This window comes from Phoca vitulina, unplaced genomic scaffold (assembly GCF_004348235.1).
Source record: "Phoca vitulina isolate PV1807 unplaced genomic scaffold, GSC_HSeal_1.0 scaffold25, whole genome shotgun sequence".
Classification (NCBI taxonomy): Eukaryota; Metazoa; Chordata; class Mammalia; order Carnivora; family Phocidae; genus Phoca; species Phoca vitulina.
Window position 1 is genome coordinate 21,057,136 of NW_022589728.1, and position 72,089 is coordinate 21,129,224.

Below are 72,089 nucleotides of genomic sequence, written 5' to 3' on the forward strand. Positions count from 1 at the left end.
ATTAATAATAAAGAAACAACCAATATCAAAATGGACCAAAGACTTGAAAAGTCACTTTACAAAATTATGTGAACGGTCAATAAACATATGAAAAGATGCTCAAGGTCCTTAGTCATCAGGGAAATAACTCAAGTTAAAACAACAAGAGATACCACTTACACACTCCCTAGAATGGCTAAAATTATAAAGGCCAACAATTTCTAGTATTGGTAAGAACGTGGAACAACTGGAACTCTCTTTCAGACTTTCTATAGTCTTGCAAGATTATACAACCACTTTGGAAAACAGTGTGGCACTTCCTTTTAAAGTTAAGCATACACTTACCATATGACCCAACAGTTCTCTCATAAGTATTTACCTAAGAGAATATTGATCTGGGTGATGGTTACATTTTAACAATGTTTTGTTAAAACAAAGGTTTTTCAAAATTATTGAGTTGTATGGTTAGAATTTGTTCATTTAGCGGTCTGTAAATTATACCTGAACAAAATACCACTGGCATCTAAAGAAATGGAATAAGAGAATTTCCCCAATATAATAAAGTATATGTACAAAAAGCCAATAACAAGTGTCAAACTCAATGTTGAAACATTTACAGCTTCTCTCTCAGATTGGGAAAGAGACTTGGGGATGGAATGTCCACTATTACTATATTCAGTATTTTACAGGACGTTCTAGCCAATGTGATAAAGAAAAAGAAATTATAACTATTGCTAAGGAAGAAGTAAAACTGTCATTATTTGCAAATGGCTTGAACGTTTATGTAGAAAATCAAAAAGAATCAACAAACTATTAGAATTAAATTTAATATCTCTGGAATGAAAGGTCAATATACAAAATTCAATTGTATTCCTAAATATTAAAAACAATTAGAAAATGAAAACTTGAAATGTAAATTGAAAAGTTGTTTGGCAATGTCCATTAAAGCTGACCATGTCTGCTTTATGACCCAGTAATTCCACTTTTAAGTGTATATCCAATAGAGTTCCTCAGCAAAAGAATGAATAAATTATAGTGTTTTTGCTCAGTGGAATACTATATTGAAATGAAAATGAACAAAATATAGTTCCATGCAATGACATGAGTGAATCATATATAAAAATAATCTTGAGTAAAAGGTGCCAGCTACAAAAGAATAGCACTGTATGATGTTACTTACATAAAGGTCAAAGACAGACAAAACTAACTTATAATGGCAGATAATAAGACAGTTGTCACCTTCTGGGGGGGTAGGTGGCCCCTGGGAAAGCACATGAGGGAGATTCGGGGATGTTGAGAATATCATATTTCTAATCTGAGTGGAGATGACATAGGTAAGTTCTTTCATGAAATATTTTGGGTACAGCTCATTCAAGGTACGCACATGTGTACCTATGTATATGATACTTCAATTTTAAAAGTGTTACTGTGTGCATTTACTGATGTCTCCCTAACTAGACTACAGGCTCCTTGAAGACAAGGATCAGATTTTTAGATTTCTTAATATCCTTCACAGGTTTTAGCACAGTGACTTCCTAAAATATTACTTTACATAACATAAGTAGATACAGGAGCCAATAAAGTTTATTTGGTTTTAGTGTAAGTACAAAGGGTAAAGTAAAGAAAAAAAAGAATAAAATAAAACAACATACATACAAATATAATCCATTTATGAAGTACTGACATTTTTCCTATAATTTTCCTCCCTCTTATGTTTATCTGGAATAACTTCAAAGTAAAGTGAGCTACTGAAAATAGAATCTAATAAATTAAGTGCAATATAAGAATCACAATTCGTGTCCTTGGGTCAGTAAGAACTGGTGTGTGGATCTACCAGGTGTTGACCTTATCTCACTTAATGTAGAAGTCCATGCAGGTAGGCTGATGGGGATCATAAAATAGAGAAGCAGGTTCTAGACTAGAATCTGAACCCATAACCGGTATGACCTGGACATTTCATCGGTTGATGACATCTTTTTATTGTGGCGAAATATATATAACATTAAAATTGCCAATTTAACCATTTTTAAGTGTACAATTCAGTGGCATTAGGTACACACACATTGTTGTGCAACCACACCACTACCCACCTGCAGAACTTTTTCATGAAAATATTCATGGTATTAAATGCACCCAAGACTCTGTTTCTTACCCGAGTCTTACATTTTTAAGATCTTACGCAGCTCAGGGACACTGTATCAGGGAGCTAAAAAAGCACACTCAGAGGAAAAAAGACTCCTTTGGTTAAAATGTGAGATTCTCACAAAATCCTAGGTCTGGGGGGGGCGGAACGTTAGTGTTCAGTTATAGCCAGGACAGAAAAATGTCTTCGAGAAAAAGAGCGCATCTGAATAACGGCTCTTTTTCCTTAGTAAAAGAGCCATCTTCTTGCTTCTTTTGAAATAGGCCTTTGTAAACATGGACCACTTGACAAATAGTCCTACTCACCACAGAGGACTCATTCTAGCAATATTTCTTAGGCTTTAAAATATAAAACTCTGTTTTTATTCAAAACATTTACAGGGTCAATCAATGTTATATTTTAATTAGTCTTATTTATGAATGTCAGTTTTTGACATCCTTGATTAAATGGGTAGGCTCTTGGCTTGTTTTGTTTTGTTTTTAGTTTTTCCCCAAGATGATTATGAAGTTCTAGACACACAACTACCTGAAAGATTACAGTTGTTCTCTTGCCCCATCCTAAGCCCTGTTAGATGATGAGTGTCTAAGTTTTAAACTGAGTGGTAGGTATGTGAATATTTATTGTTTTTAATATCTGTCACACATGTTAAAAATATTCTGTGTATATTCAGTATTTAATAAAAATAACTTTTAAAAATTCCTCCTGTGATAAATATTTTACTTAAGCACATTGTTTTGTCACAAAATAACAAAAGCTAATATTTAGATCTTGCTTTTCTTTTAGACTAAGTTTTAAAATAAACCATTACTTTCTAATATGCTCAGTACTTTCTAGTAAATTCAGTCCCCTGATTCATACATGGCCAACCAAACACCTAAGATTGGCAAGGTTCTGGTTTGACTGGAACTTCCTTCTCTTTCTGCCTCTGCCTAGAGTTTTCCCCACTCCTGTTCCCTCTTCCCTGTTCCTATTATAGGCTACTCGGTGGTTTCCTTCCCCCTCTTAATGGTGGTTTCATTTACAGTCTCCCAATTTCTTCATATCTGAGACCTACTCCTCTCCAGAGCGGATTGTTTCCCTTGCTCCGAATCCCTGCTGTCCTCCCGAAGATGAAATGCCAAGCACAGGTGAGACTGAGTACTCTCTGCAGCGTGCTCCCATTCCCCGAGACTGACCGCATTACTCTAGACATGCTTAACAGAGTCCCTATGCAAGTGCAGGAGTCATGGCTCTAATTTCCCCCAGGCACACGCGCACGAGGGTTATGCGCTCTTACCCCCGCAGGACTGTGTGGGATGTCACAGGTTTTCGGAAGGCAGCTCTGAGAACCTAAACCCCTTGCAAAACCTTGCTGCTAGAGAAAAACATATTCCATCTCACAACCAACCAATGAAAACGGAAACTTCTGAAATAAGTCCATGAGGATTGCCTGTCCTTTTCATCCAAGACTTCAAGCCTTTCACAAAAACATCGTTTTCCCTAAAAGCCTTTTTGCCACAGCTAATAGTTATTTAAGAACTTGCTATATTCACAACTAAGACACATATATTCACAACTTTGGACACGAAATGTAGGACATAATGCACAAATTATTACCAGTGGTGTTGGATAGGCTTCTTTCCATTTATGAATCCAACACAAATTTATCGAGTTCCTATTCTGTGCAAGGCCATTATTCTCAGCATTGGAGACCAGCACTGAACAAAACAGGCAAACACCCTTATCTTAATAGATTTTACAGAGGATGTAAATACTAGGCACTTAGATATTTGTTGAATGAATGATTAAATGTGGCCAAGAAAACCATTAGACTATGATAAATATTTATGTTTTATAAAATTCAGTGAAATCAGTGAACAAAGGGATTTGCAGAACATAAATTGGGGGAATTTGTTCCAGCAATCAAGGTTAAAATATTTCCTTATTATAATGAAGCACTATTGGGTAGAAGTGTTGGGTGATCAGAACCAGAAGACTAGCGCCTCTACAATGCACATGGCCCTGACTTTGTGGAGCACTGGTTAGCACACAGGGCCATCCCACCGCTACCTCCATAACTTTTTGCAAATTATAACTTTGAGACCAAAGTTTATTTTATCAACAAGTAATTTTGATTTATCATCCTAACTGCAAGGACTCAGTGTCAGTTTATGGTAGCATTATATCAAAGGACAAAATTTTACCAAATACAACAGAGGCTTCACTCTATAATAACTGGGTTGCATTTTAAATTCCTTCTTCATAGATATCTGCAATATATTTTTTTCTTTATGGTATTACCTATGATTGCAATCCCTAAAAAGAAAATATCTACATTTCTGGAGAGAGAGGAGAGAGACAGAGAGAGATTAAGAGAGAGGTGAGAGGGATTTATTTGAAGGAATTGGCTAATGCAATTACGGGAGGTGGCAAATCCAAAATTTGCAGGGTGGGCCAACACGCTGGAAAATCCAGTAGGAGTTGATGTTGCAATCTTATCTGAAGGCAATCTAGAGACAGAATTCCTTCCTTCCTGGAAAACCTCAGTTTTCTAATGCCTTCAGCAGATTGGATGTGGAGCATTCACATTATGGAGAGTAATCTGCTTTACTAAAAGTCACTGAATTAAATGTTAATCACATCTAAAAAAATACTTTCACAGCAACATCTAGACTGATGTTTGACCAAACAACTGGGCACCACAGCCTAGATAAGCTGACACATAAAATTAACCATCACAGTCTACTGCTTATCAACTTGATTTTCACACACATCTCTTTAAACCATACTTAATTTCCAAATAAAGACAATAACAAAGTCATACTTCCACCTAACATGATACAACTATCCCTGTGTTGGGCACCTGGGTGGCTCAGTAGGTGAAGGGTCTGCCTTCGGCTGAGGTCATGATCCCGGGATCCTGGGATCGAGCCCCGCATCGGGCTCCCTGCTCAGCGGGGAGCCTGCTTCTCCCTCTCCCACTCCCCCTGCTTGTGTTCCCTCTCTCGCTGTGCCTCTCTCTGTCAAATAAATAAATAAAATCTTTAAAACAAACAAACAACTATCCCTGTGTACAACTGAAAACATACTAACTCTTTCCCTAGAAGAGGTTCAAAGTCCTTGGATCATGTTCACTCTTTTCCTTGATATCTGATAACTTAAATACTATAATGTAAAGTTAACAATCCTTAAATACTATGATGTAAAGTCATATACATCTTATATAATAAGGGAATAGAGAGGGAGGAAAAAACATATAGACACATGCACATATACATACGTACACACACAGCATACTCATAACAAAATAAGGAAGAAATACTTGTAACAATTATGGTCTTCATTCTGTAACTGGTCACATGGTTATAACTGATAATAATAATTACCTTCTTCTACTACCCATTCCATATTCTTTTTGCCCTCCGCGAGCACCTTGGTTGGTTATAGTTCTTTACCCAGTAGGGTGTCCCAAACCTTCATTCATGAAGAATCTGGGCCATTATCAGTCCTGCCAGAATTAGATCATTGTAGTTTTCCATTGACTTTAATCCAGGGCATAGTGCTAAGTGAAGCCCTAAGGGACCTCCTGAATTTCAGATATACTCTTCCTGATCTCCATTGTGTGGTAAGCTACCCAACTTGCCCTTGGCAATCAGGATCAATGAGTTAGCCAGCACAGTAACTCCCTTCTTTGCCTGTTAATTCAGAGGAAAGAGAAGCCTGAAGTGGCCAGGTGGCAGTCTTAACTTCCAGTCCCTGTAATCATTGCGGTGTCTTCTGATGCAAGCAGTCCTCCCTTTGGAACTAAGACCTCTATTTTTTTTTTCAAATATTTTATTTATTTATTTTTGAGAGAGAGAGAGGGAGTGCACAGGCGAGGGTGGGGGGATGGGCGGAGAGGCAGAGGGAGAAGCAGACTCCCCGCTGAGCAGGGAGCCCGATGTGGGACTAGATGCTAGGACCCTGGGATAATGACCTGAGCCAAAGGCAGATGTTAACTAGCACCCAGGCACCCCTGGGACTAAGACCTGTAGACAAGCAGAGCATAAGGTCACATGAACAGAAAGCAAAATTTTTGCTACTGGATCACTGGGTTAGTATTAAGTGCTGTCACTCCAATTTTTGTCTCTTGATTCCTGGACCCATATTCTTTTACAAAATTTGGAAAGAGATAGTGCTCCTTGGCAAAGTAGTCCATGATGGTAGTTTTGGCAGAAGCACTGCATGTAGGGAAGTCACATCCATATCCAGAGTGTCTAGTCCATTAAGAACAAATGTTGCCCCTTTCATGATGGAAATGGTCAAATGTAATCAACCTACCGCCAGGTATCTGACTGATCACCCTGGAGAAGGGTGCCATAGAGGGGATTCAGTGTTGGTCTCTGGGGCTGGCAGATTGGGCACTCACTGAATCCCCTCTATGGCTATGGATTTTGCTTCCTGTTCATGTGACCTATGACTACTTTGCCAAGGAGAACTACCTCTTTACAATATTTTGTAAAAGAATATACCTAGCACTGAAACAGTTGTTACGACAGCCTAACTCGACTTTCTTTTGTGACCAAAAATCTAGCACTTTATTAGCAATACAGCAGCTTAATAAATTTGCTGTAAATGCAAAAAGAAAGTCTTATTCAGAGATTACTATTAGTTATAAACATACTGTCAGCAATGTGGTATAATATATCTGTAGCACTAAAGTGAGTATTATATTCGGTGTACTTTCCATCAGTGTCCATAATGGGATATCAGTGTCAGGTTGAAAAGTTTTAGAGCCCCCGGCATAATTTCAGGATTTCTTTATAGTTGAAATTTGTAGGATTTATGTAGAATTTTGTAGGAATTTTGGAGGATTTCATAAAGACCAAGACACCCAGATTCTTTACTGGACAAATTCTAGTGCATTTGATTTCACTGCTGACTTTTTCTTTTTATTATTTAAAGATTTTTATTTATTTGACAGAGACACAGCGAGAGCAGGGGGAGTGGGAGAGGGAGAAGCAGCCTTCCCACGGAGCAGGGAGCCCCATGCGGGGCTCAATCCCAGGACCCTAGGATCATGACCTGAGCCAAAGGCATAAGTTTAACGGCTGAGCCACCCAGGCGCCCCACTGCTGACTTTTTCTTGACTTTTACTCGGTTATTCATATGTTAAATTTTAAGTATGAACATTTTTGCAATTCTTTAAGTTTTTTTTTTAAGTTTTATTTATTTAAGTAATCTCTACACACCATGTGAAGCTTGAACTCACTGACCCCAAGATCAAGAGTCACATGCTCTTCTGACTGAGCCAGCCAGACACCTCTTTAAAAAGTTTTAATTTTCAGTCTGCTGACTCTTAGAATAATGGTTTTTTTTTTTAAAGATTTTATTTATTTATTCATTTTAGAGAGCCAAACAGGGGGAGGGGGAGGGGGAAGGGCAGAGGGAGAGGAAGAGAGAGAGAATCTCCAGCAGACTCCATACTGAGCGCAGAGCCCCACAAGGGGCTTGAGGCTCGATCCCAGGACCATGAGACTATGACCTTAGCTGAAACCAAAAGTCGGAAGCCCAACCAACTGAACCACCCAGGCACCCCTAAAATAATGTTTTTTAAATGAACTAAAATGGTATATTTTACATAGTATATTTTAAATAAATAGTAAATGATTTTTTTCAATAACATCTATTTTTAACCACTGTGCTATTATGTATAATCTGCTTTTTTTTTAAATTTGTCATTTTTTCTTCCCTTTAATACATTATTGTGATATTCTTAACTATATCTTAATTCTATCTTGGAATGGTTATGCTTTCTTCATGAGACACTCTTTTATTTTGCTCTTTTTCCCTTCCCTACAGATTGTTTCTATTCTATTCTTGGTCTGTCCTATTGGCTTTTTCTCCTGTATTTTTGTTGCTTATTTACCTTTAATCTAACTCTGTAACTATCTTTTCCTATAATTCTGAATAATTTAAGTATCATCTATCAAAATGAGGTTTTTTTTCTATCTTTTATACCATGTTTAACCAATTTTTGTTATTTCAAGGCACCCTCAAATTTGACCTCAATTTCAAACCCCATTTGCTATTGATATAACTGTGATGTTTGTCTACATCCCACTTTCCTATAATTTCTAATTATTACATTTTAAAAACTTGATTTAGGGGCTCCTGGATGGTTCTGTCGGTTTAGCATCTGCCTTCAGCTCAGGTCATGATCTCTGGGTCCTGGGATCAAGCCCTGCATTGGGCTCCCTGCTCAGCAAGGAGTCTGCTTCTCCCTCTGCTGCTCCCCACTGCTTGTGTGCTCTCTCTCTCTCCAATAAATAAATAAATAAAATCTTTAAAAATTTTTTAAAAATAAAAATTTGATTTAGATAAAATGTGATAAAAATATATTCTTAAAGATTTTGTTTAATTATTTGAAAGGTGGGGTGGGGAGGGACAGAGGGAGAGAATTTCATGCAGACTCCAGATGAGTGGGGAGCCTGACGCGGAGCTCGATCTCACAACCCTGAGATCATGACCTGAGCCAAAACCAAGAGTAGGACGCTTAACTGGGGCCACCCAGGTGCCCCCAAAATATATTTTGTTAATAAGCTTGAAATTAGATTTTAAGATATTCTCTCTTCAGAGGAAGCCTGTACACGCCTCTAGCACAGTACATACGGCACTTCACCATATTTCCTAAAGTACCTTGTCTCCTACCACTGGGTCATAAGCCCCTTGAAAGCAGGAAGTGTATGTAAATCTCTAGTGTCTGGCATAGAATAGGTTTTTAATGAATGAATTATTAATTAATTAATGAGAACAGGTAGTTGTACAATTTCACTGGTCCTGTCCGAAAAAACACTTCGCCTAGCTCCAAATGACACCAAATAAAATTTCTTTTATAAAGGTCAAAACTTTTAATTTCCCAATTGGACTTATTTTGCAGCAAAAATATCCTTAGAAAAACGCATTCATTTTAACCTATTCATCCAAGGCAGAAGTTGTCAATCTTGGTTGAAGATGAGACTCATGTCCCCATCTCAGTAAAAATAAATTAGGAGCTCCCCAGGTGATTCTAAAGTGCAGGCAAGTTTCAGAGCTGCTACTTTAAGATACACATAACTGGTGCAGCTTCTAAGGAGCAAGAGAAGGAGAAAAATAACATTCTTAATGACCTGTGGCAGAGAATTCTTCTTCTTCTTCTTCTCCTTCTTTTTAATGTTTCAAGCTTTTATTTAAATTCTAGGCAGAGAATTCTTTACTGGGGGAAAAGGAGTGGTAAGTTTGAGAGAAGTCCAGCTCTTTCTTCAGGAGGGCTGGGAGGGAAATACGGATTTTTAAAAGCAACTATTGTCTTCAAAAATTAAAAGGAAAGATTCTAAGTACTTTCTAAAGAGGCAAACTTTGAAGAGGAAAGAATTTAAAATTTAAATTTAAAAATGAGGTCAGAGATTCCAACAAATGCTAATAAAAGGGCCCTTTGAGTTTCTTGGGCTTTTTACAAAAATATTCCACAGGCTCGCAAACACAGCACATGTATTGGGTATACAGACTAAGAGAAACACATAAAGAAGAACAAAAGTTGACACAGAGAAACTTGACCAAAGGAAAACTGTTTTAAAGAATTAGTGGTCCCAGGGCCGCCTGGGTGGCTCAGATGGTTAAGCGTCTGCCTTCGGCTCAGGTCATGATCCCGGGGTCCTGGGATTGAGCCCCACATCAGGCTCCTGGCTCAGCGAGGAGCCTGCTTCTCCCTCTCCCTCTGCCTCTCTCCCTGCTCATGCTCTCTCTCTCTCTCTCTCTCTGTATCTCTGTGTCTCAAATGAATAAATAAAATCTTAAGAAAAAAAAAATTAGTGGTCCCAGGTAGGCGTCTATATTATAATTGCAATGGCATTAAAGCTATATGTGGATATCGGTGAGAGAATTTAAACAATTGGGATGTTTCAGTGTATTGGAAGTTTCTGCTTTGTTCCTCGTTTGGGGTACTTTTTTTTTTAAGCATTTAGTTTTTCAAGATTTTATCTATTTATTTGAGAGAGAGAGAGAGAGAGAGCCATGGGGGGGCAGAGGGAGACACAGACTGCCCCCCCCCGCCGAGCAGGGAGGCCAATGCAGGACTCAATCCTAGGACTCCAGGATCATGACCTGAGCCAAAGGCAGCCACCCAGCCAACTGAGCCACCCAGGCGCCAGTTTGGGGTACTTTTTTAGGCTGGTCTCTTCACTTCTCTGGGGCTCAGCATCCTCAGCTACAAAAAGAAGGATTTGAAAGCTGGAACTACATGGGTAGTTCCCACAAAGCTTCTCTAACAGACTAAACATGCACCCCCAGGCTCAGTGTGGGGGTAGCCTGAAGCACCCCAAGTCCGAATCTTTTTAAAGTCTCTTGTTTTGTCTTAAAAGTTTATGTCCTGGTATATGCATGACATCTCAATAAAACCATTTTTTTTTAAAAAAGTTCATGTACTTTTTATCCCTTACTATTCTTTTTGTGTGTTTCCCTTTAAATACATTTGAGCTTGTATTGTATATAAAATTTATATTCTGCTTAGTTCACTAAGTATTATATCTTCACATTTTACATGTGTCCTTAAAAACACTGTTACTTTACTTTTAATAGCTATACAATATTCAGTCACCTGGCTGTACTATAATGTATTGACCAGCTCCTAATTAGGGGTATTCATGGTACAGCACGGTACGTTTTCGCCATCATACTCCCTTAATTCCTCCTGCTTGATTCCATGTAAAGGCTGAGATTGCTTTATAGTTTCTAATTGAATCCTCTGAAGTGTGAAGATTATAGGATGAAAATAATTTTTTTTCCTCTTATTACCACAGTGTATTAAACGGTGTCTTGGTGACGTAAGTTGTACTTTATTCTTTAAGATCCCACCGCTGAAGAGGGAAAAAAGCAACTAACATTTACTGAAGGTCTCTCCATACAGGGTCTTTTGTAAAGGTTATCACAGGTCATCCACCTGGTAAGGTAATGATTCTATCCCACTTCATGTAATAATAAGCTGAGGCTCAAAGGAACTGCTTAACTGGCTAATGATGTGGCGTACAAAGGTTTAAATGGGGGCTGATCTCCCCGAGGTCTGTCGCAGGCCATCCTGTTCAGCACACTTTGGTCCCACAATAGCGGCAGAGGGAGAGCGCACAGCAGTCTGGTCCTGCCCTCAGCCTGAATCCCCCTTGGCCAATCTCTTTTCTTAGCAGCTCAACGGTCTCTCCCATGATTAACATCTTGCTCTCTGATGAAGGTCCGTTGACGCACAGCAAATCGTTTGTTTTCCAAAGGATAAATAAATTAAGGATTATTTTAATGCTTACGGCAGGAGTCAGTAAACTTTATCTGTAAAGGGCCAGATAGTAAATACTCTAGCCTTTGCAGAACGTGTGCTCTCTGTCTCAACTCCTCAGCTTTGCCCTTGGAGTGGGAGAGTGGCCGCTACAGTAACTGACAAATGGACGTGGCTGTGTTCCAATAAAACTTTATTTAGGGACACTGAAATCTGAATTTCATGTAATGTTCACTTCTCACAAAATATTATTCTTCTTTTGATTTTTTTCCAGCCATTTAAAAATGTACAAACCATTCCCAGCTCGTAGGCAGTTTATTCTTTTTTTTTTTAAGATTTTATGTATTTGTCGGAGAGAGAGAGAGGGAACGAGAGAGCACACAAGCAGGGGGAGTGGCAGGCAGAGGGAGAAGCAGGCTCCCTGCTGAGCAAGGATCCTGATGTGGGGCTGGATCCCAGGACCCTGGGATCGGGACCTGAGCCAAAGGCAGACGCTTAACCTACTGAGCCACCCAGGCATCCTGCTCATAGGCAGTTTACCCTCGTGGGCCATAGTTTACCTCCAGCCTCATCCCTAAATGGGCAGGGTGTTCATTTGCAAGGTTGCTGTGGTCTGCAGCTCTAGGTGAGTGAGTGATGAGGTAGATGTGGGTCCTGTTCCACTTGGTCCATTAGGAAAATTCTAAAAGATGTAGATAAAATAGAGATCTCAGCCAATAAATCCCTATTTGTACATTAACCTGTGTTGACAGTAGGTAAGTGCCGTCAGAAATGCATCTCCTAGGGGCCAGGCAATAATGAATACGCTCTGTAGAAGTGGTTCAGTTAGCACTCTTATTTCCTGGCAGGCATCCTTGCACTAAGGATGATAGGTCTTGTTTATTTCCACCTTGCTGTTCCCCTTTAAAGACTGCCCATCACTAGGTGGGCCACTCCCCCCTGTGGCCATACTGTAGCCTTAAACCTTAAACCGGCTCCCTCTGAACCCCATGCCACCAGCCCCATTCCTCGACTTTCTTACTCTTTTTCCCTCGTTTCTTTTACTACCTCAATTCCATCAATCCTTCCATGCCATTGGAACCTATAATCAATTGTCCCCATTACCTGTCTCTTTCCTTCACCTACATCAGACCCTCACTTTCCTCCTCCTGCTGCCTAAACTTCAAGGTCAATCCTGACACTGTCTTCCTTGCTTATGCCCCCAGGGGCTGATTTTTAGCAAGTAGGTGGTATCTTTAACTCGGGAAACAATGGAAAAGAAGTGGAAGGTTGCAAAAGATGATGAATGAAACCCCACACCCTCCCCCAGGTTGCATTGCCCTTGAGGGCAGCCCCTTTTGCCCAAGCCAGTTGGCCTGGTGGTGCCTTCAATGCTAGGAGCCCTGTGCATGATTTTGGTGGGGAACATTTCTCTAAGGACTGCCTGCTCTCCAGCCTGTCTTACCCTAAATCCACTACTCATCTGCTCTTCCAAGCATCAGGCCTAAGGCACAACCAGAGAAGGGAATGTAAATGAAGCTAGACTTTCTAGAATTATTTGGACCACTGTCTCCATTTCTCTCAGCTCTATCAGGTGTATTTTTCATGGACTAAATCTGGGTGGAGAAAAAAATTAGATACCAGATACACAGCAAAGAGTCTTCTCTCTGTAGTTGGATAATTTGTGCCTTCTGGGTCAAGAAGACAGATGACCTCATACTTCCTACTGGGAAATAACAGGTTTGGGAAACACACTAGTGATTCTCATCCATTACGACTGATAAGCTGAACTAACATGCTTTTAAAAATCCTGAACATATGTCCGAGCAAGCAAAATATATAAATGACATGACACTATCTTGATGATCAATAAAAACAGTCAGGCGAAGAAAAATCTAAGAAAAAAAATTAACCACTTTTAAACAGAACTATAAGATTAATAGATGAAGTTATTACACGTTATATGTTTGACTTCTGTAAAGCATTCATATGGTTACTTGAAGTTGTACTGAATAAATCAATTCAAATTGACTACGTTATGGGCACTAGCAAATAAACTAAGAACTGATTAAAAGAGCTCTGTGAATTGTGTAAGACTGATGAATCACAGCTCTGTACGCCTGAAACAAATAATACATTATATGTTAATAAAAAAGATTAAAATAATAAAAATTTTTTTAAAAAGGAGCAACAAAAGAAAAAATAAATTGGACTCCATCAAAATCAAACTTTTGTGCATCAAAGGACCTCGTCAACAAAGTAAAACAATTTAGAAAATTAAAAAAAAAGAGCAGCAGAAAATACGGTCTTGCTTCAGGTTAATGGTATGCACTGTGAACTCTCCAATATCAGCATGCCCTTGACTACAAAGCTTTGGTGTGCAGCTCTTTTATCTACCCATTCAATATTACTTGATGCAAGTTCCTAGAGATTGGAGTCCACAGCTGCGCATCCATTTGTCATTTCGTTTCCTGTGCCTAGCGTTGTGCATGGCAGGTAGTAACCTCCGTAACAACAGGGGCAACGAATGGTGATTGAATATGGTGGTGAGAAAGAGACACTGCAAAATTCTGAATTGGTTTTTAAACCATTGAAGAAAGTGTAAATTATATTCAGTGTGTCATATATTCTAATTATTTGATTATTGTTAATCTGCTACTGTGGCAAATGGTAAATTCTCAATTTAATGTGATACCTTTATTTTCTCAGCTGAGGATTAGGGTTTACAGACATATTATTGGATGGTAGATCCAGTGTTAATATTTTTAACGGTGACCTTGAAGGTAATAAATACCCTTAGTTTTCAGGGGGGAAAATGGAGAATATTTTATCAAAACAGAGAAACTTGTAAAACTAGAAATAAAATGAAAATTAACCTATGAGATACGAATCTTTAAAGATATAACTTTTACTTCAAAAAGGAAGATTAAAATATTGTCAGGTATGGAATTACATCTGAGTGTAAGTAGTGATGTGTTCATATGAATGCTTTACTAAAATCAAATATATAAAGTACAATATCTTCTTTTCATTTATTAATCTTACATTTCTGTTTAAAAGCAGTTGATTTTTTTCTCAGATTAATTTTCTTTTAGTATGGATACTTTTCTTGGCCAGCAAAATAGTGTCATGTCATGTAAATATTTTAGCACTAAAGAACAAGCAAATAGTTCAATAACCTCCTGCTTCAATGTTCTGAAGCCCTTGTAAATTGTCTTAATGTTATAAGAAGTTGAGTAGTGGAGCACCTGGGTGGCTCAGTCGGTTGGGTGTCCAACTCTTGATTTTGGTTCAGGTCATGATTTCATGGGTCATGTGATCGAGCCCCATGATGGGCTCCACACTCAGCAGGGAGTCTGCTTGGGGATTCTCTCTCTCTGCTCCTCCCCGCTTCATTCTCTCTCTCTCTCTCTCAAATAAATAAATAAATCTTAAAAAAAAAATAAATTGAGTAGTTATTTCCCACAATTTGCACAAACAGGTACACCTTCCCTGAGTTCTAGGTACCTGTTCTATTTCTCTCAACTTACTGGAGCAAACTATTTGTACCAAAAGTCGGTTATAGGAGGAAGATGCTATGAGAGCAGCCTGTGACCCCAAATTTCATGACACACATGTGAATCTCTTTCAACATAATGCCAAAACACTGGTTTACATTTACTTTATAGGAAGTCACACACCAGGCAGGTTACAACCAGGTGTAGCTTTTCCCGCTTGCTAAATGAGGTACTTTTAGTTAGGTATAGACAAAACCATAAATATGCCCCAAGTGCCAATTTACAGACACCCGCATATATTAAGGCTTTTTTAGTGTAAGTGGAAAGCCTAAGATCATTCATATTTTTATTTTTATTTTTTTATTTTTTAAGATTTCTATTTATTTATTTGAGAGAGAGAGAGAGTGCATGAGCACGGGGGAGGGGCAGAGGAAGAGGGAGAAGCAGACTCACCGCTGAGCAGGGAGCCCTATGTGGGGCTCCATCCCAGGACCCCAAGATCATGACCTGGGCCAAAGGCAGATGCTTAACTGACTGAGCCATCCAGGTACCCCAATATTTTAAATAAAATATATTTTAATAGCAGGTTACAATGACATAAAAATACAGGGAAAGTAGTGAGAAAATTAACATAGTTCTCATGTAGAGTTGATAAGAATATATTTTTCCCTCCAAAGTTTTCTCTTTTTTCAAGATTTTATTTATTTGCGAGAGAGAGAATGAGAGACAGAGAGCATGAGACGGAGGAGGGTCAGAGGGAGAAGCAGACTCCCTGCTGAGCAGTGAGGCTGATGTGGGACTTGATCCCGGGACTCGAGGATCATGACCTGAGCTGAAGGCAGTCGCTTAACCAACTGAGCCACCCAGGCGCCCCCCTCCAAAGTTTTCTTAAGAATACTTTTGCTGTTAGGGCGCCTGGGTGGGTGCAGTCAGTTACGTGAATAACTCCGTTTCGGCTCAGGTCTTGATTTCAGAGTCATGATGTTAGGGCCCTGATCTCAGGGTGGTAAGATCAAGCCCCACCTCGGGCTCCAAGATCAGTACAGAGTCGGCTTAAGTTTCTCCTTTTCCCTCTGAGCTACTCTCCTTCCGCACCGCCCCCCCCCCCCCCCGCTCACTTTTTCTCTAAAGGAAATAAATAAATGTTTTAAAAAAATAATACTTTTGCTGTTTCATGTATAAAAATTATTTTTTAAGGAAAGCATTATAACGTATCTCAAAATCTTTAATTCCCAGCTGTTCTACTGTCAATGATGGTGGAAGACAGAAATTTAGTTTTGTGCTTTGCCAGAAGCAAGGCAGCATAGCAACTATTCTGCAGGGCAAATTGCTCAGCAAGCAGTATGCCCTCGGTGTGGAATCCAGCCTGTGCCATGCTGAACTAATTTGCCAAAAAAAAGGGGTCTAGAATAAAGATTTCACTATATCTCAATTACTTACTGTGGGAAACTACTAAATATGTTTTGCAATTTTCAGTTTAATATAAGAAGAATAAAAAAAAGAAGAAGAAAAATTTATTGTGGTTGATTTCAATATTTAATCGTTTTGATTCTCTGCATTTCAAAACCTTAAAATTTCAAAATTCCAGTTTGCAATTTTACTGCCTTATGCTGAAACAGGTTTGGCTGGGTCAGGCTGAGTACAATACACATCAGTTTACCTTAAGGAATTATAAATGCACAATTGTAAGGTGTTTTGTTGCAATGCTGTAACAGGCTCAAGTCTTCCATTTATTTGAAGCCCGATAAAAATATGTGTTGGGGTCTGAGGCTGAGCACCACCCTCTCGGATTGTTCCTCCCAAGTGAAGACTATCTCTCTGCCAGGGCGGCATGCTGTCCCAGAAGGTGATAAGCCTTTCAATTAAGCAGAGCTACTTGAATATGTCCCTATTAGAGAGGAGTCCTGTACATGTGTTACAATTTCGCTTAAATGAGCCATCTTTCTTCGTACTCCCTTTCTTTCCTCTCTTTCCTCTTTTCTTTCTTAAGTTTATGCTTCTTTCTAGACTAAAGTCACTTGATACATAATAAGGGGCAATTTCTCTCAGAGTTATGACAGTTGTAAAGTCATCCTTAAGAATCTTGTTTGACATCTCACTCTCTTCTTAAAGAAAAGACTTAAATTTATTAAATATGTATAATGAAAATATGAAACAATCATAATTAATCTTAAGTGGGGAGAATAAAAAATAATAAATGTAAAGTTTTAAATTTTAATTGCCAAACTGAAGAACAAAAGGATCAAAGACCAAGATCATAAAGCTATCAGCAAAAGATGATTTGTGAACTCAAAACAATGTATGACGTTAGCACATTTCTAAATTTTTTGGTTGAAAATCCTTTGCTTTGGCATTTTTTAATGATAACAGTAGGTTGCAACTATGAATTGTAATAGAAAACAAGCAAAAGAATACATAGAAAGTGATGCTTGCCTCAGGTAAGCTTTCCTATATTTTCTAATTTACATCACAAATAAAATGAGGTAGAGGGAAAAACCTCTTACCCCTTGAGGAACATGGTATAAATCAGTTACTTGGTAATTACTTTTACTTTAATAATTACCTTTACTTTTATAACAGAACTACTTTTTTTTTTTTTTACAGCTTTATTAAGGGATAATTGGCATACAAGAAATCATGATTAAAGTGTACAATTGGATAAGCTCTGACATCTGTATGTATCCCTGAAACCACCAGGTTGATGAAGACAGTGAACATATCCATCACCTCCCCAAGCTTCCTGGTGCCCTCAGTGGGTAATTCCTCCCTCCCCCAACTTTGTCCTAGCCACCCTCTTTCCTCAGGGCAACCACGGATCTGTTTGCTGTCACCAAGGGTTTGTTCGTGTAGCATTACTTTTGATAATCTATAACTAAATTAAAATCATCCTTTTCACATAATTAAGAGAAAGAAAAGATTTGCTTTGTTTCCTAACTGGAAGAAAAAGTAACAATGCTAGAGCAAAAGGGTGACACACAGGTCATTAGAAAGCACCCTTAATTGAGTAATGATTGTGCAGATTCTCTTTCATACTCCACAGCCTAATGCTAATTGGATTAAAGAGTCAAGAATCCAGGAAATGAAGTAAAAGAGGAGGTGTGTTGATTTTAATAAATAGGGTTTTTTTTTTCCCTGTCTCATCTGTCAGCTTGTTTCTAATTAATAAATGGATTTTCAGAACCCGGCCAAAAATAATAACTGTTCAAATAAACTATATGGTTCTCAATAAAAAAAGCAGCTGTATGTTGGAGTTCTGTGTCAATAATAAAGTGAATTGTTGCAAATGACATTAAAACACTACCTAAACTCTACCTTACAAAAATAGAAGTTTATTCTAATCTATCATTGCCATATGGAAAAATTAGGTTGGCATATAAGTAAAGACTGGTTGAGAACGTTAAAAGCTACAGCAGTTCAATTTCAGTGGCTTTGTGGAATTACGTATTTGGTTTTTTTGTCTTTAATTAAATAAATAATTTTATAGTATATGTTTAATAAATAATTTGTTTCTATCCCTTTCCAATATACATTATTCTGTTAAACTTGAAGGTATGCTTCCACGTTTTGAGAGTGTTTTTGTAAGATGCGATATTTAAAGTAAACTCAATACTTCATTTTATAAGCAGCACATTTTTCATTCTCTTGACATCACCAAATGAGAATGCTGTACGTTGGAACATAAAACAAAAACAGACTCAACTTAGTTGGAATTGTAATATATGTAGCACTAATGCTACTTATTGATTACCACAAAGGTATTTGCGTTTGCTTATTGCAGCTTTTCCACTACAGGGCGAGAACTAGAAGTACAGTATTTGTGAGAGGTGGTTGCACTAAAATGTTCTCACGTGGTGAATGCCTATTCCATACCCTCATCAAGCAAATTAGTCTTTCATGATGAATGAAGTATTAGTTCTTTGGACTCTATGTATTCCAATCCCTGAAAATGCTTAGATAATTTTAATATCAATAAATCTATGTAGACTACATGGTCTAATATATATTTATATGTGGGTTTGCATGCGAATTTTAATTAAAGTATGTTCCAAACAGTCTATTCGTTCCAACCACTGTTTACAGAGTTTTGAAAGATATGGTAGTGACCAACCTAATTTTACAATGTACTGAAATGTTTTTATTCATATATTTCTGATTTAAAAGATATGGAGGTATTCCCAGATTTATTCACATACTGAAACACATTTTTTAAGCACTTTGAACTTAGCACCAGGCTAGAAATAAAGGTATATTTAGACAAAATAGTAAATGGCAAATGGGAGAGTGCCCTTGAGGTGAGTACACACAATTGGAGACGAATTAAACACGAACTAGTGGTTGATAGACATACATATAGATGGGTATATGGATAAGTCCTGTATTTACATTACTTCCTAATACTGAGAACTGAAAGAATTCTGCAAGTCCGATTTTATTACTAGTTTCAAATTTTCTAAGAATTTTCTTGACAGTTGAGACCAAAGTGGATAGTTTTGCTTTACAAATGAAATATCTCTGTGGATCTAGTACAATGGCAAGTACAGGACTTTGATTTAAAAAAAAAGAGAGAGAGAGGGCAGATAGGATGTATTTGCTCTACAGGATTTTGTTAGATAGAGTCTTCATTCCACACTGGTACTGGGCGAAAACCCTGGACCCTTGAACCAGAAAATCCTGGGATTCACTCATAAAACAAAAGAAATATTGGACTCTCCAGAATTCAAATTATAATGTAAATTCTTTTTAATGATAATTTTACATTTATATGTATTTATATCTCCTGTAATGAATTTAGATTTGGTAAATATACTTGAAGCTACTGGGTAACTGTGATTCAATGAACTTTTTTTCCTTCTAAAATTAAAATATATGTTTTGGTTAAAGTCCCAAGTTTTTAGCAAAAACAGTTTATTCTCATCAATTTCTTCTAGAGATTTGTATGTTGCTTGGGAATTCTGTTGTTTATATATTGATTACAAGCTATAATTACATTAAGTAAACTGAGAAAGCATGTCACAAATTGGTTTTAGCAATAGCTATATTTTTACATATTTGTCTTTTGAAAGAGCTGGACTGGATATCTATATTTTACTTAGTAATATCTCAATTTCCTCAATAAGTAAGTCTGTAAATTGAATTTATAGTTTATTTTGTCTTTCCTCCCATCAAATTATATGAATAAGAAATACTGCGGTCTCATAACTTAATTTTATTTCCAAGAGAAAGAACATGCAAGTCTGTAAAATAATAGTCAATAGTGACATTGTTAAAATATATTTATTGAGCATCTACTGTATGCAGGACACTGCAGGAGTGATAGAAATATATTTAGTCTAATGTCCTTGCTTTCAAGAAGAGAACACTTTAAAAAGAGAGAAGGATACACTTTAGATAGAAAGCCATGTTTAGACAAAACAAAGACCATGTTTTTTCTTTTTTTTTTTCCCCACGTTTTCTGATCTGTATATCAAAAGTAACTTTGGTAGAATTCAGGGCCTCTGGATTTAAACATTTTCACAGTAACAAGGTTAAAAAGAAGTTACACGTCTCAAAAGCTCAGGGTTTGAGTGGTAATGGGATGGTGTGCCCAATGCAGACAAGTAGGCAGAGGCCAGATCATAGAGGGTCTCTATCTCTTAAGCAATGGATAGTTATTGAAGGGTTTCAAAGCCGGGAGCAATTTTCCAGGCAGAGGCAATAAGACTCCAAATTTAGGAACAGTAGTCCAACAAGAGAGGAAGGTCTGAGAAATGCTAAGGAAGCATAATTGTCAAGGCTTGGTCACTGGCTGAAGGTGACTGGTGACAACAGGTTGGCAGGTTTCTGGCTTGGGTGATGAGGTGGATACAATTGTCATCCCTGAAAAAGAGAAACCAAGAGGAGAAGCACACATGGAAGAGATGACTACCTTTTGGATATGTTGGGTTTGAAGTGATGTGGGAGAGGTTAAGACAAAATGTCCACTGGGCAGTCTGGTCCTTTGGAACTTCAGGGGAGAAATCTTTGTTAGGATTTGAGGCTTCAGATTCATTAAATAAATGAGACATATTAGCATATATGTTGTCATTAAAATCATAGGAGTGGATGAAATTGCGCAGGGTACTCAATAAATGTTTATGGGTCTAATGAATAAATGAATCAGAGGGGGAGATGAAAAGAGAGAGAATTAAGAAGGGGAATGATGAGTTGCAAGGTAACAGGGGAAGGGGCCAGGATAAGCTGTACTGATTCCATAAATTTCCCTAGAATTATCTTCGGTCATAGGAACATAGAGTTATGTAACTAAGACAAATACTAACAGAAGTAATGTGTATACAGTAAATTCAGTTTTCATTGAGAAATGCAAAATTGATTAACTGGAGATAGCTAAACTAGCTATTTCAGAACGGCTACATTTTAGCAGATTGTGAATCCACATTGCTATGCAGCTCATGAATCCACATTATTAATGAAAGGTAAGTGTTGCCCCGTCAATTTGTTCTCCGAGAAAAGAAAAAAACGTAACATGAAGATTGAGAGGCATTGTTAAATGGGAGTAGACAGCACAAACTCTAGAGAAGTGTCTCTCAACCTTGTTTTTATTATTGCCCCCCCAACAAGGAGACTTTTTAGACCTCTTTTTCCTAACCCCCCCCCCCCCCCATGAAATGTTGCTACCGTTGACTTACCATATGTTTGTTTATGTACTGTGGCCCTTTGGAAGATCACAGACCGTGGTAATGTCTAAGATTGTCTCACCTCTCCACCCCCAAGAACTAATTTTTGCCTCTGTTGAGAACACAGGCGCTGGAGAGCCACACTACCTAGCCCCAAATCCTGGGTATACTGCTTATTTGTTGTGTGATGCTGTGCAAACTATTTAACCTCTGTACCTGAGTTTTCTCCCTGTAAGATGGAGATAACTATAGAACCTGGCCTCATAGGAATGCTGTGAGGACGCAATCATACACGTGAAGGACCTAACAAGCCTAGCATGGAAACATTGGTTATTAGGCCTTTCCTACTTTATTTGCATCTTTCTCTCTTTCTTCATTCTTCTTGGTCTATTTTCATTTTACCTTGCTATATTGGTTTTTGTGAATGGTCACTTTGTGTTTAAAAGTTGTGCTGCTTATAATTCAGAGAATACTTTATCATTAATAACATCCATGATAGTTTTTCCTTTCTTTGGGATATAAGAATGACTTGAATTGATACCGTTTCATTGAACAGTGTTTAATAAAGCCATACTTTAAAAGGAAAAAAAGTAGTAATTCTTTTCTCAAAAACTAAGTACCAGTGTTCAGAGACACTGATTTTATTTCCATGCCTCATATTGTTTTTCTGTTCTAGCCCAATGCTTAGACACTGATTACTTACAACTCTATTTTTTTTTTAAGATTTTATTTATTCATTTGACAGAGAGAGAGAGTGCGAGAGAGCACAAGCAGGGCGAGCAGCAGAGGGAGAGGGAGAAGCAGGCTCCCCGCTGAGCAGGGAGCCCGACGTGGGCTCCATCCCAGGACTCTGAGATCATGACCTGAGCCGAAAGCAGACGCTCAACTGACTGAGTCACCCAGGTGCCCCTGATTATTTACAACTCTTATAGAAGTGTTTAGTGTTACGTAGCCATTGTTTATTACATATGTAGAAGTTGGTCATGGATGAAGTGAATACATGCCTTTAGAGGTCACCTGTATTCAGGATCACGTAGCATGCCCTGGACATTTCACAACACGGTAGAGGCTCAGCCCCACACAGTTGTGAAGGTGGACACTGAGCTGTCACTTTTTTCATGATCCCCACATCTCTGAGTCATATCTCCAGATACGTGATGTCTCCAGTTTATCTTAGATTGTCAAACCCTTTGTGTACAGCCTAGGACTGCTGTCAGCGTTCACTTGCACTTTCGATAGTGAAGAAGCAGGGGCACACTTTGCTGAGCATAAATCAGAACCAGAAGCATTGATGGAATTCAATCCATTCAAAACATTTCTTGAGCACTTATTATGTATAGGTGGAATACAGAGGTGAAGAAGCTCACATCCCTGAAACCGTGCGGCACACAAAGGAGAAAGTTCTGTGTAAAAATAACCATAATACAAGGTTGAAAGGGATCGATGAGACCACACAGATATTATCAGAGTGCTTTGGAGCATAGAGGAAGGAAACAACATATTTGGCTGAAAAAACTGGGGAAGGCATTTGGAGGAGGTAGCATTTGAGAAAGGCCATATAGGATTTTGAAGACATTCATTGAAGGGTAGGGAGGAACATTTTAGCATACGGTGAAATATATTCACTTGGTTTGCAAAGCCCTTGCTAGGGACATAGTCTGGCTTCTACCTTGTCTCTGGAGCCTCATCTGAAGGCACTCCTATCTTCTTTCTGGTCTAGTCAGACATGCTGGCCGGTCTCCGTTCCAAATACCCTCTCTCCTGCCCTATGATCTCTACATAAGCCATTCCTTCTGCCTGGAACACCATTTTCACCATCTGTTCACCTAGCTGACTCCTAAGTATCCTTCTGACGCCAGCTCAAGTGGCACTTTCTCAGGGAAGCCTTCCCTGACCTCCCTGAGATCCCTTATATCCTCCAGCAGAGGCTCATTCATCGAATGGCCTGATGAACATCTCTCAGTCCCAGCAGATCATAAGCTCCATGAAGGCACCAACTGTGTGTCTGTTTTATATCTTTTATTACCTGCATTTAACATGGTGTCCAATACCTATCAGGTGCTTAAAGTTGTTAAATGAATAAATAAATTAATATGAACCAAGGAAAACAGAAGAAAAAGCACGTGGTGTTTGGAAACTCGTGAAAAATCTGGTTTGACTGAAGAAGTAATCCTCAGAGTTATTTTTTTTTAAAGATTTTATTTTTTTTAAGTGATCTCTCCACCCAACATGGGGCTCGAATTTACAACCCTGACATCAAGAGTCTCATGTTCTACTGACTGAGCCAGCCGGGCACCCCAGTAATCCTCAAAATTATGCTGTGAGACCACAAGGATGAGCAAGTTGTCCAGAAGTTTTTTGGTTTTGTTTGTTTGTTTGTTGGGGGGTAAAATTAAATAATGGCTGTATTTTCTCAATGCACAAAAAACAATATATTTGTGAATAGATTTCTTTACTAAAAATTTTCTCTGATACATATTTCTTAAACATTTGAGGCCAGTTAGGGCGTTTGTATTTTCCTGCTAGTAAGCAGTAGTGAAGGACAAAATAAATGAAATGTGCAGCGAATAATATTAGAAAAGTTAAGGGATGCCTGGGTGGCTCAGTCAGTTAAGTGTCTGCCTTCAGCTCAGGTCATGATCCCAGGGTCCTGGGATAGAACCCCGCATCGGGGCCCCCACTCCGCAGGAAACCTGCTTCTCCCCCTCCCTTTGCCCCTCCCCCCTGCTTATCCTCTCTCTCTCTCTCTCTCTGACAAATAAATAAATAAAATCTTTTTTAAAAAAATAAGAGAAAAGTTAATAATGATTAATTTGACAGCATAATCATTATGGATATATGTTCATGGATATTGTATTATGCGTACATGTTAAAGTTATATTTTTCATGAGTTAACTTGTTCCTAACTGATACGATACCCTTTCTACTGCAAAGACATGGAAAGGGTTGGCCAGAATGGAACATTCCTAGGAAAAATGTAAGTTCATTAAATCACCCAGATAACTTGAAATATTATAATTTTGCAACTGTGTAGACAAAATATCTGGGTGATTAGATGTGTTTTTTTTCATTTTCTACCCAAATGTTTTAGAGTTATATACTCCTTCAATAGCCTAATTTCACTATGGTAACTTTACCTTACGTGCATACAGTTTGCTTTTGCTATATATTAATTATCTGAAATTAATTTCGGATTTACAGATCACAATTACAATACCACTTTCTATTTGTTCAGAGAACTTCACTCTGTTTTTGTATTGTTAAAGGAGTTTCGGGGCACCTGGGTGGCTGAGTCAGTTAAGCATCTGACTCTTGGTCTCAGCTCAGGTCTCGATCTCAGTGTTGTGAGTTCTGGCCCCTCACTGGGCTCCACACTGGGGGTGGAGCCTACTTAAAAAAAAAAAAAAGAAAAAAAAGAGAGAGAGTTTCCCAGTTTTCCTATTTTCTTATTCAAGAGCTTCTGTTAAGGCTATACTGTAATTCAAAACTCCAGTTTGTTCTAAAAAATCTTTTTGCCCACTTTATTTTCCTAAAGTATTCATTTTATTCTTTTCTCTTCCTCTCTTCTATTTAATCATTAAATTATCTTATTTTATTTGGCTTTATACTAAAATAACCCAATATATTACACTGACCTCACCAAAGCTAGACATATGTACAGCATTTACTTAATTGAACCTTCCTGGCTTGTCTTGTTCTATATTTAAGCCTCCATTATGCAATGCTATTTACTTGATTTATTGGGTTTGGCTTGCATGTTTTATAAATTGTGACTGTTGGGAAAATTTTAAAGAGATTGACTTGGCCTGATTGGGGAGTTTTATATTGAGGACTCATTGCCATGAAGTTACATTTCTTAAAAAAAAAAAAAAAAATCCATTATAATAAGGATCTTGATCTAGGAGTAAATAATACTGGCTTTCAGAAGCTAAGACAAAGGGTTTCTTCCAGGTTTAGCTTTTTCCCCAGTGTTTGAATTTGGTTCAAGTCTCCGCTTTAAACTAAGTCTATGTGATACCAAACACCAGGGTGAGGGGTTGGAAATGCAGTCACTGAGATGTTTCAGATCTGAGTAGAGGGCATTATGTGGGCCCTAAATTTAAATGGCTTTCTATGTTGCCCTCTTTCCATCTAGAAATTTGGGCTCCCGCCTAAATCCTCTTCTAAGGGCTTATCCTCCTTTTCCAAGGCTACCTTTCTGTAAAATAGGTAAGCGTCATAGTTACCTTGTTAACAAAGTTTAAGAAGCATTACTTGTTAAATAATTTAATATCCTTTAATATCCTCTGATGAAAGGGACTAATTCAATATAAAATACTGCTTTTGCTTTTACCTGTGGTTTGAATTCCTAATTTTGCATGGCTTTTGCTATACTTAGTCCTATATGGCATGCTGCCAAGTGCCAAGCACTGTGCTAAGTGCTAGGGAGTCACAATGAAATTAAACACAGTGCCTGCCCTTAAGGAGCTCACGCATACATGATGAAGTAATGGTGACAGGCACCAGGTGTAGTGGGGACATTCAAGAAGGGCGGGGGGCCACACTACCCAGCCAGTAGAAAGGAGGATCACGGGAAACTGCAGAGAAGAGGTGGCCCTTGAGCTGAGTCTTACAAGAAATTTGGATCTCATCAGTCGGACAGCTGGGGAAGGCATTCCAGGAGAGGAAACAGATAGAGATGCGGTACCTCATCATTCATGCAACGATTCAACAAATATTTACTGAGCAGGTTCTATGAACTGTGAATGGAAGGCATGGCTCTGCCTCAAGAAGTGTACTAACGGGAAAGGGAAGACTCAATAAGCAGATAATGTCAATACAATCCTGTAAGCATAATAATAGGGGAGCTGGCGGAGAAATACGGAGCTCAGAGGAAGGGCTTTCCACCCAGATTCCTTGCCCAGCTTAATTGAAGACATGACTCCTTTTAGAGACTCCTGCTGCCATGCTCCAAGGTATAGCCTCCTGGGTCCAGTGTGAGTTGACTGTTGATTCTGACACTATAATTTCGTTGTCAGAGTTACCGCTCCGAGGGCCTATCCTATGCTGTGTTACTCCCCAGCCCTGGCTCCACCTACCCCACAGGCTTTGTGCTCAGACCTTGGAATTAAGACAGTGTGTCCAGACAGCAATCTCTTTTTTTTTCTTTCAAGACAGCAATCTTGCCAAAGACTCAAAGGCCTGGACGAGCTATGGAAGACTGGTTGTGTAGCTCCTCACTGTCTCCAAACCAGCAGCAGCCTCCCACTTGGAAGCCTGTCAGACATAAACATCTCAGACCCTTTCTCAGATGCACCGATTTTAACAGGATCCCCAGGTAATTAATATTCCCATTAATGTTGAAGGTCACTTGGGTAGTTCACAAATTCAGGTACAGTCCATTTAAGCCATTCCAAATGGATGGATGTCTATTTCTAGGGCTGAACATTTACCAACTTTCTTAGGTATCTTAGTCTTCACTTGGATGTGTATATACATGAATCCCTCAAACAACACACTTGAAACGTTTGTTCCAACCTCAGTGGAGATGGAAATAGTCATCAATCTTGTATATTAACCTCTCACATAGTTTTTAAGTGCTTGGTTTCCTTAGCTCATAATTAATTTGAAAAATTAATTTGAAATAACCTTAATTCACACAAAAAGGGAAATACCTTGGGTTCGAAAATTTTGCTAGCTTAAATAGCACATGCCTAATGGTGAAATATAGGGTCAAGTTTCCCCTCAAAGGAGTATTTATTTTCTTGTAATAATGCTTTGTCAACAGCTACTGACTTCTGTTTTGCACAAAGGGTCCTAGCATGTGGTGGTCCTGACATACTAAGGAATTTTCATTTCCCCTGAAGTCTTTGATAATTGCTCTATCTAGTCCTTAGGCTGCAGAATGATTCCAATTTGCCCAATGGGAGGAATGGCTCTCCTTGTACCTCTTCAGAGCAACTGCTATGCCTAGCCCAGTGTTACCAAGATGTTAAGGTGATCAGAGACAGGATTCCAATGGACCACACTTTATTATCTCAGAGTACCCCCAAATAAAAGCAGTGGTATTGACTAAGAAGGGGCATTTTTTTTTTTAAAGATTTTATTTTTTTGACAGAGAGAGACACAGCGAGAGAGGGAACACAAGCAGGGGGAGTGGGAGAAGGAGAAGCAGGCCTCCTGCGGAGCAGGGAGCCCGATGTGGGGCTCGATCCCAGGGCCCTGGGACCATGACCTGAGCCGAAGGCAGATGCCTAATGACTGAGCCTCCCAGGCACCCCAGAAGGGGCATTTCTGACTGAGCACCCTATGTGATCCATTCTACAAAAAAACGTGAAAATTCCTCTTACTTGCAAAAACATAGTAAATGTCAAATTTTAAAAGGAATAGAAATGTATTATAATAATAGGCATAATATATTCTCTTTATTCTGTAACTCAAAGGAATCACTATCTGTAGATAGCAGTGATTTTCTGTACTTCTTGTATATATTTTTGTAACTTCTTCAAGGACATGAACACTCCGCCTCAGGCAAATTGCTCTGTTCATAGTTCCTTGAATCCATCCTAGGCATGCCGACTCTGTACCTTTGGTTTATAGTTCCTCCTGCTTGGAGGGCCAAACCCCTGACCTCCCCATTTTTGTATCTGTACGTTCTTCTTTTAATGTTTAGGTCAAGTCTGAACACCTCCAAGAAATCCCTACTCAGTTAACTAAACTCTTGGTAATTCAACCTTTTGCTGGTTTCCATAACTTTCCACTAATTTAGCTCTTAGCCTATGTGATTATGGTTCTGTGAAAGTGTTACTTTTTCAGGCATAAACTCGATCATTTATTTCATTGCATCCTCCATGTTGTAGGAAGGATGCTGAGGTAAACCTGCTGTAAGGGTCCTGAAAGCTCTTATTTCCCACCAAAGAGTTATTCTTTTATGGACAAGACTAAATTTTTTAAAACTTAAGTTTCCAAATTCTGGTTTACTCTCTTATCTTTTCTTCTTCTTCTTCTTCTTCTTCTTCTTCTTCTTCTTCTTCTTCTTCTTCTTCTGTTCAGTTAGCCAGCATCAGTTAGTACATCATAAGTTTTTGTTGTAGTGTTCAATGATTCATTAGTTGCATATGATACCCAGTGCACATCCCAACACGTGTCCTCCTTAATACCCATTACCCGGTTACCCTATCCCCCTACCCCCTCCCTTCTGTAATCCTCAGTTTCTTTCCCGGAGTCCAGAGTCTTTCGTGGTTTGTCTCTTCTCTGATTTCTTCCCATTAAGTTTTCCCTCCCTTCCCATGTGGTCCTCTGCTCTATTCCTTATGTTCCACATAGGAGTGAAACCATATGATAATTGTCTTTCTCTGCTTGCCTTATTTCACTTAGCATAATCCCCCCAGTTCCATCCATGTTGATGCAAATGGTGGGTGTTCACCCTTTCTGATGGCTGAGTAATATTCCATTGTTAATATGTACCACTTATTCTCTTATCTTTAACATAAACTTCACTTTGCCAGATTGATTACTCTGAAGCAAAGTTTTTATCATACTAGTCTCATATTCAGAGGGCTTCCTTATCTTTTAATTACCCAAACTCCAAAGGCCGATTATAGGCCTGACATTGAAGGCCACAGCATCTGAGCAAAGGCACTATCTGGTGTCACCACTCACTAATTCCCCACACAAACTTCTGCTCCAGTTGATAAAATATTTTTCCTGCTTCCTAAGTTTTCCATTTCCATTTTTTTTTTTTTTTTTAAGGAAACTCTACACCCAATGTGGGGCTTGAATTCACAACCTCAAGATCAAGAGTTGCATAGTCTACCAACTGAGCCAGATGGGCACTCCCTGCTTCCTAAATTTAAAATGAGATATTTTGCCTTTGCTTTTGCCCTTGCGAACGAGGCTCTCCCTCTAGGCCTCTGCTATGCAAATCCTCATCACTCCAAGTTCAGCTCGGGCCTAGGTCTCTTTAAAGACTCCCCCATGTGTGAGTGATTCTTACTCTCCATGCCCTTGTTGTGTTGCTTACATCATTCAGTGTCCAGTGTGTAACTAAAATGCAAATTCTTTGAAGGCAGAATCAATCTCATATTCCCTCATTGGGCTTTGAGTCCCTTAAGGACAGGGCCAGTGTTCTAGTCATCTATGGATTTCCAAGGCATAATACAAGTCCTGATATACAGTATGTGTTTAATAGATGTTTTGAATGAGTGAATGAACTCCTCTAAAGGGATACAAGGCTCAAAAATGTGTCCTTCGCTGAGTAGTCTTTTTTTTTTTTTAATTTTATTTATTTGACATAGAGACAGAGAGAGAGGGAACACAAGCAGGGGGAGTAGGAGAGGGAGAAGCAGGCTTCCGGCTGAGCAAGGAGCCCGGACATGGGGCTCGATCCCAGGACGCTGGAATCACGACCTGAGCTGAAGGCAGATGCTTAACCATCTGAGCCACCCAGGCACCCCATCTCTGAGTAGTCTTAAGTTGAAAGGAAGAGAAGATTTTACAAAAGTGCATCTTATAGCCCGAGACTGGGCAAAGGGGTCTCTGTTGTCCGACAGTCTACCCTGGCCCCAGAAGGTCTTTCTACTAAGCAGAATTTTTAGCCATGTTGAGCAGTTGCCCCAACTCACCATACTTGTGGGGTAGCTCTGCTCCATTCTTCTTTCTATCTGGCAGAGTGCCTGGCACAGTGTTAACACTGTAATGGGTGCTTATAAATATTTGAATGAAGGGCAGATATTGAATTATTAGTGAATAGTCAAGCAAGTTGCTCTTGAGATGTATAGTACTATATTTTTATTGTTAAAAAAAATAATATATATTTTGACTGTGGCGGTGAACACGCTGATCTTAATGTGACAAAACAGCACAGAACTAAGCATGCACACCCACACACGCACGAGTACATGTGAAACTGAATACGGTTGCTAGCTTGTATCAGTGTTAATTTCCTGGTTGTGATATTGTACCATAATTATGCAAGAAGTTGCCCAGGAGTAAAATTGGGCAATAGGTATGTGGACTCTCTGTATTATTTCTCACAACTATTTGAGACTCTACAATGATCTCAAAATAAAAAAGTTTTTAAAAACAGAGCAATTTCTTTGAACCTGGAGCTGTTTTAGGAATTCATCAGACAAAATATATAATGCAGATCTTGAAACAGCTTTCTCTATGCGTGTAGATCATTAATGCTATTTTTAATTCTGAAAGGGATTCTCAGCATTCGGCTTTACCATTCAAAACCACGCCCACCCGGTGGACCTCATCTTGATAGTCTACCTTTTAAATTGCAGTTTCAGGTTGTATTAATTTCATTCGCTTATTAGTGTCCACCAGTTTTGCTAGCAACTTCGGTAAATGTTTCTACTACTTAAGAGATTTTGTGTGAGACGTTGAATGCTGTATTATGGGCGCTCTCTATAAATACTGTTTAAAATTATATGGCGAAGACTTTCAATTTACATCCTGCCAACTGTTTTACCACACTTTTTTTTTTCTTGCCTGTTTGCCTGCTATGTTATCCTCTATAATGAGTGAGTTACAGTAATTGTAGCTGGAAAAATCATCATGCAAGGGGGGGGGGAAGCTCAAAACCTGCCTTATTTTTAAATCAGTAAAGCTTCTGTCATTTTTTGGCTGTGTTACAGCTTCATAGCAAAGTCAAAGAGCCCGTGGAGTAAATGCCACGTGGGGAGAGCCTCTGTTGAAGCATAAATTAACTGTATTTCATTTTCCCTTAATAAAGAATTTCAGTTTTTCCACAGTTAACTGTATAATCAATTTGCTCCCCTGCTGGTTTGCTAACTTGCTGTTGGCTTTCCTTCAATAATATTGAGCGGAGCCTGGAATGAGAGAAAGAGGAGGAGCTGATCTCCCTGAGAATACTCCGCTGTGATAGAACATAGTTTCTCCTTCTGGAATGTGGCTGGGGCTTGTCTCCTTAAAGAGCCTACATGTGTTGCCCTGTGACAGCCCCCTCCCCCCGCCCCCGGCCATCCAACTCTCTCTAATAATACCAGGTATCTTCATAGAGCTGCTTCACTCAGATTGGGTGACTGGACGATTTTCAAGTTTTAAATCCTCTGTTTTGTGCAGCCTTGGGCTTTCCATCCTCCGAGTGCCTCTGGAAGACTTTGCGTTTTATTTTATTATTTTAAAAGTCACTTAACTGTGCAAGAATTGAGAGTGCGAAGTCAGGAAGTATTTCAAGTCAAGTCGCTTCCACGAGTAATGCAACATAACTTTATATCAAACGCTGCTGTGCAATCAGCACTTTAATTGTAAAATTATCCTCCTGAAAGGGCTGGAGAGAGCACAGAAAAAATACATTCTATCCTAACTGCTGATTTTGTTTTCCTGCCCTTCCCATGCCTAGAAATTATACCTTATAGTATGGGTTTGTTCACTAACTTACTTGTAATTCCACATTTTTTCCCCAGCGCTCTGGATTACAAGACACAAGTTAAACATACAAGATAAACAAATATTATCTTGAGTCACAGAATCGCCAGACAAAAAGCCCTTCAGAGCAAGCGGTCTCCACCCCTCCACATTGCTATTTCTGCTCCTCAGTCCTAAAGCAGCATTTCCATCCAAGGACAGGACACTTGGTAGAATTGGGAGAAGCAGTTATGCACCAAAATCGAACCGCCAACCAACCCCTTTATCTGCTTCAGGGCTGGGTGCCTAAAATTTGACTTGTTCCTCAGATGGTGTCATACTCACATTAACCCCTAAGGTGTCTTCCAGAGGGTTGTGGAAGAGGGTAAGATTACACCAACTTCATAGATTCTTGGTCAAGAGAGACACACAGAACTTCCCACTCGCACCATTAGGTATTTTCCTTATGGTGATAGTTTTCACGGTAGGAAAGTTTGGGTATAGTTCTGGACTATAGTTCTCGTTCCTCTCACTCCTGGTTCATCATTACATAATGATTTGGGATGAGGTTCTTTTTGCTTGTTTGTCTGCTTCCTTAAGCCTATTGTAAATCTCTGTTTATTTTTTCTCCTTGCCTTTCACCCCAGAGTGTCCCCAGAAGTATTCTAATTAATTGAACTAGCTCTTCAAGTTCACTCAGTTTTTCCATCTGAAGGGAAAGTCCATTGAAATTTATTTTTCTGAAAGAAATGATTCTTTTTCAGCAAGCTTTTTGAGATGGGGTAAAAAGAAATAAAGGGATGAAAAAATATGCCATTTAATACAACCTCTGCCCCTCTGGAATCTTCAAGGTTTGATGTACACCCTGAACTATGCCTAAAATGCAATGAAACATTCATTATTGTCCTGCCATCTGAACATAACTCTAAGGCTGCTAAGCAATGCTAGGCTTCCTGACATTCTTTTCACTGAACTGGCCCCATCAAAAATTAAGCTTAACTGGCTTGAAATCAGGGCAATATTGGAAATTCAAACACACTACAGTGATGGCAATTCATTCCTGTTTTACAGACTCCACAAGAAAATTAATACGAAGATAATTCTGATTTAATTTCTCTTTAGCCATCTTTGAGAATTATTATTATTTTTTTAAAAAGATTTAATTTATTTATCTCTCAGAGAGAGTGAGTGAGAGCACAGCACAGGGAGCAGCAGGGAGAGGGAGAAGCAGACTCCCTGCTGAGCAGGGAGCCCGATGCAGGACTCGATCCCAGGACCCTGGGATCATGACCTGAGCTGAAGGCAGATGCTTAATGAGCTGAGCCACCCAGGCATCCCTGAGAATTATTTTTTGAAAAAATATATAATTAAGAAGGGCATATTTATTTGAAGAAAACAACCCCACAAACACATTGTCACCAAAACAGGATGTTCTAGTTAAAGCCATTCAAACTGCCATTTCTCCTCATGATCTCAACCAGATTAGGAGCATAGTCAGTCTCATCAAGGCTCAGAACAGTTGGATTGGGGCAAAAAAAAGCACATTGAAGACAGTTGTTTGACTGCTTTGGGACAAGCCATGACAAGCGTAGGCAATAATTTGAGAGAAACTTTTCCAAAAGGTCATGTACCAAGCTCTTAATTTAGAAAGCAGTGGGGATCGTGTCCAGTCAAACAATGGCGGCCACACCCATTGTGCCCAGTCAGATAACCATCCAAGAGATTTATGGTGTGACTCACTTGGAATCCACCAAAAAGATGTTGCACAAATGTTTTCTCTGAGGCTGGAGTTTTTTATCTTCTAATTCCTGGTTGCAAGTGAATCTGTATTCCCACTGTCATTTTTCTTCTCAGCGCTTGCTGAAATGGTCACCATGTCTCTGGTGTATTAATTCAGTATTACTGATCTTTGATAATCTTTCTTATTCTCATTTTAATCACATCACTTGGTTAAAAAGAATCTGCACCGGCATATTTGTTATTTCTGATAGACATTTTTTCTTCAAGTTTATAGAAACTCTGCTACAAATGGATAAAATGACGGCTAATGCTACAGCTCTTTCTCCTTGCCCTCAAGAAAATGAGAGAGTGGAGGGGCTCATTTAGGAAAGCAAAACACGTTTTATTGGTCTGTGTAGGGCAGGTAGCTATGGATATCTTGCTTCTGTGAGAAAGCTGGTAGTCTAAAAAGAATGTCTTTTGGGGGGCGCCTGAGTGGCTCCCAGTCGTTGAGCATCTGCCTTCAGCTCAGGTCATGATCTCAGGGTCCTGGGATCAAGTCCCGCATTGGGCTCTCAGCTCAGTGGGAAGCCTGCTTCTCCCTCTCCCATTCCCCCTGCTTGTGTTCCCTCTCTTGCTGTGTCTCTCTCTGTCAAATAAATAAATAAAATCTTTAAAAAAAAAAAAAAAAGAATGTCTTTTGGAGCGCCTGGGTGACTCAGTCAATTGAGTGTCGGACTTGGTTTCGGTTCAGATCATATTCTCGGGGTCGTCAATGGACCCCCATGTTGGGCTCTGTGCTCAGCACAGAGTGTTTGAGATTCAATCTCTCTCTCCCTCTGCCCCTTCCCTCCGCAGACAAATAAGTCTTAAAAAAAAAAAAAAAAAAAATGTCTTTGGATAAGTATGCTTGAGGGGTAAAAAATTCCTCTTCCTTTAGCATGTCTATGCTGAACACACACACACACACACACACACACACACCCATAAACAATCACAACAGAACAGAAAATCAGGGTGAACAAAGTGAAGGCAAAACTGAAAGAGGTGGGGTGCCTGGGTGGCTCAGTCATTAAGCGTCTGCCTTCGGCTCAGGTCATGATCCCAGGGTCCTGGGATCGAGCCCCGCATTGGGCTCCCTGCTAGGTGGGAAGCCTGCTTCTCCCTCTCCCACTCCTCCTGCTTGTGTTCCCTCTCTCGCTGTGTCTCTCTCTGTCAAATAAATAAATAAAATCTTTAAAAATAAAAAAAATAAAAAAACTGAAAGAAGTAAGAAGACTAAAGTTAAAATTTATTGTACTACACTCCAGGGTTTGTTTGTTTTTTTTCCCCCTGCCCTGTGATCAGAAGCATTCAATGTAACAACTGGCAAAGACAGAAATCGGAATAATGATGAAGAAGGAAATTGCAAGAAAAAGTATAGGAAGTTTTTGAAATGAGAGAAAAACTACCCTTTTCTCTTTTTCCTTTGATATTAAACTCGCAGTGTCACACACATACACACACACACACTACTTACATTGTATAACTTAGAAAAAATAAAATTAAAAAAATAAAAATGTCCCTTGTTTCCACCTTTACATGCTTTTGCTGGGCATACAGAAAACAATATACTTAATTACTGTGGTGATACAATAAAGCAGATTTATCATACAATGAGATATGTTACTTGATATTTTAAAATTAAAAATAGATTTCCCAAATAAATCAATTTATATACTGAGTGCAAACTGAGAATTGACCAAGGCCATGGCCATTATCAAAAATCTCACCTCCAGGGGCCCCTGGGTGGCTCAGTTGGTTAAGTGTCTGCCTTGGGCTCAGGTCATGATCCTGGGGTCCTAGGATCCAGTCCCACTTCGGGCTCCCTGCTCAGCGGGGAGTCTGCTTCTCCCTCTGCCCCTCACCCCCCCTCCACCCATGCTCACTCTCTTGCTCTCTCTCAAATAAATAAATAAAAAGAATCTAAAAAAACAAAAAACAAACAAAATCTCACCTCTATCCAAGTAATTGTCAAGGGAAACAAGGTGAAATGGAAGCATGTACTCCCTATTTATTCATTTATTAATTTTTTTCATTTATTAATTATTTAACAAATATTTGTTAAGCACCTACTAAAGTATCGGGTAGTATGAGGTATTGTATCAGTTAGGGTCCTAAAATGAAACAGATGGCACATTCAAATTAGGATAATCCGAGGGAGTTTATTTACAAGACGGCTTAACTGCAAAAGTTTCTGCAGGAACCCAAGGCTAACATCAGCACAACCGTTACGACCCCCAGGTTCTGAAGGGACAAGGTGAAAGGAGAGGGAAGGCGCTGGGCCGGAGAGAGTTGCAAGGAGCAGAGGACTGCACAGGTTAGGAGCCAGGGGAACTGGTATCCTGATCTCACTCTCCTTCCTCCCTCCAGTCTCCATCCAAGACTCCCCACTGACTAACTTGGCCTTATCTAGAGAGCTCAGCGCTGGTTGACAGAACCCTGACAGGCCAGCCACCAGGAGGCGAGAGCAGAGGGGAGCAGTGTGTCAAAGAGATGTGGATGGGTGGGTGGAAGACCCTGGCACAGGTGCAGACGAGAAAATCAGAAAGCGCCTGTCCTCACAGAGTTTACTTTCTTATTAGAAGGTGGCCATGTTCACATGTAACAAGGAGAGCCTTAAGTGATATTAGGCAAGTACAAAGCCAGGGCTAATGTCCAGTGGGGGCAGTGTGAAATGCAATGAGTGGCAACAACATGAAGTCAATGTACTCTGAACAGCTGCCATGTTTCTTCAAGAGTAGCCTTTTAATAGATCCTAAGCAGGATTGTAGAATAATATGTACGTTTATCATTTTTAGAGACCTTGCTCCTTATGATAATGTAAGAAGCTGGAAAAGGGAGAACAGAACCGTTGTGTGAAACACACACTCTATTTTCTTTTCTTTTTCCTTCTTTTTTTTAAATAAAGATTTTATTGATTTATTTGGCAGGGAGAGCGAGAGAGGGCAGTGGAGGGAGAGGGAGAAGCAGACTCCCTGCTGAGCAGGGAGCCCAAAGTGGGACACAATTCCAGGACCCTGAGATCATGACCCGATCCAAAGCAGACACTTAACAGGCTGAACCACCCAGGCGCCCACACATATCCTATTTTCAATTCTTTCTCTTACCATAGGAGCATACGAGGTTGACGTATGCATCTTGACCTCTAGCACATGTCTTATACATATACTATGCTCCCTTGGTAAATCCTTTTAAAAATATAATTTCTCTTGATCTCAGTGTTCCCTATCCTTCAGGGCTGGAAGTTCTCTTAGTACTCCAATACTAATTTCTTCCTTATTAATTAATCCTTACTTTATTAGTTATTTGAGTATGCATACGTTTCTTCTGTGCTTTCATCCTGACCTTAAGTTGTTTAGAGGCTTATGAGTTTTTAGCTATTTCTTTAGATTCCTTTCCACAGTGTCTAGCACTATAGGTAATGCAGGGAGGGTATGTAGTTTGATTAATTATATTTGATTATTTGGATAGATAAATTGTCCCATTAAAATTAACATAACATTTATTCTTCAACCTGCTGGATCAAGATCCTCAACAGGTGGCTTGATCATATATCCTGTTTTGCCTGGAACAGTGTCAGAGTATGCCTGTATTATTTGAATAAGTATTAATAGCTCTCTCCATTTATAAATGTATCCTGAAGAAAATATTTCTAAGTCATATACTAGGTAAGGGTCTAGTATCTGTAATACATAAAGAACTCTTACAACTCAACAGCAAAAAGACAAATAACTCAATTTAAAAATGGGCAAAGGACCCGAATAGACTTTCCTTCAAAGAAGATAGCCAAATAGCCAATTAGCACAAATATGCTCTCTCAAATATGCTCAACGCCACTAATCATTAGGGAAATACAAATAAAAAAACCACAATGAGATACCATGTCACATCCACAAGGATGGCTATTATCCAAAAAAATAAAGAAAGAAAGAAAAACAATAAGTGTGATGAGGATATGGAGAAATTGGTAGCCTCATAAATTGCTAGTGGGAATATAAAGTGGTGTTGCCACTGTGGAAAATGGGGTGCTGGTTCCTCCAAAAGTTACATATGAATTCTCCTATGAGCCATGAATTCCATCCCTAGTTATATAATCAAGAGAAATGTATACAGATAGCCCCCCACACAAAAACCTGTACGTGGATGTTCGTAGCTGCATTATTCATAATAATTGAAAGGCAGGAACAAACCAAATGCCCATCAACTAATGAATGGATAGACAAATGTGGTACAGCCAGACAATGGAATAATATTCACTCATGAAAAGAACGGAAGCACTGCTGCATGCTCTCACAGGGATGAACCTTGAAAATATTATGTGAAGTGATTGAAGTCAAAAGGCCAAAGATTATGTGATCCTATTTAGATGAAACGTCCAGAGTAGGCAAATCCATGATGAGCGGCTGTTTGAGCTTGGGGGAGAGAGGAATGAGGAGGGACTGCTGACTGTGTATGGGGTGCCCTTTAGGGGAGATGAAAGTGTTTGGGATGAGACAGAGGTGATGCCTCACAACCCTGAAGATATTAAGAACCACTGAATTGTACAGTTTAAAATGGTGAATGTTATGTTAGGTGAATTAAATCTCAATTTTAAAAATCGCAAAAAAATCTGTGACAAAACAAAATCCCAATGTGTCCTGGTTTGGGCAATTAATGATACGATCACCCTATTCGTACGTAGGACAATTACTAGGGAGTAAATGGAAGAAAATAAAGATTACAAAGATGGCAAGGACCTGGGAGCTGAAGACTAGAAGGAAGGTCTTTTTCCAAGATCCAGTTCTCTAGGAGATAGACAGTCTGCATTACATGTACAAAGGTTTGATTTTTGTATTTTCAATCTGTTACTACTCAGGATCAAGGTCAGACTGAAATTTTAAAGATTCTCTTGAAGAGTAAGGGTTAATATTCCTTAGTACAGAAGGTTGCCCACCCAACACACTTTTTTTTAATCACCATAGATATTTATTTAAAGTAATACATTTGCAGCTCAGATAGTCCTAAATTGTACATTTCAGGTTTATTCAACTTCTTAAAAATATTTGAGGGCGGCTGCATCCACAGATTTCAACTCCATCATTATTTCTTTGTCCATTCTTCTCTCTCTTTTCTTTCCCGAATAACTTCTTTCAGATATGGTTCAAGGTAGAATTTATCCTCCTCATATTTTGTCCACTGCTCTTTAGGCAAGATCTGATGCCTCATGGTCAGGTCCAGTGCTCTCTTAATGCGAAACATCCTGTCGTTATAAAGGTTCTCAGGAAGCCTTCTTATGGCCTCTTTCACATCATCACCCTCATATATTGTATCATCTCTCATTAACCCCAGTTTATTGAACCCTGCAGCATTGTAGTACCATTTTCGAATACCCTCCAGCCACCGGCTTGATGCGGCAACTGCAGGCCTGCTCGCCATTTTGACCCCCCACCTAACACACTTTTAACTTAGAACTTTCAGATAGAGGAGAAAAACCAGAGGCTTATTAGCCTCAAGTTAATTCAGCAGAGGGCCAGGAGCTTGGGAACTTCAAGGCTAAGCAGGGCCAAAGTGCTGATGTTGAAACTTTTATATCAAGCCTCCCCTAACACCCAGGGTCTCCTGGCGCATTCGGATGAGCCCAGGGCCAGGGTCAGTAGCAGGTGTGCATCGAGGATGATCCTACACGCTGTCCTTGCAGAGACATCCGGGACAAGAGTTACCTCTGTCTTCACACGTGCCATGGAGCCGAAACCAATCCATTCTGCACAGAGAGGACTGATAGATGTGTGTTAACCTGGTTCTAGAGCTGAAAAGATGAACTCACATTCCCGTTTAGGGGAAAAGCATTTGAGAACTACGAGTTTATAAGCCTAGACTGTCTGTAAGTAGAAAGCTGTATGGAATCTATACCCTTCCTTAATTTTAACTCAGATGTTGTATGAGAGGCTTCCTTATAAATAAAATGCCCGGAAATCTCCACGTGGCCCTCTCAGATGGGCCTCTCCTCTGCCTCAGTTGGCCACACCATTGTCTTGCCTCTTCCTTCTAGTCTCTTCTCCCTGGACTTTCATCAAGGACTTTCTCTAGACTTAGCCATATGGAGAGCACACAGGGATAAATCTGGGTATTTGCCTTCCAATACATTACAGTCAAGTTGAAGAGACACATGAAATACACAGAAAATGCTAAATAATGTTATGCTTTAAATAACGCATGAGCATGTCATCAAGTCACAGATGATGAAATTCTAAATGAGTGGTTTAGGAATAAGTACTATGAGTTTAGGAGGATGAGATCACCATGGGATAAAAAAGATTGAGAATAGTTTGTGTTTCATTTAAAGTAACTCTCAGGGTGCCTGGGTGGCTCAGTCGGTTAAGCATCTGCCTTTGGCTCAGGTCATGATCTGGGATTGAGCCTGGCATCAGGCATCTTGCTCAGCGGGGAGCCTGCTTCTCCCTCTGCCCCTCCCCCTACTTGTGCTCTCTTCCTCTCTCTCAAATAAATAAATAAAACCTTTAAAAAAAATAAAGTAACTCCCATCTTGAAGAACTCTTAAGGATTTTCCACTGACAATTGAAATATGTTGCCCATTGACTAGGGTTTGAAAATAGTTTTGTTTCATATAATTATAATGGATTTGATGTGTACTGTAAAATTCTAATACAGTCTTCCTTCCTAACTCCAAATTGGATAGCCTCTTAGCATTTGTGGTAACAGGATTTGACCTATAATACATTGTGTTTATATAATACCCTATATTTAGCATCAAATGGAAAAGTTTTCCAATAATGAGGTTTTGGAACACAGTCAATTCATAGGAATCAAGTCATGTTCGTGACAGCTCAGCAGCTCTGAACTGTTCTTGAGAAGAGAGTGAGTGACAGGTTGCAAAACTAGCAATTGTGCAAAGAACAGAGCTGTTCCCTCCGTCAAAACTTGACTGGAAACTTTCCCTATAATGGACTGTTTGGTTGTTTGACCTTTCTCTGGGGAAACTGTCCTTAGCGTCCCTGATCCTCCCACCCCGCCCCCTTAAAAACCTTTTGTTCTATCTCAAAGGTAGTTCTAGACCATCAGCTAAATTATCTCGGAATGTCGGCAGGCTCCAATTTTTAGCTTGACAATTACCTCAATGAAGCATGCTTTTTTCTTTCCTTTCTGAAAAACCAAACCAATCCACGACAAAACAAAATTTACCAAAAATACCACCATCCCTGCCAATAACAAACAAACACCCCCCGCCCCCAATAACAGTAACAACAAAAACATTCCAGGAGACAAAATTCCCGTGCCAACATCACTTTGCAAAGATTTTAGGGACACACTTGGTGAACCTTCCATGCTGAGAATGTTCTGGCACAAAGAAATGAGAAGTTTTCCTGTTTCAGGTGTGGTTTTTAGACACAGAATTTTCCATACTGGATTAGATCATTTTTCCATCAAGGCCAATATCCTGCTTAGCTGACATGAAGTTAATGATGGTGAAATGCTTTGAAAACATAAATACCACATACATAAGAGCAATAATGAGCCTGCATACTAGTAACTTTATGGCCCTAAGCCCTGGTTCATGAAAAGAACCTTAAATGCATAGAAGAGATAAAGTATTTAAAGATTCACTTCTTGCTTTTCTTCACATTTTACATGTCTTGAGGAAATAAATATTTTTTTTTTTTTTAAACCTGGAAGTCTTCACAGTTAAGGGTGTTTCCAGAACCAGCGAAGCATGTGTTTTGTGATCTTCTTTACAATGTGGAAGTGTTTCTTGGGTCTGGCTGTGAAGAACTGAGTTAAGCCAGTTGCATGTAACTATAGGGCTCCCTGCCTAGAAATGATTATTTTAATTCTTCTCTCCTATTGGACAGGGAATAGGAGGGACGGAAACTTTCCCAAGTACTATTTCTTAAGTTGTATAGCTTTAAAATTGCTCAGAGAGAGGGAGCCATTTTAATTCAAATCTGTTTACCTGGTGTTTCTTTCAGGTTAGTTCAATTTGTTTTCTACCTATGGGAAGGACTTTAAAATAAGGAGTATAGTTTTTGCTTTTTTACTTTAAGTGTTGTTTTTTGTTTTTTAAAGATTTTATTTATTTATTTATTTATTTATTTATTTGAGAGAGAGAAACAGCATGAGAGGGAAGAGGGTCAGAGGGAGAAGCAGGCTCCCCGCTGAGGCTCGATCCCAGGATTCCAGGATCATGACCTGAGCTGAAGGCAGTCGCTTAACCAACTGAGCCATCCAGGCGCCCTAAGTGTTGTTTTTTTAACAGCTTTTTGGATTAACAACAACTGAAGTGTGTCTGGGATTCATCCGTGAATTATGATTGCTTTGCTCTCTACAAAGGCTGAAAAACAAGGGAGTTTTTTTCACCCAACAGACTCCCTTGTTCTTTTTTTACTTTTAAAAAGGGATCTCAAATTTTCCATTTCAAAAGTTTCCGGGTAACTTTACCATTTGGTCTTTATTTAATGTGGAACTGTTTAGATCGTGTCAATAACACTTGCTTTCTCAAAAATTTCAGAACAATTAAGATTCTGATGCTTTAGGAGCTTATCTTTTTTTAGGATTGTTAGTGTCTATCTAGATTATATCTAATTTTTATAAGCATTACTAAATAGCAGACTTTACAAAATATTAAAAAAGGTGCCAGAATAATACTTCATATTTATACTTAGTTTCAATCTCAAATATCCCAAAGCACTTTGCATACAAGCATTTAGTCTGTTTTATAGATGAAGAAATTTAGGGACTAGAACAGCCACTGTAGCGCCGTGTAGTAAAAAACGTCCTGAGCTGGAACTAGACCCTGATTTTTTTAAGATTTGAATGTACCATCAGAGGCCTGGCATTTAACCTCCCTGGCGTTCAGTCTCTCCACCTATACAACAAGGGATCTGGAGTGGATATACTGAGGACACTGAACTTCTACATGTCTAAACTTGGAGGAACTTTCCAACAGCATGAAAATGAGTAAGAGCTAAATTTAATTTGCCAGCCCTAGAGAAGGGGCCTGGGACAGAAGGCTGAAAGCCAGTGCAGGTGATGGCTTCAAGAGTAGGCATTGTTGGGATCAGACTTCTCAGTGCTCTGGCCAAGCACTGGACGTTGTTGCGAATGGCGTTAGGTGACCTGAGCTCGCATGTCTATGAGTGGGCAGGCATAGACTGGGACAAAAAGTTCCAGTCAAGGGGCGCCTGGGTGGCTCAGTCGGTTAAACGTCTGCCTTCGGCTCAGGTCATGATCCTGGGTCCTGGGATCGAGTCCTGTGTTGGGGCTCCCCCCTCGGCGGGGAGTCTGCGTGTACCTCTCCCTCTGCTCCTCCCCCCAGCTTGTGCTTGTTCTCTCTCTCAGATAAATAAAATCTTAAAAAAAAAATAGCTCTAGTTGATTCAGTGAGAAAAAAAAAAAAATCCAGTCAGGCCCATTGTTTTCAGCCATGTGTGCCTAGTAGTTATTAGATTCCCAGAGTTTTCATATCTTTGTTAACTGACTTTTGACTTGCTTTCCTAAAACCAGCATAACCTGCTAGGAGGTAGGTTCATAGCTATCATTGTACATACATGGTGCCAAGCAATAAATTAAACTTTCTTAGTTTTCAAATTAACTGATCCTGCCTAATTGCACAACTAAAATGTTTTCTGGTTATAGAAGCAATGCCTGTTTTACTGAAGGACATCAGAAAAAGTTTTTAGAAACTATAAGTAAAATAAAATCGGCAATAATCCTGCCATCCAGAGAACACTCACTCTAAACATTTCAGTATGTTTCCCTCAAAATATACAATTTTTGTTTTCAAGACAGGGATCACATTGTATACATGGCTTTAAGCCTCTCTTTTTTTCTATTAAGGAGATACTGGGAGCTCTTTCACATCACAAACGAACTTAACTAGTAAGTTGGTATTTAATTCTGATGCCAGACATCTGGACGAAAAGTAAAAAGTCTGTCAATTATCTAGCTATTTTCAAACACCCAGATGTTTGGCATCAGACCGACAAAACATTAGAATCCCTGACCAAAATGTGCAGCTTTTGCACAGATGTCTGGCATTACGGAGGCTCACTCTCTCTGAACTGACTGGACCTTTTGGCAGAAGAGAGCGCTTATTAGGTCAAAAGTGTTTCAAAGTTTAGCTCATGTGTACATGGGTAACTTTTTCATTGTTTCATAATGAATCAGTGGCACGAAGAAGATACACATTTTAGGAGCCCTTCATCTATTTTGGTAAAAGTCTGCTAGCTACGTTTTTAGGCATTTCTCAGCCGATTTGACTGTTCACCCCAAGAGCTTAGCATGAAGTTTTTGCTTCATTCCAGTCTTGGTCTTGAGGATTTGTCCCCTACTTGGGGGTTTGTTTTGTCTTTTTGCTCTAATTAAGGAAGTTCATTCTGGCTGTTAATTTTATTAACAGATTGCTCTGAATATTTAAGAGTCACGTTAACATGCCAATATCACTGACAACAGTCCTGCTTAAAATACATTAAGATTTTTTCTAAAAGAGATTTTTATGGTTTCCTAAGTATCTTGTTCCTTGGGTCATAGTCCTCCTCCTAGTTCTGTATTATATATTTCCACATTATGCCCTTTTTTGATTTCTGAAGGTATCATTTATAATTGTTCAACAAAGTTCAGTGTTATCCACAGTTGTGTCACCCCAAATTATGTAGTTGAAAACATATTCATAATTATCACTGATACTATATCCTTAATATATTTTTCTACTTCTTGACATTCTCAAGTGTAGGTGTCTTTCATTTCCATCCTATCTGGTTTTCTCTTTGTTAGTGTTACTATGATTATGTCTACTACATGTCTATTAGTGTAAAAACATTTCTACTTCTTGTTGCTGAAATGGGGAAAAAAAGAGAATCTATCCAAGTTATGCCAAAAAGAGCTATGTACTGAATAATTCAATGCGTGAGTCAATTAGTAACGGGAACTAAGTTCATATCTTGCTTCTCACCCACACAACGCTGTTCAGCTTGTCCTCCACGTTCTCCTCCCGGCTCTTTTGCCAACTTGCTCAGTTGCCATAGGCAGGGCATTAGCTAGGGCTTGGCCTCAGGTTCTTTATCCTTCATCCATAAAAATATTATGAGACATTCCCACGTTAGTATGTTTTGTGAAATAATTTGTAAAGGTTCTTTGACATCGTAAATATTAAATGTTGTTACTGCTGAGTAACTTGATTTATCTGAAGGAATTGCACTAATAAACCAGGTGGATAGGTTTTTGATTTTTTTTTAAAGATTTTATTTTTTATTTTATTTTATTTTTTTTAAGATTTTATTTATTTATTTATTTATTTGAGAGAGAGAGAGAGAGAGAGAGAGAAACAGCATGAGAGGGGAGAAGGTCAGAGGGAGAATGAGGTTCCCCGCTGAGCTGGGAGCCCGATGCGGGACTCGATCCCAGGACTCCGGGATCAGGACCTGAGCCGAAGGCAGTTGCTTAACCAACTGAGCCACCCAGGTGCCCCAAAGATTTTATTTTTTAAAGTAATCTCTGCACCCAACGTGTGGCTCGAACTCAACCCCAAGACCAAGAGTCGCATGCTCTACTGACTGAGCCAACCAAGGCGCCCTGTTTTTGATTTTTTTTTTAAAGATTTACTTTATTTATTTGAGAGAGAGGAACAGAAAGAGAATCTCAAGCAGACTTCCCGCTGAGCACAGAGACTGATGTGGGGCTCGATCTCACGACCCATGAGATCATGACTGGAGCTGCAATCAAGAGCCAGACGCTTAACTGACTGAGCCACCCAGGTGCCCCCTCTGTTTTTGATTTAAAAAAAATACTTAAACCACCTCATATTTGAGGACTGACTCTTTGTTTCTTGCACGGAGGGTAATTGCCTCATTTCCAGTTTTAGTACCTGGGTCTATGTGTGTTTTGCTATCATGAATATTTTCTTCAGATGTATTGAGTGTCATACGCTTGGTGTTCTTGCCCAATTGCAATTTACTTATGATTTTATATTCTAGGTGCTTTTCTGGGATCTGAACAGGTCTAAGTAAAGCAGTCACTAATGAGGTGATATGCCACTGCTATTCTGGGATGATATCTTCACATGATTGCTATGTTTCATATGACAGCAAATCTTTGGATAAAAATGAGAAATTATAGTTACTTAGCTAGATACTTGAGAGTCTCTAGATGGCTGTCTTCTTTTCATCCAAAGTACTACGGTGCTGGGCTGTAAAAACATTACCCTTAGAGTTCTGATCTAGTGTCCTTTAGATGTAGATTTCTACCTGGCTATAGAGGTTGTATATATTAATAAGCAGAGAGATATACATGTGGCCATACATACAAAAATTATTGAAAGAAATCATAGTTTCAATTCAAGCATTTATTTGGCAATTGATGATTAAACTCAGTCGCTAATTGGTTGCTTTAAGGTTAAGTAGTTGTTTGATAGACTTCAACTCTTATTCCTTATTATTGGTGTAGGCATATATCCGGGTACACATAGTCTTTTTTTTTTTTTTTTAAAGATTTTATTTATTTATTTGAGAGAGAGAGAATGAGAGAGACAGCACATGAGAGGGGGGAGGGTCAGAGGGAGAAGCAGACTCCCTGCCGAGCAGGGAGCCCGATGTGGGACTCGATCCAGGGCCTCCAGGATCATGACCTGAGCCGAAGGCAGTCACTTAACCAACTGAGCCACCCAGGCACCCTGGGTACACATAGTCTTATGCAGCTGAATTTTAGGGACTGTTTTCTGTTATCTACCACTGATGAGAAAAGTCAGACTCCTCTGTTTCTCTCACATCCCTCATCCAATCCATTAGCAAGTCCTGTGGCACTACCTTCAAAATATATTCTGAATCTAACCACTTCTCCCCATTTCTACGACCTCCACCTTGGCCTAGGCTATTTCATCACTTGCCAAGACTATAGCAGTAGTCTCTGGCCTGGTCTCTGTCTTTCCAGTCTTGTGTCCCATAGGATCTCTTCCCTCCACCGATGCCAGAATGATCTTTTAAAAATGTAGCCTGGATCATGCTACTTTTTTGCTCTAAAACCCCCAAAGCTTTCCAAAATATTCCGAATACAAGCTGACCTATAAACCCCTGCATAATCTAGATCCCGCTTCTCACTCTTCCTGTCTCTCTCCGGCCACACAGGCCTCTCACGGGTCCTCACGTGTATGAAGCCAGCTTGTGTCTCAGGGCTTCTGTGCTCACTGCACTGTCTGCATGGATACGCCTTGCCTTGTGGAGTCATGTTATATCAGCTGTCTGTTCAATGTTGTCCCCTCAGAGAGACCTTCGAGTGCCGTGTTCTCTGAATTAGGTTGCTGGCCCCTTGTCATTCTCAAAACCCTTAGCCTGCTTTATCTTTCTCCGTGGTCCTCTTCACTATCTGAATTTATGTTAGCTACACTTCGGTCTATACTTTGTTATCTCTCTCAGCTACCAGCATATCATCTTCATGAGAGAAGGAATTTGGTTTGTCTTATGCATTGATGTATCTTGGCACCTAAGTTGGTCTCGTACTTAGTACATGCTCAGGAAATATCTTTTCACTGAAGAAATGACTTAGGGTTGAATTTGGACCTTGGTTCTCTAGATTTATATCATTCTATTACAGCTCTGAGCTTGCAAAATTATGTTTCTTGGAGGCATAATTATCAGCAAATAATGTTTCCTGGACAGTCGACCTAAAGAAGTCTAGATAGTATGTGGAGATAGTTGAGTCAGATCATCAACAGTTGATCAACTACCTGATTTGTGTTTTCAGCTGTGGTGATAATTTCTGCCAGGTGATGCAGACACGGGTCCTTTTGGCTTCCAGCATGATTGGGGTTAGATCCGCCATCCTCACATGCCATAGGGGAAAGGGGACTTACGCACTCACTCTGTGCGTCACTAGGGTCAGTTTTCTTTCTTTCTTTTTTTTTTTTTTTAAAGATTTTATTTATTTATTTGACAGAGAGACACAGCGAGAGAGGGAAGACAAGCAGGGGGAGTGGGAGAGGGAGAAGCAGGCTTCCCGCGGAGCAGGGAGCCCGATGCGGGGCTCGATCCCAGGACCCTGGGACCGTGACCTGAGCCGAAGAAGGCAGACATTTAATGACTGAGCTACCCAGGTGCCCCTAGGGTCAGTTTTCTTTCTCATCTTGGCTCACCTCACAAATCACTGAATATTCCAATGCCATGGTCATTTCCTATGTTGTTAAGAGCATTCTCTTTTCTCATATTATTAAAGATGAAAAAGACAAAAGTTGATCTGAAGGGCCCAGCCACCTGAGCAGAAACTTCCCCTTGTATGAACACTTGTGGTTAGTCCCATAACAAGTATATGTTGAATTCTTTCCAAGTGTCAGATTGTGTGGTGAGCACTAAGAAAAAGCAAAAACACAATAGCCCTTTCATTCGTATCACACTTTTTTAGAGCTTTCACAGATATTCTTTATCATTATTATTATTAAGTAAACCCTACCATCAATGTGGGCTCGAACTCACTACCCAAGACCACTAGTCACATGCTCTACTGACTGAGCCAGCCAGGCACCCCCACATATTCTTATTTATTTTGTTGATAGTCTCCGCTCTCAAGAATTTTATAATCTATTTGTGGCTTTAAAAGTATAAAATAATTAGAGACTAATGTGAAAGTATATAGTTAAAGGCTAAATTGCTTGGTTAGAATAGATATTATAGGAATTGAGGGCTGGGCAGGCTTGGACTGACTGGACTGGTCCTTTCAGAGAAGGTTCCAGAGAGAAGCTTAGGGTTGAGCCAAAGCTTTGTCTGACTTCCTACTGGATCATTACTTATATTAATATAAGATGTATTTCATGCTCCCAAAGATCTTATAATCAAGTAGAAAGATTAAAAAAGTAACATTAAAACAAAGCTGAATTTGGTACTAATATAAGAATGATATAAGCAAAACAGAAGGGGACATCAGAGGAAAAAGAGATAGCTTCCCATCAGGCTATCAAGGAAAGCTTCATAGAGAAGGGGACACAGGACCTAGGCTTCAAGGATGAGGACCACTCCCGCAGGCACAATGGATTCACTCTACTGGCACGGACAGCATCAGTTTGGCCAACACTATCAAAGCATTTTCCATGTGTAGCTACAACCTAAATACCTTCCCACATAAGTGCAATCCTTTAGGTTTATAACGAGCGGTATTACTAAAGTAGTCTCTGTCAGGAAGCTACTCGAGAAAGCGATTCAAACTTACACGCAGTTAAGCAAGAAGGATGGATCACACTTAAAATGGAAGAAATACCTATGCTCAGTCAAAAAGTTTTTCTCTACTCCCCAAATCCAACAGAACAATACTATTTGCTCTTATAAAGACAAAACTTAGTGCTAAAGAAAATAATCAGAATATTATGTTGCTATGTAAATTAATGCAGAATGATAAAAGGAGACGCATCAGAGAATGTGCCCTTTACACATAGAATTGGTAACTCTCTTGCTCAAAGAGGTATGAGGCTCAGGAAGTTTAATTAAGTGCCGAAACTTCCGTAGCTCCTAAGTGACACGACTCCTGGAAGCTGAAGACTACTGGTCTGTCTGGCTCCATCACAGCACTGTGAGCTGCCATAGAGAAAGCCCGAGAGAAAGCAGGCTAGTTTGAAGCAGGAAGACACTTTACGGTAATTCACCAAGAGGACTGTTAGGCTCCTGCCGAAAAATCTGCAAGGTGTACAAACGGATGCCACCGACTGTCAGTCCACCGGCAGTAAATCTTGCTTTTAATTTTAACAGCGCTTCCACTGTTCCCAATAATTACTTACTTTGACTTTTTAGTTTTCCACGTTTACAATGATTTTTACATCAAATTTACCCGTTAGCAAAGGAAGCACTTTGATTCAGTCCCAAACAAAACACAAAACAAAGGCCTCTGAGTCAAGAGAGCTGGGAAGCAGAGGTTTGGGCTGGTGAGTTACATCTGCGGGGAACACGAGCAGTCTGCCGGGCAGCACAGGAAGGCAGAGGGTCGGGGACTAGACACTGAGATAAAGAAGCAAGACTCTCCTGACTTATGCCTCCACTTAATTTTGTTTGAATTTTGCAATCAGAGCTGCCCAGATTTAAGTATGTCTTAACGGAAGCACATTTCAAAGCCAAATCTCAGTGCTGTTCACATCGGCCACCATTTTACCTCACTTTCAGGCAGTGTTCTCTTCCGTTAATGCTATGAACTGAATGTTAGTTAGTGCTGAGAGTGCAAACGAAATGTAACTTGTCATGGTTATCGCCCATGACACATTTCAAAAGAGAAATAAGTGACACTGGATAAGACGATTCAAAGAAATTCCTATATAGAGCACCACTTCTGCCTCCAGTTTTCCCTGTATCTTCAGATAGAAGTGCTGATTTTTAGTTCTCATATTACATATTTGTTGGTTCCTTCTTACCGGATGGGGGTGAGTTCAGTAGATTGCCCTAGTGGTTTTGGGGAAGCAGGAGGAACAAGACCTGTCAAGCTTATTCCGGAAGGAGCACCGAGGAGAGAAAATTGGCAGGCAGAAGGATGGAATGAGGTACCAGGAATGGGCTAGGGCAATGGGTCCAGAACTCATGGGTCTCCCTTTATGTGGCACCTTGGTGATATAAGACCAGGTTTGAGTTCTTAATATTGGCACCCATCCACTCCATCCATGTAGTAATTATTTAAGACTTACTATTATTTTATTATTTTTTCATGTATATACTATATAGATCATAAGATAGTTATCATAAGATAGTTTTCAAAATCCTAGTGTTACTGTAATAGTCTTTCTATTTGGTCTTAGGCCACTCCCGCCAGTTCTAAAAACCAGTAGAATAAAACCTTAGGTCCTAAGACACACTGTATTTTTTACTATTTTCTCTCATTTGTTATTTCAACTCATAGTCACAAACGAACACAGAAAAATCTCCTTCAAACACAGTGGGAATATGACAGTGGGTAGCACTTGGGGAGTACCAGCAGCCTTTATGTGTGGATCATATTACCAGGAAACTTACTATAAGTGAGTTATAGTGAGTTATGAAACTTACTCTAAGTGAAACGTACTATAAGTGGAAATAAAGTACATCAAATATTATTTTCTCATAGAAACAGTGCTGTAAGCAAAGGGTAAAGTTCCTGACCTAGGTCGGGCTTTATGCCAACTTTTACCAAATGCAGGACTTAATAAACTATAAATGATATATTTTATGTTTCAGAGCATAAAGCTTTCTAAAGCATGCATAAATCAATTAAGTGGTGCTACAAGGAGTCAATAAACATAAAATCCATTTAATATGATGCACTCTCTTTGACCACATTTTCCTGCCAAATATTATACTGAAGCAAAACAACTCTAAGGAGCAGGTTTATTAGTTTTATGGATTTCAAGATGATTTCCTTGAGGACATTTTGACGAGCATATTGAAGGAAAGTTTGGGGCAGTGATTTGATGCCATTTTGGAAGAGAGAAAATGAACTCCGTGTTCTCTTGGTCAGTTTCCCTCGTTTTCTTATAGTCAATTTTCCTGTCATAAAACCTCGGGATTAGAACTAATCATGGCCTGCTAGTGTGCAAGAGATTGGGATTCATTTCCTCAAAAGGGGAGAACAACATATGTTCATGTGAGAAACTGCGTGTGTGAGTGTCAGAAGTTACAACACGGGTGTCATTGGCAGAGGGCTGTACGTGTGAATTGCTGTGAGGAAAAATCACCAGAAGCATTGCTTGCATGATTTCCCGCTCTCCAATTTACCACTGAGTGGAAGGGACATTAGCGGAGAGGCTTTGGTTCTTATCACCCCAGTTAATAAATTCAAAGCAAAAATGGGAGGACTCTGAGAAGGTCTGAGAGCTTGAGACTAGGCCTTAAAGTCATCCCAAACGTCATTATGTTAGATGTGCTCATCCTACAATGAGAAATCATCAGTTATCTTCTGCGAATCGAGGAAAATGTTGAGGAAAAATGGATCTCTAATAATTATCCTCCAAATCTTGCAATAAAATCCTGAGGTTTCTGTCAAGCCAGTCTGTGTGACAGGACACAGTGAACAGTACAATTTGTTCTAATTCATTTAGGGGAAAAAAGGGAAACTATTCATTTAATCTTGTATTACATCAAAATGGATTTGGGAAAAAGTCACAAATTAGTTCTGTCATTTCTGACAACATGATTTTTATCAGATGACTAAAAGCTTAGTTAAATGGTGGGAGGGGGCAGGGGAAAGATTTTATTTCAAATCTTGAGAAAAAGACCCTCGCATCGAAATTATTCAACTATCATTTGCAGATATCAGTGTTCAGAATAACTCTCCTATAGCTGTGTTTATTTTTTGCAGAATGCACTCTTTGTCACTTCCATTTATCTTAAAAGGCCCAGTTATTCCTTTCCTTAGTGTACAACCAACTCGACTAAAGCTGTGTTTATCTCTGCTTGTTTCCTAATTTGGTGGAATCAAGGAGGCAAGATGGTCAAGTATGATTTCCCCTTGAAATGGAAACTGCTGTTTACCTAGCATGTTGCAAAGCAGTAGTCTTGTTTTCTAAAATCACCCAAAACACAGTGGAAAGCAAGAAGGTTCTCTTCTAAAAGCTGGTAAACACAACATCACAAACCAACCTCCTTGGGATAAAGGCACTAGTGTCATTCAGAACTTGTCTTTCAGGAGGTAGAAGAAGTGATGTTCTCAGGTTTTGAAAGGAGGAGAGCCACCATCTCCATTAGGTTCTTCTAAGTACCAAAAAAAAAAAAAGAGAGTAAGTGAAGCAGAGATTGGTGATTAGTTTTGCTTCTTTAGCAAATCCAGCTTTCTTCACCCTGTATCTTTTTCTGCCTTGGTAACAGTGAGTGAAGTCCTTTGAAACAAGGAGGCATTTCCTTCAAGGACAACTTTCTCTCCCTCCCGTCCCCAAACCCAGCCCTTGTTTGACTTGACAAGTAGGGGAATGAACGCAAGAGCGAAGATGTGAGCTAAAACCAGCCTTTAAATGGAATGGGCTCACCAAATTCAAAACCTGTTTAAATGTCAACACACCTTGAACAAGGAGATAAGTTCTTTAAGCAAAACTGTGAAACCCATGAAGAGGTAGTCGTGAGATTTAAACTGAGAGAACCTCTCGGAGGTGACTTCTTGGGGGGCCGGAGTGGCTCATCATCATCCTTACAGGGAGAGAGCTTTGACACTGAGCTGTATTAAGGATTATAAAATAATAATATCCACCATTTATTGAGCTCTCATCTCACGCCAGGTGCTTTACGTATCTCATTTGACTTGCATAGCAGCCCTATTAATTATCGTCATTGCCTCCACTTTACGGATGAGCACGTGGCTACCTCCGGGTCAGCAGGAGTGACAAAGCTTGAACCCAGAACTTTATGTTTTTTTCTGCTACACAAAGAGATTTCCTTCAAAAGAAATAGTCAACGAAACTGCTTTGTAAGGAGTAAAGTTCCATGGCGTTTTATCGTTAGAGCTTTCCTATTCTGCAAAGTCTGGCCAAAATTCAAAACAGAACTCTATTCTGCAAGGTGGCATGAGCCTGGGTTTCGTTATCACTCACTGTCTGCGTTAGACTCGCACCACGTTATTTATCTGTCAGAACCTCAATTGTTTTCATTTGGGAAATGGTGATGATAGTAGCTGTTTAAATACTGTTTGGAAGAACAAATAAGATAATATAGTAACAAAATGCCTGGCACATCGTAGGCAAGGCTGGCCTTCTGTAAATGTTCCTTTGTCCTCTTTCCTCCTAACTGTTCAAAAATAATAAAAGGTGTTCTCCGTGAATGCCATTTCTCATCCATTCAGTCGCCTAAACTGCAAACCTTGAAATAATCACTCATTGATCACTTCAAAAGATACGTTATGAACACTTTATGCCTGGCATTGTTCTAGGCACTGAGATTAAGAAGTGGTCAGAACAAATGAAGATAATTTAGCTACTGTTTTCCATCTCTCCAACCTTTCAACCAAATAACCACCAAAGTTCTATCTCCTGTACATCAGTATGTTAAAAGTGAGATCTGATCTTGCTAGAACATCTTCAGTCTGTCCCGTCCTATTCTTTCCTACTGTCACCTCCCCAACATGGAAATGCTTTCTCTGCCATCTGTCTTAGATCATGGTTCTTCAACGTTAGCAAGCATTGGAATCACCTGGAAGGCTTGTTCAAACCCAGGTGGCTGGGAACCACCCCCAGAGTTCCCGGGTGATGTTGACGCTCTTGGTCGGGGACTACACCTTGAAACCCACCTAGTTTACTTATTCTCTCTCCACTTGTAACCTCACCGTCTTCTAATCCAGGGGTCAACAAACTTGGCTCCTCAGGCCAAATCTGGCCCACAGCTTGTTTTTTGTCAATAAAACTTCATTGGAACACAACCATGCCCATTTGTTTACATATCACCTATGGCTGCTTTTGTTTTACGAGGCAGATAGAAGTACTTGTGACCGAGACACATGATGTATGAAGGATGACCCACAAAGCCTAAAATCTTTATGATCTGGCCTTTACAGAAAAAATGTGCTGACCTCATCCTCAACAGGCTATGAAAATGGTCTTTCCATAAGTAAAGCCCATCTTGTCACTTCCTGATTTAAAAAAATATCCGATGGCTCCTCATTGCCTACACCGTCGAATCCAAAGTCTTCTATGATATGACGAGCTGTCCAACCATCGTTTGCCAAACTTTTTGCACCCTATCCAATAATTAGCTATCCTGGATGCCTTAGTTTTCTCTGAGCAGGCCAAGATCCTCTCCCATTGCCTGGCTTTCCCCATCTTGTCCCCCTGTCTATAGCACCCTTCTCCCTTTACTTCACAGGGTGAGCAGCTACATAAGAGGGGAGTTTAATTTTTGAGAATTCAACTGTATGCTCTACAAAAAGATACGGAGAAATGGGACAATGCTACCTGTCCATTCTCCTTGATGACTTTATGCTTCTGAATGAGCATGAGATGGGAGGCTTGAGTCTACTGTTTCTTCAGTCTGCTCCGATCCCCTATGCCTCTCATATGTTAGTGTGAGTATCTCACCACAGAGGGTGTAATCCCAGTGTTTAAAGATAAGTGTTTTTCGTACAACAGAGCCAATAAACACAAGCCAACTCTTCATCTGGTATTCAAAGAAGAAGTAACAATCTGTTCCTAAAGTAGAGGAAAATCTGGCTGTGTTGGGCTTACTAGACACTAGATATTTAGATACTATATATGTAGATAGTACCTTATGGGTGATTTAAAGGGTTCACTTTATTTTCATTTATTTATTTTTTTTAGGATTTTATTATTTTTAATTTTTAAAAAGATTTTTATTTATTTATTTGAGAGAGAGAGGAAGTGATAGAGCACGAGCGGGGTGGAGGGGCTGAGGGAGAGGGAGAAGCAGATTCCCTGCTGAGCAGGGAGCCCGATACAGGGCACAATCCCAGGACCCCAGGAGGAAGCAGAAGGCAGACGCTTAACCAACTGAGCCACCCAGGCGTCCCTAGGATTTTATTTTTAAGTAATCTCTATACTGAACATGGGGCTCGAGATGAAGAGTGGCATGCTCTACCAAATGAGCCAGCCAGGTGGCCCTAAAGGGTTCACTTTAAACATCAGCATTTAGAACCCTAAATAGGACCTGATTAATTTTTTTTGGAGGGTAGGGGTGGTTATACCATATTTTTTGTTTTGAAGTATAGTTGACACACAATGTTACATTAGTTTCAGGTGCATAGCATAGTGGTTCAACAGGTTTATACCTTATATATACATATTTTAAGATTTATTTATTTATTTAAGTAATTGCTACACCCAGCCCTGAGATCAAGAGTCACATGCACTTCTGACTGAGCCAACCAGACCATCTGTCATCGTACAATGCTATCACGGTACCATTGACTATATTCCCTATGTTGTACCTGTCATCCCCGTTACTTACTCATTCCACAGCTGGAAGCCTGTACCTCCCACTCCCCTTCACCCATTTTGCCCATCCCTCACCCCCAGGACCTGAGTCATTCTGTAAGCTTAGCACGATGTCATTTCTTCTCATTTCCTCTGATGTGGGGTCAGTCTTCCTCTTTGCTCCCACAAATACCTTCTGCACCCTTTGCAATTTGTACATATCTATATTATGACATTGAATTGTAATTATTTATTTCATTTTCAGGCTCTCGCCATTAGACAATGAGCCATTCAAGGACAAAGGCTTATTTTAGTTATCCAGTGTCTATGTCTTCCCCGGTACCTAACCTAAGTATAAATATGTAGCAACTGGTTGCTGATGAAATGGATGAAGCCCCACCTCCAACTTTAGACCACTCCCTTTTCTCTGAAATGATCTATGAACTCCCACTGAACTTTCCGCTAATGCCTTACATTTAACATTTCAGTGCATTTTAATTCTTCCAGTATTCATTTTCTTTTTTCAAGCAGATTTAAGCTTGTTCAGGGAACAATCTATATGTTTACTCCATTGTGACAAGAAAATAATAGTTGTTAATGGATTGATGGCTAATTTGAGTGTGATATGTTAACAACAGAGATAAACTAATCAAATAGTTTTTACTTGGTTAGAGATTTGTTTATGCCTGCTTGTCTACAGTTGTAAAGACCTTGCTATACAGTGAATGTTTCTATCCACAACCTGCTCCCCGCCCCCAACCGCCCTGAATACATATGTTGAAATCTCGCATCCCGGAGAGCTCCCTCACCCCTGCGTCATGCAAAGACACAGTGAGAAAATGACCATTTATGAACCAAGGAGGTGGCTTGTCTTAGACACCAAATCCACTGGTGCCTTGATCTCGGACTTCCCAGCCTCCAGAACTTGAGACATAAATTTTAATTGTTTATAAGCCACCTAGTCTATGGTATTATGTTATAGCATCCGAAAGGACTAAGACAAGTGACAAATATGTCTCCACATTGCGCAGAGATCATTTCCTCTTATTTCAAGAGTCCATATTTGCAAATGAGCCATATCAACCTTGGCATTACTGTCTGGAGTTGCCTAACCCCTGTCCTTTGCTTGGAATGTTCTTCCTTGCTGGCTGGCTTCTTTCTCACCAGCTGTGCTCAGTGCTGCTCCCTACCCCTTCGTCCAAAGTTGCTCTCTGCCATGATCCATTTTATTTTCTCTTATAGCATTGTGAAGAATGTAAGTTAAAGATGCCAAGTACATATTTGTCCAATGAAAGTCAAGGTGCCACAGGTATACTAAAGGTGGAAAAGAGCTAAGCTGTTTGACCCCGGATTCAATTTTTCTACCTGTGGCCAAAGACATTAAGGAGGACGCAATAGAGAATTGGTTATTCAAAAGTTAACTGAACTTAAAGACCATGATGTAAGATATTTATTACTCTGGAGTATTCAAATGACATTTTGGTCTCATTTACCAGGGATTTTCTGCAGACCTCCATTTCTTAGAATTCTAAGCAATATTTCTTTCAAAAATAATCATAATTTATCACAGTTTTGAAACTACATCTGATAACTCTAAGAAACTTTAGAAAATATTTTCCTTTCTCCTACATCTTTGAAAGTGAAACAGAGGGGTGCCTGGGTGGCTCAGTCGGTTAAGCATCCGACTCTTGGTTTCAGCTCAGGTCATGATCTCAGGGTCGTGAGATTGAGCCCCGAATGGGGCTCTGCACTCAGTGGGGAGTCTGCTTGAAGATTCTCTCCCTCTGCATGCACTCTCCCCCCACTTGCATGCACTCTCTCTCTAAAATAAATAAATAAATCTTAAAAAAAAAAAAGAAAGTGAAAAAAAAGGTCAACCAATAAAATTATGCTAAAAAGCTTGAGACCAAAGAAAGGAAGGTCTCTATCCTGGTAAGTGTCACTGTGAGATGGCTGGAGTTGCCTAACCTGTGTCCTTTGCTGGGAATGTTGGTGGGTGGGTGTGTGTTTGTTCTTTAGCTTCAGGTCCGGACACTTAGGGCTGAGTCCATTTACAGATACCAGACTTTTTGCCTAAAAGCCAAGGGGGAATGGAGCAGAGCCAATTGAAGGACTAAAGCAGGTGGAAGGGTTTCTCTCTCTCTCTGTCCCCCTTTCTCTTTCCCTTGATTTCTTTTATATAGATTTTTGTTGTCTATCCCTTCATCCCTTCCACATTTCCTTTCTCTTCTTACACATAACCACTAAGATTTAGAACTAAAATTAGAGTTGCAAACATTGCTAGCTATAATTATTTTTAAAAATACTTTATATTTTCTGATATAGTTTTTCATTTATTCCTCTAATATAATGTTCTGTTGCTCAGGTTGCTTTTTAAAGAGAGTATTCCAACCTTCTTTGCTTGCTATTTTTATATGGTCTGAATGAGTCAATAGTCCAAAAATGTGCATTTCTTTGACCCAGAAACTTTGCTTCCAGGAATTTTTATTAAGGGAATAATTAAACAGGTATGTGAGGACATTTGTATAAGGCTATTTATTCTAGAACTGTTTGTCATATTGAAAAATTGGTACCAATAATAATGTTTTTAAATAAACTTAGGTACATTCATACAATTAAATGTTATGCAGCTATTAAAATTAATTATGTAGATAAATATTTATTCCCATAACAATATATTTATGCTATATAGTTAAGGGATAAAAGTAGTTTACCAAATGATGTGTACCATGATGTCTGTTTTACATGAATATGCATAGATACACGTATTAAGGAAAAATAGCTGGAAGAAAGTATGATAAAATTCAATAAATTATATAGTAGTTATTTCTGGTGATACGATTGTGGATTTTTCTTTTTTGTTCACATGCAATTTCTAATTTTCCTATAATTAGAAAACTTACTCTTATAATAAAAATAGTTTACTATAGCCAACAAAACGCAGTGCTTATTCTATGGGATAGTCCACTAATTTGTATAGAAAATGGTATCCGTTTTTGTTCTAATTAATTGTACAATCTTGTTCTCTCATTCTCTTTCTGACTTTTTTCCTTCTCTGTCCCTTCTCAATTAAAGAACTTCTCATGTCTGGGAAAGTCACTGGTGAACACCTGGTGGAGGCTCTGGAGGCTCACCGTGCCTTAAAGTTAAAAACAGATAAAATGAAAAATTCACTGCTCAAGGGAACTGTTCTCTGATGGAAATGTTCTTTAGACCACTAGGATTTTCTTTCAATCTGTTTGATTTTAATGGGTTTTCAGCTTCAAGATGTCTGAGGGGGGTCGATTTCCAAGGGAATTAGTTCAACGTAACCTCCTTACCTGGACATGTAGTGACATATAGTCGCTCTGCGGAAGTGCCCATTTTTAGGGGGTAGGTACATGAGCAAAAAAACCCTGGAAATTGAGACAGTTTTCCAAGGCCTTCAAACTGTTTTTCCCTGACCTATTTGTTTTTTCCAGACAAACGCCACCTTGCCCTGAATTGTCCTATAATTCTGCATTTTGCATATTTCCAAAGTTGGAGGCCCAGGATCCCCCCCCCCCCCGGCCCCCCCACCGCCCTGCCCTTTGTCAATGGCAAGGCCAGGGTCCTGGCTTGGATCGTGGTAGCAATAAGCTCCATAGCAGGAGAGAAGCCGCCCTCCAGGAGACACACGGACTTCTAATATCTTCTAATATTGGGACCCCCAAATGTGAGGTTAAAGGAGCTGAGTGAGGGATTAGGGCCTGGCAATTGCACGTGCTATTTTTAGCTCCTGTGTGTGGTTCCAGGTCATGTGGGGAAGCACTCATCCTCTCTGCTCATTGGTTTCCAATTGACAGAATGAACAGTGTGATACTGTAGGCAGGGGCGCTGCTGAGTTAAAGGGAAAGGGAAGAATGCCACAAACACAGTATTCTCAGCAGAGCGAACAATGATAGGGGAGCCCAGAAATCTTTTCTAGATTTTATCTCTGACTTGTGTGTGTATCCCTGAGCACTTAGGCTATTTCTGTGACCTCAGCTTTCTCATGCATAGACAGGTAATAATGCTCTGTTCTCTCTACTTTCATTATATGGGTACGGCGAGGATAAAGCAGCAAGTTAATGAGATTTAAAATAGGAAGAAAATGTTTTTTTGAAGGCTTTAAAGCAGTCTGAGATTTTTTCAGGTCATGATTAAATAGAAGGTATTATTTCTTTTCTTTTTTTTTTTTAAGATTTTATTTATTTGACAGAGCAAGACACAGCGAGAGAGGGAACACAAGCAGGGGGAGTGGGAGAGGGAGAAGCAGGCTTCCCGCTGAGCAGGGAGCCCAATGCGGGGCTCGATCCCAGGACCCTGGGATCATGACCTGAGCCGAAGGCAGACGCTTAACGACTGAGCCACCCAGGCTCCGCTAGAAGGTATTATTTCCAGAAGAATCTGTACAGTACATATGGTGTACATATTGTTTGCTTGAGTGCTGTATTTGACAATTTATTTTTCCTTTCTACACAAATATGGAGGAAAAACGGAGGCAAAGTAAAATAATAAGAACAAGCAAGCCTAAAAATGAAAGTTGCCCGTCATGTTAAGCCTCGGACCCATAATCTGACTGAAACTAACATTTAAACTCCCCTCTGATAGATTTGGAAGCGCGCATTTAATGGGGTGACTGAAAATGTCCACCCTGGCAAGTGCATTTCTCACGTGGAGAAATAGTGCGATTTTATCTTCGGAAAACGCTGAGAACACATTTCTTGAACACATACAATACTGAGGACATTTCCTGGAAAACGATTGGCTTTTGCCTGGGACAGTTGCATCACACGGAGATGTTTGTGGTTCGGATTTATAAGCAAAGTAGGATCTGAAGCCAACATACGAGTTTTGCTCAGTACAACCAGGGGCCAGATCTAAAATGTGAGGCATTTTCCTATTTCTACCTTAGGAAAAAGTTTTCCAAGTTTTGTAAGATTCCTCTTCTACCTCCCTAATAAGTCAGCAAATCTAAACAGTGAGCTAGCTTCTGAGGAAAACAAATATGTAGTTGACTCAGATTTTAATGAGAATCCCCTGTGTGCCTTTTCTTTCTCTTGTTCCAAAGACACCTCGAAAAGGTGTGTGGGAGGGAATGACAACAAATGTTAATATGTTGTCTAGTGAATTTTATGTCAAAAATATTTAGCTTAGAGTGTGAACTCTGAAGGAAGTGTTCTTTTCTCAGTGTTGTAAAACTCTGCATTCATTCTGGAAGGGCAAACAAAACTAATGGCAATAATCACCTGCTTTGGAGTGACAGGAAATGGGCAGGAGACTCCACCCTTTCATAGTTTTTGATGTTTGCACCTGTATTAATTATCCACACCCAAATTAAAATACTAATAAAAACATGTTTACCTATGGGGAAAGAAATTGGCAGTGGAGAATGAGGAGTTGGAAAGATTTTTTTTTAATGGAACCATTGTGATGTATTTGCATTTTTGCAGTATGGACGAATAAATAAATGTGCATAATTCAAAAAAACAAGCAACAGGAAAAAACAGAATCAAAAACCTCTGTATTCCTTACACTCCGAGTAAGAAAGGGTGAGCCGCCTGCTATTTTCTTAGACACTTGGATACCTTTTCCATGTGCCAAAGAGCTACTCCATGTTTGTGGGATGAAGGGAAAGGGCGAAGTCCATTTTAAAGCCCAAGCCAAATGTGATTATGTAGCTTTCTCTGTACAGACATAATAGGGTTACACACTCCCTGTAAAAACGCTACAGACAGGTTACACCAGTCAACAGGTTACCCTCTACAGAAACTGTAAAGCCATTTTAACACTTACTTCAGATATTATTACATGTGACAAAGTATTTGAAAGATCAACCAAATAAACTGTTCCTAGGAAATGTTTCCAATAGAATACTTCTGGAATAATGTTGCTTTTCTTAGGTCACTGGGAATTGAATTAAGACGCTGAAACATTGACTCAAGACGAAAACCTACATTTTTAGCTGAATACTTTTATAGACGCCTCTGGATACTATAATATTGCTCCATCCTTTTTTTGGCATATAGAAAAACCGAAATAGATTGCTTTACATGGCTATGTGGGCATTATAAATGTGACAAGATTTCAAATTTCACAGGACATATCCATATAACCATTTATCCATGCGTTCATCCATCAGTCATTTCTCTTAACTACGTGTGAGGCTTGGTCTGAGATGCTCTGGAGATAAATGAAAAAGACCCCGTTGGAGGAGGGGAGGCCGATATGAAAATCAGAGATCACAGGCTGGTGTGATAGGATAGGCAAGGTGTACGCTAAGCGCAGGTGCACTCTCTGGAGTCAGGGAGGAAACTAACACTTCTCCCGGGAGGGTGGTCGTGGATTGTAGAGAGAGCAGAGCATATAAAGCACTTAGCCCAAAGCTGATACATAATAAAGGCTGACTAAGTATTTGCTATTATGAAGAAGGTAGCAGGGGTATGGAGTATTTGGGGAATAGCTCCGAAGAATAGGTAACTCAGCCTGAAAGTAGGAGAGAGGGAGAAGGAGAGATTAAGAGACAGAGAGAAGGAGGAAATACTAAGAACATGTACTTTAGGAACTAGTTGATAGTTTTTAGAACTGCATTACATTCAGAAACAACAAGTTGACGATTTTATATCAAAGGGAGACTGGATTTTTGTCACGAACTTGAGTTAAAGCAGGGACAAAAGAGTTCTTCCATCTTGTCACCTATGGACATTTTCCCCTGGATTACTATTTGCTGTGGGGAGTTGTGCTGTGTATCCTAAGATGTTTAGCAACATCCCTTGTCTCTACCCCCTAGATGCCAGAAGCAGTCCCCTGGTTTCGGCAACCAAAAATGGTGTCTGGCCTTTGTCAAAAGTCTCCTGGGGGTCAAAATCCCCCCAGTTAAGAGCTGCTGCCTCAGACCGAGATAATTTCATTAAGTATTTATAAAGTTTCATAAGCTACTAAGCTGCGAATGGGAAAATTAAGGTTGATAGAGAACCAACTTAAATATTTTCCTTTTATTTTGATTGCTGCTAAATGTATTGTGACAAAACTATTGAATTAACATGTCTAGAGACCGGGTTTATTCTCATTTCCATTTGCCAGTCATAACAGGGTCTGAGACATAATCCAGGAAAACGGCTCAAACCTGACCCGGGTATCACTTACTCAGGGAAGCGAGAGCCTGTGCGAGCTTCTAAATACATTTATTAACTTAAGCCTTTTTTGCAGCAAGTGTAAACCAGGGTGTTTCATCATCAGGGCCACCACGGCTCCCAGACTGAAAGTTGGGGACCCTGGTTTCCTGATGTCTCTCCCTGGCCTACTGGCACTAGGTCCTGGAGCGGTGACCCATCTTTGATCATCTTCCTCCACACTGGACAGAAAACTGTAAAAAGTGAAGGTAACCCAGAAGCTGCTGGGAGATTTTTTGTTGATTTGCTGACATAATTCCATCCTGCCTCTCTGCTTTTAACTGCTCAAGCAAACTTAAGTCATAAACCATGATGAACTGGAACGTACTATGTAAAAAATTGAACAATCTTTGTTTTTATGTTTTTGGGAAGAAAACAGGAAATTGGAAGAGGTATGTTTATACTTGAAATTCATTATTTTTTTAAAAAAATGAAACCTTTAGGATGAGAGCTGGGTATGGGGTCATGAGTCAAGTGAAAAGGAGTATACTTTCCTATGTTTAAACAAACATATATGTCTGCAAACAACTTTTCATGTATTGGTAAATCTGTTTCTTCTTCCTTCCTCTCCCTCCTTTATCCCTCTTCCATTGTTTTCCTGTCTTGATCTCATTCTCTTCCCTTTCTAAGGACTCTTGGAAATTAGCCTTTTAGTCTACCATATCTGCTGCAAATAGTTTTTCTGAGTTTGTTTTTGCTTTTCAACTTTCTGTATGGTAACTTTTCACACAGAAATAGTTTATGTAGTCAAATGTACTCATTTTCTCTATGGCTTTTGTTTGTTTGTTTATTTATTTATTTATTTATTTATTTATTTATTTATTTATTTATTGAGAGAGAGAGTGAGCAGGGGTAGGGGCAGTGGGAGAGGGAGAGAATCTTAAGCAGCCTCCATGCCGAGTGCCGAGCCCCATGTGGGGCTTCATCTCACAACCCTGTAATCACGACCTGAGCCAAAATCAAGAGTCAGAAACTCAACTTACTGAGCCACCCGGGAACCCCCTATGGCTTTTGTCTTATGCTTAGAAAAGTCTTCCCTTACTTTGAGGTTATAATGAAAAAAATTGTGTTATGTTTTCTTCCAGTGCTTTTATGGTTTTACTTTTCATCTTTAAATCCTGGGGCTGTCTGGATTTTATTTTTGAATATGGATTGAGGTGGGAATCCAAGCTTTATTTTTTTCCATATGGCTGGCCAAGTGTCCCAATAACGTTTATTTCCCCTCCAGCTGGAAACTATCACCTTTGTCTTATACTAAATGTTCATATTTAGAACTATTTCAGAAGTCTTAATTCTTTTCCATTTATCTCCATCCCTTCATGTACTAGTAACAAACTGCTCATAATGTTTTAATATATGCTTTTTGTTTACTATTTTATTTTGTGTATTTGTCAATATCTCCTTCTAACTATACATGTGGTTTATTTCTAATCCCTCAGGTATAGTAACAAAGGTACAGGGTGTTAGGACACAACCATTTTTTTTAAAAGATTTTATTTATTTGACAGAGAGAGAGAGAGCACAAGCAGGGGGAGCAGCAGAGGGAGAGGGAGAAGCAGGCTCCCCACTGTGCAGGAAGCCCAATGTGGGACTCGATCCCAGGACCCTGGGATCATGACCTGAGCCAAAGGCAGTAGCTTAACTGACTGAGCCACCCAGGTGCCCTAGGACACAACCATTTTTGTAGTGAGAACCTTTTTTGACATTCATACTAGTTTGAGAATTCCCAAACTTAAGCCATTAAATGCTCAGCTAGTTTTAATCATCTTCCAAACTCTGAACATTACCTTAACTCTTAACACCCAGTTTGTCTTTCTCATCTCATGTCTCACCTCAAGAGCTTGAAACAAAAGTCAGCTTACTGATTACAGTGCAGATGAGGCAAGCTGGAACAGCAGGGTCAAGGAAGTGACTGCAAGGAGGTGAAAGCCACATGGAGAGTCATCCAGAGAGCTGCAGCCTCCAAGCGTGGGTAGCAAGCTGCCAGGTAAGAGGCCTAATACCCCATGCTTATCGTTTATGAGGACCACAGGAAGAAAATTGTCAGGTAATGCAAAGGACTGTTTGACTGTATCAGAATTAAAAATCCAGACCTGACAAACAGGATCCTGTACCCAATTCAAACTCAACAGAGCAAGGAGTCCTGGACCCTCCAGCAAGTCCCAGACTTGCGTTCATTAAAAAAAAATCCAAGGCACTCTTAACGAAAGGCTGGTTACCTTTAAGGAAGGTAACCATTTATTGCTATAAAACCACAAATGTATCTCATGAATCTTCCTCTTAGTCTTCCCTTAAAGAGACCTACCCAGGAAGGCTTCCCACTGGCCACACGAGTCTAGAGAGGGCTTTGTAGATCAGGACACCACGTGGAACCTGTAGGAAATCTGCATGGATGATCCTGGAGATGTTGGAGCAAGTCCATGCCTCCTGCAGCCATTCTCTCATCCACAGGAGAGAGCTCCTGACTTGCTCCGGGGCTCACAAGTTGCTCACGGTGAGGAGAGAGATGATCTGCCAGTGTTCATATTTGAGTGTGCTGACGTCACGCGGATTCCAGATCGGCCACTTACTGGCTGTGGTACCACAGTCAGCTGCTTGGTTTCCCTAAGCTTCAGTTTCCTTTTTTTGTAAAGTGGGTTTTGCAAAATCCCTAGGTTCACCTCTTCGGGTTGTTGTGAGGATTAAAGGAGCAAGGACATATCATGTACTTTAAACATGAACTGGCATACAGTAGTAAGTCCTCAATGAATGTTAGGGTCGTTAATTGTTATTATCGTTATTACTGCCACCATTTTGTTTAAAGAGCAGGATTCCATAGGGTGCAAACAGAAAATAACTTTATTGAGGGGAAGCGGGTGGGAGGGATGGGGTCACTGAGGATGGGGTCACCAAATGACAGGCTTTAAGGAGGGTACTTGAGGTAATGAGCACTGGGTGTTATATGCAATTGATGAATCACTGAATTCTACCTCTGAAACTAATAATATGCTCTATGTTAATTAAATTGAATTTAAATAAAAAATTTTAAAAAAAAGAAAATAACTTTCTTTTCCCTACTGCCCACTCAAACCCACTCTGGAGGGCTAATATTTCCCTGTCCCTTGGAAGAAATCTAAAGTGGGTCCTAGGATACCTCCAGTCACTCTTGGGGACTATAAAGTTCTCTGTCATGTATAGTCACAGAACAGTCACATTTCAGTAACTGCAATGTCCAGTTCTGTGTAAAAATCTCCACTTGAAATTCATTTCTCATTTCCCTGATGTCAGTCCTAATTCATAATGTGAGTCCACAAAGGGAAAAGGGGTGGGTGGGCTTTAGTTGGTTTTCTCTCTCTTTCCAACCTATGCTTGCCCACCTCCATACCCTGACTCCCCTCCTCCCACCCCACCCTCCCCACCAGAGGAGCTGAGCCCTCTGTGATCTTCCTTGACTAATACTAGTGTTAGAGTTCTCTGGAGATGACAGATGTTCAGTATGACTCTTTCATGAAATGTTGCTGCAGGTTCCTTGGAGACACAGTTTGGGAACATATTAGCAGCTCCCCTGACATGAGCCTGGGCAAGGTCTCTCTTGGGGCCGGTCACTTGTAGGCCCTGCTGACCTCCCACTTTCTGCTTATACTCTGGTGTCCCTGGTACAGGACCTTCTAAAATGACTCCCAGACCTACCTCTCCTATTTGGCCATCCTGTCCATGGAAATCGCATACCTCTGACCTGCCATCCCTGGCAGGTCAACCTGCTCCTAGTGAAGGTAACTCTCTTTGCTCTACCCACATGTTGAAAGTCCCAACCCTGTAGATTTTTCAGAAATGATGCCATGCCCCTTTAACCCCTAACTCCAGGAGACACAGGGCAAGCTCTGCTTACTGCCCCTCCCACTAGGTTTAGGGTCAGGAAAATACTCCTAATCTCTTCCCATTTACAATGTCCTTTTCCAAAGATGCCCTCCCCCTCCTTGCCTCTTTAACCGAAGGATCAAAACTGGTTCTTAGCTGCCTTCTTTGCATGTCCTGCAAAAGCTGGTGAGCGTTTCACTCTTGAATGTGGGCATTCTTGCTCATGTTTTGTTCTCAGCTGAAATGCAGACTAGAAAGAATCCCTTTTAAGCATCCTGTTATATTATTAGTGTCATCTTCATAGGGCTGTTATGGGGTTTAAGTGGAAAAAAATGCATGTAAAATACTTAGCATGGTGTCAGGCACATCATAAGTGCTCAATAAACATTAGGAGGTATTTACTTAACAAACATTTATATGGCATTAACTGGATGATCAAGTGCTTTATAGGTAATAACTTTTTTAATCCTCAAAACAGCCCTATCACCCTCATTTTATAAACAAGAAAACTAAGGCACAGAGAGGTTATATATCTTGCCCAATATTAAACAGCTGGTAAATAATGAAGCTGGGATTCGAATCCAGACAGTCTGGCTCCAGAGGTCATACTGTTAACCACTGTGTTATTTCCCATTCCTAATAATAGGTGTTGTTATCCTCATCATAATGATTATTTGATATGTATGGGACCAGGCTTATGTAAGCCTCCGGGCCGAATCAGTTTCAGGAGCAAGCTGTTTGAATGTACAGTTTGACTTCATCTAATTTAACTACTCTCCCCCACTAGATCAGAGCCAATGGCTGGTTTGGTTTTTCCCCATGAAGTATTGACAGAGAATGAATACACATGGGTCTGGTTAATTGATAGCTCTGTCCAGTATTACAGCACATTCCCGAAATTGATTTCAGCTTTATGGATCCTGAATAATAGTGTGGATATTCCTGAACAACAGTGAGGATGAGGATTTCTCTTTCACCTTACCCTCATACTAAAAGGAGGGTTGGTCTGGATCAGGGTTTATAGACACTTCTGTTTGGCCTGATAGGCAGGAAGTTGGAAAGAGCAAGTTTGTTTACAGAGGAGAGACCTGTAGATTCTGTCAATGAGTGAATTATAGCAGAAGTAGGAGATCAGTCCTCCTCAGGGTGTACTACAGGACTAAAGAACTAGGGACACCTGCCATCAGATGATTAGACGTATTCCTTTGTCCTGAGCAACAGCCCACTCAGTGTGGCTGACTCCTTTCCTCTTGACTTCCTGGGTATTTTCACAATCAACTGATAGAACTAATTCAACTTGAGCATGCTTCTATGGCTTGCAACTAAAAGAACTTAATACAATATTATCCTCAGCTAATGAGAACCTAAACTTTCTTATCCCTAACAGTTATGCATGCCTCTTGGTTCTGTTTCTTTTCTTATGGCAATATCCAGAATTCCAGAATATTATTAAATAATAGTGGTGAGAGCAAGAATTCTTTTCTTGTTCCTCATAATGATAGTAATGCCTCTAGAGCATTTTTGGTACGCTCTATCCCTCTGAGAATGTGATAAAAACTAAGTCTAGAAAAATACACATACCCACAAAATTTGTTTATAGTTTTAGGAATTTCAAGGACTATGGACCACATAGAAAATTTTTGTGAATTCCATTAAGTGCGAGGTCTACTGATTTAAGATAAATTTTTTTTACCATATTAATAAAGATTCCTTATAGTGGTAATTTAGAAATAAGAATTTTAAAATGTATGAATTTCATAAAATATCTTTTTACCAATTAATATATTCATACCTTCTTTCTCTTTAGTCTTACTGATGCCGAATTATGTTTATACACTTACCAATATCAAACCATCCCTGCATTCCTAGATTAAATTTTACTTGGATGTGATATATGATTGTTTTAATATTCTGTCAGGTTTAATCTGCTAGTGTTATATTTGAATTTACTAAATGAATCAAAATGCATGTCAGAAATATTTTTGAATAAAAAGAATTATAAGAAAAGTTATTTGTTGGTTAAATCTCACTTGGCAAAAAATACTGTCATCGAAGCATCTTTTTTCTAGGCATCCTGGTAAGGATTAAAGAATCAGAAGCTGAAAAGGAGCATCTGATCAAACTTACCCATTTTATAGGTTCGGAAGGAGCTGCTCAGAGAGGTTAAGTGACTCGGGCAAGATCAGGCTGCTTAATAGTGACAGGCGTTGGTGGTACAAGCAAGTTGTTGAGGCTGAAAGAGACAATCAGGGGAAAGACTTGCCTCATTTCCAGTGGAACAGCACTTTAATTCTATGGGAGTGTGAAAAAAGGACCCAAGATTTGTTTCCGAAACAGTGAAAGTTTCACAAAGAAATGATGTAAGCATTTTATGGGGCACCAGGGTGGCTCAGTTGGTTAAGTGAGGGACTCTTGCTTTCAGCTTGAGTCATGATCTCAGGGGTGTGAGATCGTGCCCCACGTGGGCCCCTGCACTGGGCTTGGAGCCTGCTTAAGGTTCTCCCTCTCCTTTTCCCGCTCTCTGCCCCTCCCCCACTCTCTCATGCACTCTCTTTAAAAAATGATGGCAGCATTTTAATAAATTAAAGACATTATTATAATCTTTAAGGGATTAAAAACATTATTTGGCTTGATTTTCCCATATCTTTCAGTTCCAACCATCTCACTTTGTATGTGTAGAGCTGAAATTCTGAAAAAGCAGAGTTTCCGCTCCTTGGACAGTTTTCCCCAGTACACACCAGGGAAGCCTTCCTGCCAAGAATGGACTAAATGCATTACCAATAGGGATGAAAGAAACACAGAACAAAGACAAGAGGCTTTGAGGATATGTATTTTAGAAAGTCGCCAACTTTTAAAACTATCTGGAGCTATACCAACACATGGTGTAGGACCCAGGCAAGGGGAGGTGCTTCATCTGCTTGCTGTTGGTGCAAGTTCATGCTGCTTGTCTCTTAAGGTCTCAAACGGGGTTCTGTGAATCCTGATCAGCTTTGTGTTCAGCCTGTCTACCCACCTGTTCCTTTCCTTTCACCTCGTTAGCACAGAGTCCTCATTAGTCCAGGACTGGGCAGCACAGGCGAAGCCCGTCGCGGGGGTGGGGGCGGGGGTGTCCCAGCCCGGTACCTGACTTCGCATGTGTGGCCCAGGACCTACCGCGGGCGGCAACAATAGGACCGAAACATCTGTACTGTTTGGATAAGTCAGTGAGAAACTCCGCCAAACTGGTTGTTTGGTGTCACATAGCAAAACAATCGGTGTGATGACTGACTTTTTTTTCTTCCAACTGCTGTGTTGACACAGATTCTAATCTGATGGTACATTTTATTGAACCCTTGCTACAAAGAGCACACTTTAAAAAAAATTTTTTTTAACCATTTAAGGGGCTGTTACATTTACTACTGATGTGACGCTCCAAACACTCTGTGGCCAGATAGGGCCGCTAATATTATCTTAGTTTAGTAGAAGATGAAACTGAAGGCAGTGGGGGGGGGGGGGGGGGGGCGGGGGACGGGGCGGGGAATCGGATTGATTTGCTCCAGGTCTCACAGCTGGTCAGTGGTGGATCTAGAGCTCCCACCACCGCTCGTGCCCTGACTCTGCCTGCCGACTCTCTAGCAATGCTGCGCGGCCCCTGTTCCATGAGCATTTCTCTTCCAGAATGCGTACTTTCTAGAAAGAAAGTTGTATATGTTCAGGTTTCAAACTTTTATAATACTTCCAAATATTTGTGGAATACAGGAGCAGTCAATAAATACCTGTTATGTAAGTTGTAAATACATTTTGGCGAGAATATTTATTTTCTTTCTTTTTTTTTTAAGATTTTTTTTCCTTTATTTGAGAGAGAGAACACAAGCGGGGGGGAGGAGGGGCAGAGGGAGAAGCAGGCTCCCCGCTGAGCAGGGAGCCGGATGCAGGACTTGATCCCAGGACCTGGAGATCATGACCTGAGCCAAAGGGAGACACTTAACCCACTGAGCCACCCAGGCGTCCAGGCTATTTATTTATTTATTTATTTATTAAAAAGATTTTATTTATTTATTTGACAGACACACAGTGAGAGAGGGAACACAAGCAGGGGGAGTGGGAGAGGAAGAAGCAGGCTTCCCGCTGAGCAGGGAGCCCGATGATGCGGGGCTGGATTCCAGGACCCTGGGATCATGACCTGAGCCGAAGGCAGATGCTTAACGACCGAGCCACCCAGGCGCCCCCAGGAAATTTATTTTCATGTAGGTTTGGAGGATCACTGAAGAGAATTGGAATCTATTTTCAAAGTAATTTAATGGACATATGGAGTGTCTTTATGGAAATATTAATAAATTAAAATAAAGCCTAATCACTTCAGTGATTATTTGATATAGAGCCTGAATTTCTTTGAGTGTTTCTACCACATTTAATTTACACCAATACATTAACTTTTTCTACAAAGTTAGGACATTATTTTTTAAAATTTTCATTGTGGAAAGGTTCAAACATACAGAAGTAGAGAGAAGAGTGTACAGCACCCATCACCCCACAACAGCAATGATCACCATATGGTCGATCTTTTCTTTCCACCCTGGACTCTCCCTACTCCTTTCTTGGATTATTTTAAAGTAAATCCCAGACATTAAATGATTTCATCTATAACATTTCACTATGTATCTCTAAAAGATAAAGAACCTTTTTCTCAAGACACAATCTCATTATTACACTTTTATTTTTATTTTTTTAAAGATTTTATTTTTATTTATTTGACAGAGACACAGCGAAAGAGGGAACACAAGCAGGGGGAGTGGGAGAGGGAGAAACAAACTTCCCGCAGAGCAGGAAGCCCGATGTGGGGCTCAATCCCAGGACCCTGGGATCATGACCTGAGCCGAAGGCAGATGTTTAATGACTGAGCCACCCAGGCGCCCTCATTATTACACTTTTAAAAAGTTAACCATAATTTCCGGGGTGCCTGGGTGGCTCAGTTGGTTGAGCGACTGCCTTCGGCTCAGGTCATGGTCCTGGAGTCCCGGGATCGAGTCCCGCATCGGGCTCCCTGCTCAGCAGGGAGTCTGCTTCTCCCTCTGACCCTCCCCCTCTCATGTGCTCTCTCTCTCTCAAATAAATAAATAAAATCTTTAAAAAAAATAAAAAAAATAAAGAAAAATAAAAAGTTAACCATAATTTCCTAGTATCACCTAATACGCAGTTAGTATTCAAATTTCTCTGATTGCTACCAATATGTCCTTTAGAGTCATTTGTTGAAATCAGGATTCAAACAAGATTCACATGTCATACGTGGCTGGTACATCTTTAAATCCCTTTTAATCTATAAAATTTCTGTCAAGAGAAATATTTATTTTATTTTTTTAAAGATTTTATTTATTTATTTGACACAGAGAGAGAGAGCACAAGTAGGGGGAGTGGGAGAGGGAGAAGCAGGCTTCCCGCCGAGCAGAGAGCCCGATGCGGGGCTTGATCCCAGGACCCCAGGATCATGACCTGAGCCAAAGGCAGACGCATACCGACTGAGCCACCCAGGCGCCCCAAGAGAAATATTTAGATAACTCTTCCGGGAAGAATTATCTGGCTTTCAAGGGAATAGTTTTATTTATATATACCATACTTGACTGATTTAATGCATGATTAATTGT

At 39.8% G+C, this 72,089-nt stretch overlaps 1 protein-coding gene across 1 annotated transcript; it reads right to left on the reverse strand.

Moving 5' to 3' along the window:
• Window positions 1-38,706: 38,706 nt before the first annotated feature.
• LOC116643232 (cytochrome b-c1 complex subunit 7) lies at window positions 38,707-39,042 on the reverse strand. Its single transcript, XM_032422014.1, has one exon. It carries the CDS (start codon window positions 39,040-39,042, stop codon window positions 38,707-38,709), a length of 336 nt encoding a protein of 111 aa, XP_032277905.1.
• Between the last annotated feature and the right edge of the window lie 33,047 nt (window positions 39,043-72,089).

Excerpts from the sequence above, each read along its gene's own strand:
- LOC116643232 (XM_032422014.1), bottom strand. The coding sequence starts at position 39,042 with ATGGCGAGCAGGCCTGCAGTTGCCGCATCAAGCCGGTGGCTGGAGGGT.